Source organism: Schistocerca nitens, chromosome 8 (assembly GCF_023898315.1).
Source record: "Schistocerca nitens isolate TAMUIC-IGC-003100 chromosome 8, iqSchNite1.1, whole genome shotgun sequence".
In the NCBI taxonomy this organism is placed as follows: Eukaryota; Metazoa; Arthropoda; class Insecta; order Orthoptera; family Acrididae; genus Schistocerca; species Schistocerca nitens.
Window position 1 is genome coordinate 144,641,932 of NC_064621.1, and position 72,089 is coordinate 144,714,020.

The window sequence follows — 72,089 nt, forward strand, 5'->3', positions numbered from 1 at the left end:
TAGGAAACCATCGTAATGCTTAAAGGAAACTTGAGAACCATGATGCCGCAGTAGTATCAGAAAGAAGATAGGCAGCATGCAGCTGATCAGGTGTTACACGAACAGTAACAACGAGCCGATCGTGAATCTCCCAAAATCCGGGCGGCACGAAACGTATGAATTTGTCAAAACTAAAGCTGGCTGTACGTTTTCTAGGAAAGCACTTGAAACCTATGACAGACATTCTATGCCTCTGTCAACGAACACACACATCAATTAACGCTACGGACGACACGACGATATGACACACACACACACACACACACACACACACAAAGACACAAACAACACTAAGGAAAAGCTGTCCAGACATGTGCGACACTGCAGTGAGACGGTAAACCATCAACCTTTCCGCTCCGCGCACGGAACTGCTCGTAGACCACCACAGATGCGAATTCGATCAGTCTTGCTGTGTTCTCGAGGCACTGCTGCTCTTTCGAGCTATGGCATCTGTTTGCTAGGTGAAAATGGCATTTTTCTCAAAACTTAACTTCAATCCATCATAATTCGGATAATTTGTATGAAATATTTAAAAATTACATACAGAAACCTTCCTCATGCAACAGTGTATCTATCAGTCAAAACCAGATCAAAATCCTACAGAAGTTGTTGAAGTTAGTCTGCATATACAGACGGACTGGAGCAAGTGATTTCGATTTACTCAGTAATGCTATAGCTGTGGGGAATCTTTCTTTGAAGAGAGTGGTGTCAGATTTGTCATTTATGAACAACACAAGGGGATATATTTGTTTTCCATATTAAGCATGTGGAAAGCCGAGGGCCCCTATCTGAAAGAGCATGTACATCATATTCATTTTTGTGCTGTTTCCTATTCTTATTTTACACAATGTCAGTCAGAGCGGGAATAGCTATGTTTGTGCTTGGTGTGAAAACGGTGTGAAGTTACTCACATGTGAATAAAACCTTCAAGGAGCATATAATCAGAATATCCTACGTACCTGGCTAACATGAGGGACTTCACCGGAAAACATATACACTTTATTTTTAATTTCTGTGTTGTTCTCTGTTTCTTATGAGTTGGAATTTTTTGCCATCGGTATGCTTGATGTGAAATTAGTGTCAAGTTATTCATCCTGTAAGTAAGTATGTGTCCATGAGAGTGTTCACAATGCCCCAAAAGTTTGGGTTTTCTGATTAATGTGTTTAAGTATTTGAGAAATCTGTTGGATAAACTAGTTCGAATTTCGTGTTGTGTGGTTTTATAATGTGATGTCAGAGGGGAATTGGATGTTATGTGTGCTTCTGTGCAAAGCATGAGATACTGAATAATTATTCATGAGATGGTACTGAGGTTTGAATGTTTTGGTTTTGTTAATTTTCTCTCGTTGACCATGACATTGTGATTTTTGGTAGCTATGTTGGTATTATAGTGATTGAGTTACGTGAGTTTATTGGTTCTTCTTCATGTAGATGTTGCTGTCAGACGGCTGTCGTATAGTGCACAATGGGTATGATTGAGCAGTAGTCAAGAAGGGCTACAGGGTAGAGGGTATTGTGAGTAGTAATGATAATCCCCAGTGCATAAAATGAGGGGCATGTGTGTATGAAAGTGGAGGTGTTTGAAAAATTTACCCATCGGAATAAAGAGTACTGTGCCTATTATCCACTCCTTCCCTGACAGCCTCAGTAGGGCTAACCATTTTGCTTACCACCTCTCCCAGCTGATGATGTACTCTTTGATTACACTATCTTCCCCACTGTTCTTGACCACATTCATACCACTATGCCGCCTCTTGCTCCTAGCTCCCAGTATTTGGACCAGTTACTGCCCTCAGAGTTAAACACTGCAATTACTGGACATGACATTAAACTCATCCTTTGCTCGAAATGCAACCCTGCCCCTGGTCACAATTGCATCACCTACTGCCACTTCAAGAAATGTCCTCTCCCCTTCCTCATCACCCTTGCCACCTTTCACAACACCATCCTCGACACTGGCTTTTACCCTGAATTGTGGAAGACCTTCTGCATCCTGTTGTTCCATAAACCCAACAAACCCCTTTCCAATACCTCTGCCTGTCGTCCCATATGCCTCACCTCTATGTTCAGTAGGGTCTTCAAGTCCATCCCCTTCCGCCATATTCATCACCACCTAACTCAACACCACTTCGTCCCTCTTACACAGTGTGGTTTCTGGCCCTCCTCCTCCACCAATAACCAGCTCCTTAACCTTACCCATCTCCTCTTCCTCAGCTTAACTCCTGTCGCTCTGCTATTTTTGTTTCTCTCAGCCTCCAGAATGCCTGTGACCATGTATGGCATTCCAGGCTGCTTTTCAAGCTCCAGACCTACACCCTTCCCATCAAATTCATCGGTGTAATTGCATCCTTTCTTTTCCTGTGTCCCTCCTATATCACCATCCATAATGGCTTCTACCCTACTGCAGGTGTGCCTAGAGGATCCATCCTTTCTCCTCTCCTTTATCTCCTAGGATACACTGCTGATTTGCCCATCCCACCCATCCTTGTCCTTCAATGTGCTGATGACATCGCCTTCCTTGCCGTCTGTTCTACCCTACAACAGTCTGAGCACTCCCTTCAAACGCGCCTAGACTATTTCACCACTTGGTGCAACCAGTGGCTCCTTTCGATCCACCCAGACGATCATCATAGTGCATACCACCCCCTCTATGACTTCTACCTCTTGATCTATGAACATCCTATCCAACTTATTTGCACCTCAAAATACCTTGCCCCCCTCCTCAGACTCACCATCTCCTTACCATACAATACAAAGCCTGCAACAGACTATGCCTCCTGAAACTCCTAACTGGCTGGACATGGGGATTGATCCTTCCACGATCCTTCATACCAACAAATCCCTGATCTGTCCCATCATTTGCTACGCCAATGGCTGGATCTCTGCCGCCCCCCTCCAGAGAGGAAAATATTATAAAGTATTTTCCAACAGAATAACGTCTGCACACTCCAAAAATGATGAAATAAAATCTATAGCAGGGTAGTTACGTAATTCGAGCATGTAATTACTGGACAGGTAATACTGACACCTTCCTGAACTTCTCCCATCTATTTCGAGCAGTACTGGAAAATTATTCCAACACAGTAACACTCAAACTAAAGAAAATAAACCACCCCATGTCTTATTAGCTATATTAGGCACAAATTTACAGAAGGGGCAGGGCAGAGGAGGAGAGTGGGGAGTGTAGGGGAGGAGAGGAGAAGAGAGGGGAGGGGAGGGGAGGTGAAAGGAAGAAGGGGAGGGGATTGGATGGGTTGGGAGGGGAGTGGTGGGATGGGTTGGGGTTGGGTTGGCTGGGGTGTGGTAGGGTAGGGTAGGGTAGGGTAGGGTACAGTAGGTTATGCTGGGTAGGGTAGGGTAGGGTAGCGTGGGGAGGTGTGGGATGGGTTGAGGGGTAGGGTAGTGTAGGTGGGGTAGGTGATAGTAGTAGGGAATCATAACATCAACCCCTTATATCATCAATGCAGCATTGGCACATCTATTCCAGGGGCAGGCATCAGGCAAGGGTTCACATTCTTGAATAAGTTTGGCAACAATACAGGCCACACTCGTAGCCCCTTAACCTTACTACTTACACTGTCCCAGCTTCAGGCTCTGATCAGATCACCCAGCGGACCTGGGGCAGGTGGCTAGTAGCTGTGCAAAGCTACCTGAGAGGATGCTCACTGCCCACATAGTCAGAGAGAAAGGCATTCTGGACGCGTCCATATTGCTCCCTCTGTGTGTTGAAGTTTTGTCTTGTAATACTTGAAACATAAAAACTTACACGAAAAAACTTACAGGAAGAAACATATACACAGTATCACTTATCAGATGTCCCCAGGTTACTTTACGAAAGAAAAGTTTGGTTCCTATTTTAATTTACAATCATCATACATTAGCTCGGAAAAAAAGCTTTCACAAACTTTCTGGGAGATGCATATCATAACTAATAACATATTTAGCATTGTAAACAGTGTCATTTTCAGCTCACATTATACCACGATCTCTCTCTCTCTTTCACTACCGCCCCATAACCTGCTAACACTCTACAGTAAACAAGTAATCAGTAATATTCTGACAGAGTATCACACAATGTCCCCAACTACATACCAAGTCTTGGTATCATGCAATCACTGGCCACCATACATAGAGTCTGACACATTAGTTCCTACGAGTATCTCCCCTCCGGTGTGCACAAGCAGTACCTTCACTACACAGAAATCTATAGGCCAACCAAGAAAACATGAACAGTACATATTTACCAAAATAACATCGTAAAGGTTACAGAACCAAACATTATGTTAACTGTTATTTTACTCCTCTTCACTCATAGTAACAATTTTGTCAGTCATCAATAACTTTTATGTTTGAGGATATTCATGTGTTTCATTCTTGTCTCCTACTCATTATTATTAATTACATTTCAGTTTATCATTCCAATTTCCTTCTGTTTCATGTAAGGTGAGAAATCTCATTTGTACACAGGCTTAAGTTTCTGTAAAATCTGTATTCATTAATCAAAGAATTTGTCCAACCCATCCCTGATTAAGATGTCAACATTTCTGCCTAAGTATTTATGGTCAATGTCCAAGGATAACCCTTACTTAGGCTCACTTATTCTTGATCATTTTGCTCCAGCCATGTGGATATACCACTGTAGCTCTCAGTACATGCACAAACTGAAATGCATAGTCTGACATATTTGATGCCCTAAATTAGATTTTAATTCTGTTACTGAAACATACTAAATATATTAGTTAAGATTATCAGCCTGTCTTTCAACACATAATCACAATTCTACTATAGAGAATAACCAACAATGCTCTTTCATCAGTCAAAATTTGAAATAAAGAAAAGATTTCAACCATGGTCTACTCGCATCACCTTCCAATCCTTATGCTGTTTACTTGGACAAGAAGTTTTAAATGCAAGGATGGTAACATCATGCCCATACCTATAGTCCAGCAACCTTCATATTTCTATTTTCATATCGGCCAACGTATTATGCTGCTGATGGCAACCTTCACATATTACACGGTATCCTTCAAAAAACACATTACAACATAGTTTCAGAGTGAAAATCGTGTCATTAATCTACCTTTGTTTACAGGTGCATAAAAACAAAATCTAACATAGATCTACATGATCTACATGATTGTTCATTTTTTCGATGCAAAATTTCCTTTCTAATTCCTTCAATCAACTGTTATGCTTCCAGCACCAGCGAAATGTCCACGGGTCATGGTATCTGGGAGCGTTCTCGCTTCCATCGCACGGCGTACTGGGATTTTCTCTGCCTCGAGATGACTGGGTGTTGTGTGTCTTTCATGATCATTTCATCCTCATTCACTCGCAAGTCGCCGTAGTGGCGTTAAAGAACTTGTGGAGCGGTGGCCGAACTGCCCCGCGAGGGGTCACCCGGGCACCAATGCCATATGCTCATTACCAGCGAAATAACCTATAATGTTCATAAAATTATCAATAAAATATAATATTCCCTGCATTAGCAAATCGTATCTTTATTGTTAGAAGGTTTAGAATGTGTCTCTGTAGTTACCAAAGGTGGAGGACTGTGTCCTGGTCATGAATGCAGAGGAAGAAATGGTAGAGCCTGTGGGATTCACGGAGAAGGAGTATGGCCTGTGGAGGATGGGTAGGACGAGGAGGGTGAATTGTTGATGAATTCCCAGTACACATCCAAGGGACACAGCAGTAGTCATGAACGACCTTGGGAGGGCCACAGGGCGGGTATCTGGAGGAGAACAAGGAGCAAAGTAGTTGGGAGGAGGTCATTGCCAATGGGATCTATGACTGTACAATGATATGCCCAAGGAGGATGGGGGAAGCAAGGATGACATTGGGGTGTTGGGGGGGACAGGGTCACCTGGTAGGGTGTAAAGCAACTGATGCCACCACCAGATGGTGGCAGGGTTGCAGCTATGGATGTTGAGGTCTATGGCAAAGACATAGGTGGAGAAGGTATGGTCAGTATGGGAGAGGAAGCCATAAGGGATGGGAGCAGTAGGTTAGATGTAGATGGTGGAACAGGTGACAGTGAAGATGGGGAAAAATATGCTGTGGGTAAAGTGTTTAGTAGGGTTGTGGCCATACAGGGCTATGCTGAATGTGGCCTATAGTGATCCCATGTCACACTAAGTGGCAGGGATTATTAGTACAGTGGTGGACACAGGGAGAGGTCTGGACAATGTGATGAGGTTGGAGTAACATTTCATTGAGGATGAAGATGTTAACCTGGTGCTGCAACAGAGTATGCATGAATAGGGACTTATTAGCAGGGAAGGAGCGGATTTGTTGATAAAGAAGGTGACACTGTCATTGCATCAGAACAGAGAGGGAAGAAGGAAAAGAAGAGGGCAGAAGTGATGCTTAGACGGGGATAAACACAAAATGTGTCTGGTTGTGGGAGTATATGGCATTGATGTTCAGGTGAAAAACAGGGCAGGCAGCTATGTAGATCTGATGGTGTGGGTGTTGGAAGGAATGGATGTTCTGAAGGACTATTGTAAGGAACAGGATGATGTTAGGCAGTAGGGGGTGGATGGAGAAAGTTGTTGTAGTGGAGGGGTTGATCAATTGGAACAACAGGTTTGGTGAACATGGGTTTGGTGAGAGGCAGTTTTGCTGTACATTTATAGGAACAGGTTGGGTGGGCTTCATTACAGGTATTACATGAAGAAGGGGAGACGAGATTGGGACATTGTTACAGGAAGTCAGAAGCTTTGCAGTAGGGGTAGGTGAGAGGATTTATACAGGTGGAGATGAGGTGATCATTGTAAACCAGGCACTTTTAGGACTGGTAGGACTAGAGAGGGGATTGGGAAGTGTCAACAGGGTGGCAGTAGTTATAGATAAGGTCTCTGTGGCTGAGTAGATGGTCAGTAGAGGACGTGGATTCAATGAAGCCATGCATGAGGGATGTGAGTCTGGGGTCCTTATAAATTCAGCACGTGGGATGGATTTCGAAGAGAGGCTGGGCATCCATTTCTCGCAACACCTCTGTCTCTGTGACTACTGGGCTGAGCTTTGTGATCACAATGGTGGGGTTGGATGACAGTGAGGGGCTGGGGCTCGGAGGGGGAGAAGAGGGGTTAAGGAAGGATGCAAGGCTAACATGGGGGCCAAAAGTGACATGGGAGATCTTTTTGAGGATGTCAGTATGGAGGGAGGGATTGGGGGACTTTATGAAAATGGACCCCTTGCAGGGGATGAGTTTGAAGGTAGAGGCATTGGGGAGGTATTTATGTATTTCTGAGACTGTTACGCATCATGGAGCATGTGGTCTGAGTGGGAATGGAGAAAGGTGTCCATGGAGGGGCTGTGGAATGCAGGATTAGGGATGGTATGTATGGAGAGATCAGAAGGACATAAGGAATGGGGCAGAAAGTGGTTTTTTGGTGGAAGGTGCAGGAGCAGGTTCGACCCTGGGCAGTTTTTTTTTTTTTTTTTTTTTTTTTGTGAGGGTGGCCTTTGAAGATGGGTGGGAGACAGGCTGGAATGGAATGTCATGGGGAGGTGGAGGTGCCAAGAAGAGTTGGTTAGAGTGATTCTTCACGGGTGGATACTGTGGCTTGGCAGGCTACGATCTGGGTAGGTGAACCAGGTTTGGGGGCTGCAGGATGACTCAAGAGAGGAGAAAAACTTTAGGAAAGGTTGCATAGGTGGGAGCAGGAGTGGGAGTGGGAGTCGACTGGTAGATGTGGGGATTTAATACGGAGGAGATGATGGAAGGGGAGGAGACTGTAATGAGGGGAGGCTGGTTATAAGGAGGGGGGATGGAGGTGAAACTCCATGAAGTTATGGTGGAGACAGGGGAATGGGAAGGGTATATGATGGTGGCAGTTGGGGCATTCATGAGGAAAGGCAGATAAGCCTACTGGTGACAGGTGTCACCAAGGTAGGATGTGAAACAATGAACGAGGAGAGTAAACAACAGAGAAATACACAGAAACAGTGTGAGTAGGGTGATGGAGATAACTATCATAATAAAATCGTCTATACAACCGAATTTATGAAGTGATACATTTTATTTACCTTATATTTACAACTCCTCTGCGCTGGTATTGGGCTAACTTACGATACCTTGTCGTTTAAGATGCATTTGACCACCTTCAGATAGAAAGTGAGTAGGCATCTTGTGACAGAGGTAGAACATGCCCTTATCACTCCATCATGAGCCAAAAGTGAGGTTAATATTCTAGTCCTCAGATGCAGCTGACAAGAACAGAGTTGTTTACCGGAAGAGCGAATACATAGAGGAAATATATCCTATGAAATACTGCTGTAGACGATTTTCTCACTAAAATGGCACTTTAGCGATGTTAAAACGAGTGTATTTTCCGATTCCTTCTGTTTTCTAAAATAACGCGCACAAGAGAGAGGAAACTACATTTTGTGTGGCTAATTCGAGTTTCATGGACACTAATTTCCCTATCTCGGAGTTCGTTTTGGAATTACATCTATAGTTCTGCGCCCAAGCTGCGCCTGCTTATCTTGCAGTGTGCTAAGAGATGGCGACGCCCGTCAGCAGCAGACACAGTAATGAGGGCTCGACTGACTGGAAGCAGCGACTTAGCCTGTTGTGACTGACAGGTGCAAAGGAAGGTGCCGGATGGTCGCCTTTTCAGGCACACAGTTCACTCAGTAGAGGGAATAGCCTAGACTGGAGGTGACTGACCAGTATTTTCGTCTTGAAATGCCATTTTCAACTAATACAATGAGGACTACGCTCATAAAAAATATCGTATTACGTGTTTCCCACGTATTTTCTGGCTAAGATGCGACATGTGTCTCGCAAATAGGTGTAAGCATGTTTAATTTCCTAATGCTCTTGCTACAGGACTCCTAGACATAGGGAGAATAGATTTATAGCAGCATTTGGACAGTGGGTCAATGTCCTAAAATTATTACCCATCCGTACGTCCCTGCCAGGAGCTATTCACTTGCAGATTGGCTCGAGGCTACTCCCCTGCACTTCATTGACAGTTTGGAGTCTTTTTATTATTTTTACCCATCCTTCACGCATAGTTCAAATGGCTCTGAGCACTATGCGACTTAACTTCTGATGTCATCAGTCGCCTAGAACTTAGAACTAATTAAACCTAACTTAACCTAAGGACATCACACACATGCATGCCAGAGGCAGGATTCGAACCTGCGACTGTAGCGGTCGCTCGATTCCCGCATAGTATTATTAACTAGACTGGATGGAGGAACTCTCTAGTGCTAGACTAATACCGAAAATATAATCTCTAAATCCAGTAGTTATTGGCGAGACTGGCTAGACCTACTCTCTAGTGCTCGATCAATGGCAACTACTCTTCCCCAACTCCCTTGCATCACAGTCAGAGGAAAAAACTTGAATTTTTTTACTGAGTTTTGAATTTCTCATCAAGATGGAGTCAGAAGGTGGTGAAGGCACAGGATTATCCCTAAAATAAATGAAAATAGTGACTATGTTATGTCTTTCCAGTCCAGCAGCTCAGCACAGACGGAGCACTCCTCGCCCCAATTTCTAAGTGGTATGGGGAGGGGAAATCTCTTGCCACAAACTTTCAGTTTGGTGGGCGGAGGTGAAGTTTCTTTTTCCAGCGTGGTGTTATCGTGAACTAGAATACACACAGAGGAAACTTTTATGAAGTGTTTTTCGACAGCGCACACCTGCACATCCCAATAATAATGAAATATGATAAGTAACTGCTGGACAGCGTAATACCTGCACTTTCCTGAACTTCCCACCTTTCCCTCCCCCTTCCCTCCCCCCAACCAATTTTGAATGGTATTGGAATTTATTCCAACAGGATAAGACGCAAAATAAAGAAACTAAATTATCCTTTTTCCTTCCACATGAACAGCTGAGGATACCCTGCGCGACTTTTTCTGTCAATTTGCAACAGGGCATTTTAGGGGAGTTATAGGAAGTCAATGTGAGGGAAAAACTGATGATGTCATCTGCTCAAGTCAGTGTGGTGTTGCCACTTCTACGCCAGGGCAGAGGTGGTGGGAGGGTCTGTCATCTTAAATATATTTGGCAACAATGCTGACAGCACCAGTAGTCCCATTACCCAACTACTAGTGTCTGAATGGCCATAGGTGAACCCCATCATCGCTGACTTAACGCCTTAGTTGCAGGTACCTTTGGCTTACTGTTGCTTTCAACTGTATTCCTCTAACCTTGGAGACCCACTACTCTATCGACGGACGTGTGTCACATGACAACTGTAAGAGCGTGTCCCCGAAACAGACGTTCAGAAGAAAATTATTGCCTCATGGGGATGCTTATCATGAAACTTTGGCATCAATATCAAAGTGATGGTAAATTGTGGGCCTATGAACTCTGTACAAGATTGTAGTAATACACGACAAATCATAGGAAGAGGCCATGCCTGAATTATGACATAAACATTGAAGATTAAGACTCGACCAGTTTGTTAGAAGTGGGCAAAATTAAGCTGAAGACATGGAGAAGACATTATTAACCAGAAAACATGGTGGCTTATATGTCCCATGTGCCTGTTAACATAAACTCCATCTCGACACACTGCTGTCACTTGCTCGATGGCAGACGAGGCGAGCCAGATTGTGGAGATGGCATAAACGGGAGAGACCGATGTTGGTTGATGTCTTTGCAGATCTACGGCCCATCTACACCCTACCGGTGTGACAAAATCCTCTCAATATCTTCTCCAAGTCGCCTAATTAAGCAGTTGCCCTAAACTTGCCGCAGCAGCACACCCAATTACCTAGTGTAATAGGGATTGTGAAGGATGAATATAGTACGATTTACGCTTCGCATGAAGATGGGTGCATCTCACTGGGAATTCATGACAGTCTGTGCATCTGGTTTCTTATGTTAGGGCGCGTATGCCGTATTCGTATGATTGTCGTTGAACTGTGTGACAATTGTGTCTTTCTTGTCAGTTTTATTTTGTGTCGTGTATGGCATTTTGCTACAGAAGAATGCTGAAGATAAGGTGGGTAGATCACGTAACTAATGAGGAGGTATTGAATAGGATTGGGGAGAAGAGAAGTTTGTGGCACAACTTGACTAGAAGAAGGGATCGGTTGGTAGGACATGTTTTGAGGCATCAAGGGATCACAAATTTAGCAGTGGAGGGCAGCGTGGAGGGTAAAAATCGTAGAGGGAGACCAGTAGATGAATACACTAAGCAGATTCAGAAGGATGTAGGTTGCAGTAGGTACTGGGAGATGAAGAGGCTTGCACAGGATAGAGTAGCATGGAGAGCTGCATCAAACCAGTCTCAGGACTGAAGACCTCAACAACAACAACATGGCATTTTGGTCTAGGTTGGCAACAACTGGAATAGGTTGCCGGGACTTTCTTATCCCGGTGTAGTGGAACTTCTCCGCTTCAAATGGATTTATCTGGGCGAACTAGTGGGCTTTGAGGAAAGAAGGAAGCTGGCGGCAAAATACGTAACAGTTTTGTCGACAGACATTGATGAGCGGTACGATGGTTGTCTTAAGTGGGGAGGACGTTTATCACCGCTGCTTTTCTTTTTCCTGAAGGCTACGCCGGGCAGAGTGGTTAGCGGATCGTCCGATGTGTATGGGAGACACAGTGGCCTGCAGCAGGCGGCCTGCATATTACGTGTCTCTGAAGGAAAGATACGTAAAGTGAAATGCAACTATCGTGTTTGTGTAGTATTTTCCTCAAGTACTGCCGCTCAGCTGCAGCCATTTCTTGCTACTGATCATCCTGATTAAATGGTGTTCTGTATTCTGTAGCTTTATTTTAGAGTCTTACCTCTGCTCAGAACCTATTTTTAAATACTACTGTATTAATAATACTCTGGTATTAGGCCATGGCAGTGGCTATAATAATTAAAGATGAAACAACAGCTGTGCTAGAGTGTTCAAAGAGAGTGTTTATGCGGATGTATAATACTGAGCTGTTTCAAGTGTAAGACCCGATATTGGACTGTATTTCTGTGGACTCATATAGACTAATGCTGGAATATAATGTAACTCTTAATCATCAATCAGTGGCCGAGACATGACCAGCCATTTATAAAAAAGAGAAGTTATTGTCCATCTCAGATTACGTACCACTTAGTGAACATTAACATCTAGTGCTACAGATTCTTTTGTATAGTGTGAAACTGTTAATTGGTTACCGACTCAAAATGGTATCAGTTGCTATGTTTATGTTGTCGTCGGCCGTTGTGGCTGAGCGGTTCTAGGCGCTTCAGTCTGGAACCGCGCGACCGCTACGGTCGCAGGTTCGAATCCTGCCTCGGGCATGGATGTGTGTGGTGTCCTTAGGTTAGTTAGGTTTAAATAGTTCTAAGTTCTAGGGGATTGATGACCTCAGATGTTAAGTCCCATAGTGCTCAGAGCCATTTTATGTTGTCTTGTATGTCAGTGTGAATAGGTAGTTCTTTACCATTGCATAAAATGAACACCGTCGAAATTTACTGTAGTATAAAGTTTAGGTTGTTTCATCAAATTGTGAGGTTTATTGTTTTAATTGAGAGGTTGATGATAACTTTCTAAGGCTTGTTTCAGAACTAAGGTATAGTTTTTAAAATTTTTCTTCATAAAATAACTGTTGTTCCAATGTTTCAGTGTTTATACTATTGGTCGCGGTATTGTACTGTGGGGTGAGCGAGCAGTGGCAAAACAAAGAAAGATCGAAATGCCAATGGTTCGCGTCTCGCCACATCTTTTTTCCTAACATTCGCGTTATAGGTTCTGACGCATTATTACTAGTTTAATGTAAGTAAAATAAGAAAAAAAAGTGGTCAGCGTGACAGAACGTCAATCATAGGGGCCCGGGTTCGATTCCCGGCTGGGTCGGAGATTTTTCTCCGCTCAGAGACTAGGTGTCGTGTTGTGCTCATCATTATCATTTCATCCCCATCGACGCCCAAGTCGGCGATGTGGCGTCAAATCGAAAGACTTGCACCTGGCAAACGGCCTACCCGACGGGAGGCCCTACTCACACGACACTTACACTTTACATTAGATATCACTGTCATTTTATATGTTTTTACTAGTGCTTCAGTATGAATTGCTTTTCTGATTGACTTCTTTAATAAGGAACAATGAATTGACATCATTTGTGTTTACAATAAGTACGTGATAATCAATTCCTTTACACTTTTGTTTCATACTTGGGACTAATACATATCCATTGATTAGCCAGAATATTATACCACCTACCTAATAGCCGGTATGTCTACCTTTTCCACGGATAACGCGTCATGACATGGAAACTATCAGGCCTTGGTAGGTCGCTGGTTAGAGTTGACAGCAAATAGGCACACACAAGTCGTCTAATTCCCGCAAATTCCAGGAGAGTGGCGATGCTATCTGACGCCATGTTCAGTCACATACCATATGTGTTTGATTGGGTTCAGATCTGACGAGGTGGAGGGGGAGGGGGGGGAGAGGCAGAACATCTATTGAAAATCGTCACTGGATTCCTCGAACTCCAACACATTCCTGGTTTTGTGACATAGCGAATAATCCCACTGCCGTTAGGAAATACGATAGTCATGAAGGGGTGTACGTGATCTACAACCGATATACATTACTCCTTAGCCACCTTGGTGTCTTGCACGAGCTCCTCTGGACTCATGGATGCCCACGTTAATGTTTCCCAAAGCATGCTGAAGCCGCCACCAAACTGTCTCTGGGCTGCAGTACAGGTGTCAAGGGGCTTTTCTCCTGGAAGACGATGGATTCGCGCCCTCCAGTTGTCATGATGAAGGGATCGGGATTCATCATACCATGCAACGCTCAGCCACTGCGCCAAAGTTTAGTGCCGATTTTCAAGTGCCCATTTAAGTTACAGCCGCCGATGTCGTGGCACATTCAGGGGTCATCGGCCGCAGAGGGCCATTGTCAGGAATTTTTCGTGCTATGTTTGTTCAGACATACTCGTACTCTGTCCAGTATTAAATTCGGATATTAGTTCCGCGACAGTTCACCACCTGTTTTACCACTCTGCCCAGGGTACATCTGACACGAGGGGTAGCCGCCCAACCCACAGACGTATGGACGTGGTTTCACCTTGATTTCGCCACGTGTTGAAGACAATCACCACAGCACTCGTAAACACCCAACAAGTCGTGCAGTTTCCGAAACGCTCGTGCCAATCTGTCCTCTGTCAAACAGGTAGATGGCGCATCTTCCCCATTCTACACATTCACGCTGATACAACACCACCGTGCGTATGTCTGACTAGCAGTCATTCCTCGCCAGGTGACGTTTGCTATTGACTGGATCGGCTTATGCCGATAGTAGATCTGTGGTCATAATGTTCTAGCTGATCAGTGTACATGTTTGACATTTATTGTCCTCTCACATTACGAACTGTAATTAGTTTTATTTCGATTTTCTGGTGTAGGCTTGTGACCGGCATTGTTGTATAAGTTCAGCTCTATTTTGTGCATTTCGGTCGGTACTTGACTGATTGGAATTTTTATTCCGCAATAGAGTTTTTATATTTTTCTGTGGCTTTGTATGTGATACTGGAGACATTTATGCTGTTACACTATGGTCTGTGTTTTTTAAATGCCTTTTTGATGCATTTCTAGCTATGGTTATTGCGTTTTTGAATATTTAATATACTTTGCTTTCGTCATTTAGAATTTTAAATACGGTTATTTTACTGTAGTTTCCTTGTAGTAATCTAATGACTCACGTATTGTCTCTTGACTCCATTGCACCTTTTCTGGGCTAGTTCTATAACCTTCTTGAACTTTAAGACACTGTGTGTACATTGTAAACTTATTTTGATCTGTTTTGATAACAGGAGCAATTTTACTCAAGTATTTGATCTATGATTTTTGAAAACAAACTGAAGGCTGGCCCCTAATTCACTGCTCTGATCTTACAATAATAGGTGTTATAAACTAGAGGACACTGTGAAAGAAACAAATATAATTTTCTTTAGAAAAATATGTGGAACTAATCTTTTACCACAAAGATACATTTCCTTTTTTGTAAGCTTTATCTGATGAACGTAATCCTACAGATCCCTCTGATCTATCTTTCTGCATTTTCTGACCGTTTACTTGTTCCTCCATTCGCTACCTGTTTCCTGAGGTAGTGTACTCCTATCACAAGGAAAGGTATAACTGTATTCTTTAGCTTTTAATGATCAATAAATAGTATGAGGTCGCATCCCTTACTCCTTTCCCAAGTCAGATAGTATGGAATTCACTTTCACAATGGATAACTTAGAGAAAAATTAATAAAGTTCATTCAGGAAGACACAGGGGTTGGTTCCACTATTGCACACTGAGTGAGGGATCCCCTTGCTTTGATCATACATCATTTGAGAGTAATTTCTTCCATTTATTTCAATGTAAGCATAAGCAGATATCAGAGCAGAAGTAATAGCAATCAGATTAACAGCCAGCCGTGCTATTACCATTCATACACAATTAGATGCTCCTCTTAACGTTGCAAGGAATAAGTAAATCATATTTTACTAAATTAATATTACTTATCGTCTGGTGTAATGTTCACAAGATAGGAATCTCACTCTAGTCTCGTGTCTTTTGAGACAGAGTTCCTCAGCCATTAAAGACTCCTTCCACGTAATATACGTAAGTGTCGTTGTGACAAGGAGGGTCCCTCTTCGCTAGGCTTCAAGTGAAACAGGGGGTCGACACTAAATTTTGGGCCGGAATGCGTTGGAGAATCCAGTCTTCTGACTGACAATGGAAGCGCCTGCAGACGAGAAGGTGCCAGCGGCGGCAGTTGCCTGTGTACCGTGCAAAAGCGAGCCATTCTTTTATCGTCTGTCATCCTGCTAGGATAATACAAATACACTCAGAATGGAAGGGGAAGGCACAAGCGTTTCTTCTTGTATCATAGTTTAACGATGAGCCTAAAGATCCGATTGGCTGCTAAAGTCAATGTGTGGATTTTCTCAGGGACACAACAGAACACAAGGGGATCGAGTGGAATATTCCCTCAACTCTGTTAGGCCAAGAAATAATCACACACTGTCACTGGCTGCTTCTGATTTTGGCACAGTCTTTTCTTTCATAAGTGTCCAGAAACTTGGGAAGGAGAAGTTGTTTGTCACTCAGAGGCCGACTTTGGCGATGAGCAGCGGGATAGACACACAATTCTTAGAGCAATTCTTGGTATGATTTTGGTGCTGTGAAGAACGGCAAGTGTTCGTGCATAAATGTTTGAATTTAACTGAGACTGGTACCGCGTTAATTTTAGGAATGTCATGATAATGTTAGGCGTTTCTTAAAGCCATGTTCATAATTCTTAGTTTCTGTTTTCAATTTTTCGCGTTGTGGAAGTAGATTCTTATTAAAACTTCGTGCTACCATATCTTTTCCTTTTCTTTCCATGTGCACGTATTAGTTCTTGTGCATGTTTGATTAGTACCTCTTCTTCTATCAAATAATTATTTCTGCCATGTAGCGATCACTGTAGCTGATTGTGTCACGATCACTGAAGATAACATGTTTTTATACTAAATTTCGCAGTAACTTTCGGGACAATCACGTGTGTATTACGTGTAACTGAGACAGTTGATGCTTCATCCATATTTTGCTATTGTTTAATGTAGATGTTCGCTACGTTTAGTTTTTCCCCTTGTATGCGGATTCTTGAGAAATAAATGTGCGTGCTGATATATAAGGGATATTTTATTTTGCCAGTTTCGTTGTGCATACCTTTCTCCTAGTGACAGCGTTCTACCAAGGTACCGTAACTGTAGTCGCCCCGTTGGCAGAACTATTTTAGCCTTACTAAATTAAATCTAAAGAATCTTCCTGAGGTTATCCACGTGGAAAAATATCACCTTAAATCTTCAAATGTACGCTCTCTAATAAGCGTATTGGAGGTTTCAGGTGTATTAGAAAGGATTGTTCCCAAAGATTTAACTGAAGCTAAAATTTGCGTGTCAGGAAATTTTCCATTATGAACCCATACTAACACTTTTACATTAACATGTCGAAATGTTCAGTCTATAGTTAGGAAAAGTTCCAGTGTACCAATACTCATTTTAGAGATGTGTGTGGAGGGAGTGTTATTCTTCTACGCATATACATTTATACTCGGCAAGCCACCCAATGTTGTGTGGCAGAGGACACTTTACGTGCCACTGTCATTACCTCCCTTTCCTGTTCCAGTCGCGTATGGTTCGCGGGAAGAACGATTGCCGGAAAGCCTCCGTGCACGCTCGAATCTCTCTAATTTTACATTCGTCGTCATCTCGGGAGATATAAGTAGGGGGAAGCAATATTTTCGATACCTCATCCAGTAACGCACGCTCTCGAAACCTGGACAGCAAGCTACACCGCGATGCAGAGCGCCTCTCTTGCAGAGTCTACCACTTGAGTTTGCTAAACATCTCCGTAACGCTATCTCACTTACCATATAACCCTGTCACGAAACGCGCCGCACTTCTTTGGATCTTCTCTATCTCTTCTGTCAACTCGACCTGTTACGGATCCCACACTGATGAGCAATACTCAAGTATAGGTCGAACGATTGTTTTGTAAGCCACCTCCTTTGTTGATGGACTACATTTTCTAAGGACTCTCCCAATGAATCTCAACCTGGCACCAGCCTGCCAACAATTAATTTTCTGTGATCGTTCCACTTCAAATCGTTCCGTACGCATACTCCCAGATATTTTACAGAAGTAACTGCTACCAGTGTTTGTTGCGCTGTCATATAATCATACAATAAAGGATCCTTCTTCTTATGTATTCGCAATACATTAAATTTGCCTATGTTAAGGGTCAGTTGCCACTCCCTGCACCAAGTGCCTAGCCGCTGCAGATCTTCCTGCATTTCTCTGCAATTTTCTAATGCTAATGCACATCTGAGGGACTAAGAAATCAATTGTTATACAAAATTATAATTTGATACTTTAGTCTTTCTGTTACATTCCTTCTCTAGAAGCATAGTATTATCACCCCTTTTTCCAACTCCTCGATTGTAGCTGTGCTGGTCCATATTTCTGACATGGCCATTTTTCAATTGGTAAAAAATTCAGCTCTCGTGTTGTTACTACAACGGATTATACTTTCTTTCGTAAGAGTCCACACCAGACGAGTGGCGTACCACTGGATACGGAGGTGAGGTAGTGATATTAACCCATCGTCTACTTCCCACTTTACTACATCGAGCCCATTCTACACAGAGTGAATACAGTGTTAGCAGATAAACTTCAGAACGTGATTCCTAACAGGAAAAAGTACAAAATAGTGCACATCAACATCCGGAAATGGACGATGTAGTAGTATAAACAACACTGGTAAATTATTGTACACATTAAGTGGTATAGTCTTTTTACTTAATTACAGCATGTTTGGCAACAGGTGTAGAGGTTATCGCTGTGGGTATACCTCCACGAGAGAAGGTTGGTAGCTGGTCGTTGCAACAGACCATCGTGCGGAAATTACTTCATCAGCACTTTTCACTGATGAAGCGAGTTGCCAACATAAGCTACCACAGTCGACATTGGTGAGCCACAGAAGATCCTCGGAAATGATTCAGTCGTATTAACAACAGTTTAACATCTGTGTATAAGCAGGGATAAGTAGTGGCCACCTACTTGGACCTGTTTGTTTTGCTACGACGTATGTGGCGTTTCTACGAAAGACTTTTTCCTGTTTTCTGTGCATTTACCAATACGGCAAGTAATGTGGGTTTTGCAAAATCGAGCACCAACCCACTTCCGTATCATTTTTCCATCAGCACCTCAATATCGTCTTTCCCAGGAGTTGGATGTGATGACAAGGCCACTGTGCCTGGCCACCTCGATGATTCGGCTTAAACTGCCAACGTCTTTTACGTGTGTGATCTCTGGAACATATTGCGTATGCTGAACCAGTGGCCGATGTGCAGACTCTTGAACAGCCTGTGATGCCGTTACACTGACACCTGAAACACTGAAAAGTATAAGACGTGGAAAGTGTGAGACGCTTGTACGCTTGCACTGAATCCAATGGCGGCGACTTCGAACATCTTTTGTAGCACGTAAGAAATTAATACGATGTAATGTGTAATGTACTGTATTGGTACTAATTGCTTGGCTTCAGATTCACCGTCAGTTTCTGGACGTACATCGATATGAACATTTTTGTTCTTCTTCCTATCAGTAGTGAAGTTAGTCTTACTTAACAATAATCCTGTATCGTTTTCTCCGAACAGATCTAGTTATTTAATTCTCATAATAATGAAAACAAGCCGAAAACAAAATTTTCCTGTCGTATATATATATATATATATATATATATATATATATATATATATATATATATATAAAATATTTGTTATGTTACCTGACACACGTAAATTTGTATGTACGTAAGTGCTGCTCCTATATGTGAACCCCAAAAGTCAAAAGGTCTAAGCGACATTTAAACAAATTAGCTATATACCAGAATGGGATGTGATAATATTTATCTTTTAGGTGGTAAAGAGGCCCAAGTGATTTTATTGGCAGCCTCTGTTACCTAGCATGATACCTCTTAATTATTTAGTTGGTTGTAATTCTACTTTGGAGCACAATATCACTAAGCCACCCATTACCACAAAACAGTGCAAATGGTTCCGTTACTGGATCTAGACATGAGTGCTGCTTAAAAAGCTTTTCACCATACTGTCATCGTTATGAGACTAGAAGACAAGAAATCCGTTAATGCTGGCTTTAGTCATATTTTAGTGTTTCATAAATGTCAGTTGTTATAAGTAAAAACGTCATTAGTGTAAAATGAACGTGAGTGAGAAAGAAGTTCAACGTAACATCCAAATTACTGGTAAATTTATAAGTGCAATACTTGTTTTTTATACTTGATTTCTTATATATATTTGATTTCGATTACGCGATAAGTCACACAAATCTGAAGGCTGTAAATTCAGCTAAATACTTAGGGATTACAATTACAAATAACTTAAATTGGAACGATCACATAGATAATGTGGTGGGTAGAGCAAACCAAAGACTGCGATTCATTGGTAGAACATTTAGAAGGTGTAACAGGTCTACTAAAGGGACTGGACTGCTTACACCACTGTTGCCCGCCCTATTCTTGAGTATTGCTGTGCGGTGTGTGATCCTCATCAGGGGGGACTGACGGATGACATCGAAAAAGTACAAAGAAGTGCAGCTCGTGCTGTGTAATCGAGAAATGGGGGAGATAGTGCCACAGACATGATACGTGAATTGGATTGGCAATCATTAAAACAAAAGCGTTTTCCGTTGCGACGGGATCTTCTCATGAAATTTCAATCATCAGTTTTCTCCTCCGATTGCAGAAACATTTTGTTGGTGCTCACCTACATAGGAAGAAATGATCATCAACGTAAAATAAGAGAAATCAGGGCTCACAAACAAAAATTCAAGTGCTCGATTTTCGCGCGTGCCGTTCGAGAGTGGAACGGTAGAGAGATACCTTGAAGGTGGTTCATTGAACCCCCTGCCCGGTACTTTACTGTGAATTACAGAATAATCACATAGATGTACATTACCAATTTATTTAGTAATAGTACTAGTATGTATCTGATATAGAGCTACCAGTAGTGCAGCAAGAAACAATCAAATTTTGTGCAAATATTTCTTTTTTAAAGTAATTGTTTCGAGATCCTATGGCTGAGGAAGTTAATAGAGACAATCCTGAAGATACCGATAATGACAGTGGCAATTTTATTAGTAGTTGCAGTGATGCCCCACTATTTGAAGTTGGGCATGATTCTAATCAAGGAGAGATTACAATAATTCTGATGACAGTGATCAAATCCAGGAGCGTTCTTCAAGCAAATTCTATTTAAAATCTTTTATAAATTAGGAGATGGGTGACGTAGGTATCTTTACGCTTACATTTTTAACACTTAGCATTAAAAAAAATTATGTTCAGTTTACAAAAAACTTGATTTAGTAGATAACACAAAAGAAGAAGGATCTGGTCAAATTAAAGACTTCTCAGCCAACGCTGTTCCCCCTAACCTCAACCCCTGGGAAAAGGGCAGGAAACTGAAGGACACAGGGCACGTTTATAGTGATCGTAATATGAAGTTGCATGAAGTTAAAAGGTTACGTGAATACAGTCACCAGCGTGGGGACAAATGTAATGAAAATATTCCCCACAAGCGGAATTAATATTTAAAGTGTATTAGGAACTAGGTAACTGGGAACATCAGACGTCGTTCTTAAATGGTGCCTTCGACGTACAGCCTGTGTTGAGGAAGAAAACCACAGCTAACACTCCCAAAGACGTATCAGGGATTTGTAAACTGAATGGTTTCAGAGCGTACAAAACTTACGAGAAAAAACTTTCGACGTATTCAACAAAAGGATAAGAAACGTTATCATTTAAAAAATAAAATCCATGTAGCATTTCACCAAGTAACATACGAAGAAAGAAGAAGCCTGTAAATAAAATCCCAGAAAACAACCGAAGGTACTTAAACTCAAACTTAAGTGTGCCAACAATGTATTAAGTGTGTAAAATACTTTATCAAGAAGAAAAAAAGTGAAACCTGAAAGAGAAATTTTTCATAGAGGTATATTCAAGACAGAGTTTAACCTAATGTCTCATAGGCCTCATACCTGTGTAACTTGTGAAAGGTTGCAAATTATAAATTAAACATTGCACGCCTGATGAAAAAAAATGCAGCTGAAGTTGGAAAAAAAAATTCTTTTCAGAAGGCAGAGGCAGCAGAAGCCAAAAGAAATGCAAGAAATTAAAGGACGAAAACCATGTTGCGATATGCTTTGGTGTTCAAAAGATGATGATGAAAACACTTGTAACGAACTCTTAAAGACTACCACTAGCAACAGCTGTACAAGCAGCGATACTGCCTATATGTTTATGTGACAGGAAGGACAAGCTAGCAGGGGTGGCCAGGAGATAGCATTTTGTCTGTTGAACTATATCCAGAGTGTTCCTCACACTGTAAGGCACATCTCGGCCTACAGTGAAAACTATGGGAGGCAGAACAAAAGCCATGTAACAATAAAATTTTGGTGATATAGTGTTCAGAACATTTAAATTAAAACTGTTGGTCTCCCTTTCCTAGTTTCTGCACACACACACACAATGAATGAGATCAGTATTTTGCGATCATTGACTTAAAAAAAAGAAGAAGAAATGTGACTTGTGTGTAACAGAAGACCTAATTAATCTAGCTGCCGCAGGGAGTCGTAAATTTTTTGTTATTAAAATGTCAGATGAAAATTTCATAGATTTTCAACCACTAAACCAGTACTACAAGAAAACTGTGCCGGGGGTACGGGGAACGCAGGTACTTCATTATGAAAAGACCTACTCAAATACTCTTTTTCAGAAAACATCAGCTAAAGGTATTTTGCCTCAACAGTAACTCCCAATGACAATACAAGAAACAGGTAAAGTGCCTGGACAACTTTCCACCCTTCAACCCATTGTTTAAAAGCAATGCCAAAATGTAAAGAACAGGGAGACCTGATGGAGTTTCTGCAATTCGTGCCACCGATACATCATCAATTCTATCGAAGCCTATCCCACGAAACGAAGACCGGTGAACTCTTATAACATGGTACACATGCAGATGATGATGTCGGTACTGACTTGTTAACAAGATCTGTCACGCATATGATGGTTTAATACATGTTGAAAATCTCTTGTTTTGTAAATCAATAAGTAGAATTCTGATGCATTACTGTACCTTTTTATAACAATGAAAGGCTGTTCTTTTCGTTAATACTATGAGCTTCATCACACTGTTTATTTTAAGTAAGAGGTAAAGGTACCTTTTATACGTATCGAACACAAAATGGATGTTCTCCCTACTTTTATCTCTGGTAGTAAAAAGCGAAGGACCTTAGTGTTCATTTGATGTTGTAGAAATGATGAAATTCTAATTTTCCCTATTACCAGCACTGTCAACTATGACTTGAGTCTTCTGGAAGCTGTGATTTTGTTATTTGATCCCTTCTGTCGTTCTCATAAATTTTCTTTTGCGTAGGTGATGCGCCCAAAGAGATTAAAAAACTGCATAAAATCCGATAAATGAACGGTTGAAGGAAGAGAGAAAGGGAGTGTCGAAGTGAGATTTTCTGGACGTGGACTGTATGAAAATGAGGATAGAGATGGCGTATAAAGGTGATTAATTACGTACAGATTCAGCAAGAGCGTAGTGGAGCTGACGTGTGAGCTACAAATGACGGAAGAACGGGGAATTTTACTGGATTACGGCTAGGAATGTGAAATTACTAAAGAACACTTTTGTGCTAGCATACCACATTTAGTTTTCTTACGTACATATGCTCTTTAATGAAGTAACGCCCAAACAACAATATATCGGACGATGTGATCGGTTACGACTAAGAATCAGCGACTGTGAGTAAATTTAAAATACCAGACCTTTTAAGTCACAAGACACTGAGCTCCGTCCCACATCTTGGAAAACCTGCCATGAGACTAGATGCACTTACCGTGACACTACTAATCTCCTAATAGTCAACAGTTATTGATTTTTGGGCTCCAGCCAGTGATCCACAATATAATAAAAATGTGGAACAGTTACATACAAGGATAACGAAGTTATTTGTAAAGCTATCAGTACTGTAAATAGTGTAAATAAGGATGCTCATTCTTTAACCACCTAATAAATATTGGAGTGTGTGCCACTTCACTCATTCATCGCACAGCAAATCCCACCTGGCTATTCCTTCCTATACTGGTCCCAATTTAATAGTGCTTTTCTGAATAGCCATTAGATTCGAGTTAGTCTCTTTCCCAAGAACGTCTATAACAATGTTAGTGTATATTCGGGTTAAATCAAGAAAGGATCCACGTGATTTTAGCAAAACTAAATGAGATGGAGATTGCAGCATCATTCGCGGTCTTCATATTCCACGAGGTAGGAGAGACTTATTTACAAATGCCTTTGCACATCAAAAAACATTAACAGGAAAATAGACATAGTTGTGTTTACGTGACAGGAACCAACGTGAAGTTTAAACAAATCGATGTCTTCCATAGGAAAAAAAAATTGAATCAAATTTGAAGGAGAAATTAGCCTCACATCTGACATATTTATCCGTTGATAATGGAGCCGAGGAGTTTAAGAAGTGATGACCATAACTTTCAAGATGTCTTGTAACTAGAGGGAACGAACCAGTAATAAACTCTTGTACAACATGCAGCATATCAATTCTACTAGCAGTAACTGTTCAAAATCATAAAAATTTTACAGATTTCTGGTCGTATGTACACAGAAAAATTTTTCTATGTACATTATGAGTGCAAATCGGTAACAAAATCAAGCAATGAAGTAAATAAAAATAATGGGAAAAAAGAGATACAGATATAGGCCTTATGAGAGTTACTCGCAAAATGGCGAAGTCCAGCAAAAAAGTCTGCACACCTTGAGAGACGCCTTGGTGACAAAGAGTTTGCTGCAGTCTTCACACTCGTATCTCCTCTGCTGCTCGGTGGCTGCTTCACAGGATAAAGTTGGATTTGCTGGCAGATCTTCAGGTTTCTGGGAAGATTCTGGCAAGTTTCGAGGCTGCTGTCGTCGACGGTGCGGAAGCTGCATCTGTTGTGGATTTGGCTGCTTGGGTTCCTGGAAGTGCGCTGGAATCTTTGATGGTGATAATGAGAGTGATGGTGCCGTCGGGAGCGGTTGTGATTGCGGGAGAGGTGGCACCGCGGGAGTGAGATGATCGCTCTGCTGTGGAGGAACACAGAGAGGTGGTGGAGATGATGGTGGTAGAGGAAGCGGTTGGTGCTCAACAGGGGCAACACGCTGGCGCTGTTGTGGCTGTTGAGGAGACGTCACGGCCTTCGCCCCACAGGGTTTGCCGCTACCGCTTCTGCTGCTGTTGTTGATGTTTTTGGTTTCTGGGCGTGTCTTCTTGTCTGCAGGTACTACGCCCATCAACCGCTTCAGGAGAAAGCTGTCCTGCTCCTGCACGCGCTGGTACGTTGGCGATGCGGAAGAGCGCTCTTGCTGCTGTACATGGGAAGTCCTACATGAGATGCAGCACAAACAGTGGGCCTACCACAGTGAGAGAACGAGACTGCAAAGGTTGTTAATCAGAGTTTGGAACATGCGAACCCTAAGTTAGAGTGAGGCTAGGTGGAACTCTGGGGAAGCTAGCGGTTAAATCTGGAAAGCGAGAGGTCACGGGATAGAATCATGATTGGAGAACAGATATTTTCGGTGTGGATTTATCTAGCTTCCACTACTCATTGTGAAAATTTGCTAGGAATGACACGTGGTGTAATTCTACATTAAACTGTAGGTCTCCATTATGCAGCAGAATTATTGGGGTAGGTTAGCGATATACAAGTCTCCAAAGTAGTGTGCAATTGAGGGAATTGGACCTGGCAATTCAGCTACACGAAGTTACTATGTTATTATATGGTCAATATACTTTAAAGTAGAACGGATGTAGACTGTCTTCGAGAATTTGAGGGATATTCCACATCCACGTGAATGCATTGCTTCATGGACTTAAACTGCATTAAAACAACGCGCAGAGGCATGACACGTTAATTGCAAGCCAATATCAATCTCCTCATGTCCCTGTTACCGATAAAGTGACCGGAGGCCTTGGAACAGTGGTTATAACAGCGTGTTGTGTGCGTTTGGCACAAAGTATTCCAGTCGTAACGGTTCAGAGAGACAAAGCAAATACATTGTTGGGTGACGTTTAATGGGTCTGATAAGTGGCATACTAGACGGTACCCAACTGGCCGAAGTTTAGCGTCACCTCCAGCTGTCATTTCAGGAAAAAGGAAATGGCCTATAGAAATTGCAAGCTGGAAAGGTATGTTTGTATCATGAGGCTTTTGAATTGTGGCCTGGCTTCCATGTAATGTACGGTAATGCCCGCTTACGTATGAATGGCTTGAGTGCCTGGCTCTACAGTAGACACTGCACAAAATGTTGGCATTTAGTGGATCATTGGAGTCTGTAATATGGCAACTGAGTTCGGAGCATAAGGGGGTCTGCTAAGTTCACTATCAGTCTAGCTTATGTCTTTGCATCTAATCAGAGATCACATCTGGGCCGCTTGTGATACTGGAGCATCAGCCCACAGGCTACTGAATTCAGTTGGGCTGCCTGCCCTTGCACCTCAGGATACTGATGACGTTGCCCGCACTGTACATCAGCGGCCTTGTTACGTTAGTCATCCATGCACACCCTGCGCAAGCACCGTGTACACGGCTGGTGTGCACCGGGGGTGGCCTGTAATGTCTCTTGCAGCGGTCTCTCCGCTAACTTACCGATTATCAAGGCAAAGTAGTTTCAAGCCCAATTATTCCTTGGAGCGTCCATTCACTCCATGGAATAGCTTCTCTGCTATCTATGTTTTCTCTTAGGAAAAAGAATAGAGGACTTCTTGCCGATTAGTCGTAAAAGAAGGATGTATATGTATGTATTGTTGAGCTAGTCGCCATCTTGATGAGATTCTGTATGAGAAGAAATTTAATACATGAACTAAACTAAAGTAAGTGTGTTCGCGTATTATTTAACGGATTATTATTATTGACAGTGTCTGCTTACTACGCTGTGTTGCACGGGATCAGTGGGGAACGTCTGATTTACACTGGACGAACCTGCCGTTTTGTACGCTCAAGATATCCAGTTACTTCAAATAAATAGGCTAACACGGTCTTACCAGCAGATCTCCGGTCTTCCCCATGTGATCACCGAAAGTTAATAATTATTACAAATGTTTCCAGGAGATCGACTGACAATTTTCGTCGCACCGAGACTTCGAAATTGCTTCACTGCCTTATGGAATTTAAGTTAAGCTTAATTTAATCAGGATAGAACAGTATTGAACTGTGTGAATGTGATAAGCCTGCTTTGTCAATGAAAATTCCCTTAATATACGCATGTTTTTACTATCCTGATCAGTGAAGCTAAATCAGGCCGGTGTGAGAGAAGTTTTTAAATTTTAGATCACATACAAAATATAGTAAAGGCCCACTGCCCCAAGGATGGGAGGTAGCAGTGTTGTTGGAGATGACCTGTCGTGGGCCACTGCGCCGTGGCGCTATGTCTGGGGAGGCGCTTACTGCATAAAGAAGTGGCCTTGCTGTGGCCTCAAATCAGAGAGTTCCGTTGGCAGACCCATGTGATGTCCTCATCGGGAACAGTTGCGTCGTCCTGGTTGGGCTACGATATTCAGCAGGATTCAATTACAAAAGTAACTAGTACTTATAATCGGTCGTGGCATTCTTGTTGTGCATGTGCGCCACTACCAGTCACTTCTCTGGAAACACCGTTACCACCGTCAGGGTGGAAGTCTGCCTTGCCCCTTGCTGCACTAATCAGCGCAGTACTGCTGAGTTCACTTCTCAACAAGATAACCTGCCTCATAGCAGTAGGTCGGCCTCATTGAATTATTACAGTGGTAACTTCTCACACTTTTCTGCTGTCAGCGCCTCTGCAAAGCACTACTCATGATCGCGTTAACGTGCCCATATATGGTCCTTACTCTACATTATCCCTCCTGCAATCAACAAGACCCAGTCCCTCACGTATATCTTATAACCAAATGGTTCAAATGGCTCTGAGCACTATGGGACTCAACTTCTGAGGTCATTAGTCCGCTAGAACTTAGAAGTAGTTAAACCTAACTAACCTAAGGACATCACAAACATCCATGCCCGAGGCAGGATTCGAACCTGCGACCGTAGCGGTCTTGCGGTTCCAGACTGCAGCGCCTTTAACCGCACGGCCACTTCGGCCGGCTATCTTATAACCAGTTTAGTATAATACTACACATACGCACAAAACAGGAAGAAAAGTTTGTAACTAAATCAACTGGTAACTTTCCCACATAGGTTAGATACTACATCCAAATCTACTTTCTATGCTGCTTGTTGCTACTTGCTTACTAGTCTATTTATAACACCAATTATGCCCTCTTGGTGATGTAAACCTTCACAGTTTCTCCATTGCCGCCGGCCGCGGTGGTCTAGCGGTTCTAGGCGCGCAGTCCGGAACCGCGCGACTGCTACGGTCGCAGGTTCGAATCCTGCCTCGGGCATGGATGTGTGTGATGTCCTTAGGTTAGTTAGGTTTAAGTAGTTCTAAGTTCTAGGGGACTGATGACTACAGATGTTAAGTCCCATAGTGCTCAGAACCATTTTAACTATTTTTAGTTTGTCCACTGAAAATGGTTCAAATGACTCTGAGCACTATGGGACTCAACTGCTGAGGTCATTAGTCCCCTAGAACTTAGAACTAGTTCAACCTAACTAACCTAAGGACATCACAAATATCAATGCCCGAGGCAGGATTCGAACCTGCGACCGTAGTGGTCTTGCGGTTCCAGGCTGCAGCGCCTTTAACCGCACGGCCACTTCGGCCGGCGGTTTGTCCATTGCTCCCTTCTTTTTTTTTTTTTTTTTTTTTTTTTTTTTTTCAACTGTAAATTTACATCTGTTCTGTATTCGTTCTACAAGGTTACACACACTCTCTCTCTTATGTTCAAGAGATCAAATCCACTGGAATCTGGACCATTGGTAGTTTATGCTGACTATCAGCCCTCCGACTCAAATGTATTAAAGGTATACACAGCAGAGTTAGGGTCACTTTGGCACTTCGTACTGAAGGATTAAAAATCACCGTCACACGTCGTTGTCCTTTTCTGAACTGCTCTACGTCTTGCGCTAACTGCATGGCTGAAATGCTCCCTTCCCGTGTGGCACCGAATCAATCCAGAGAATGAATGGCGTCAGCTTCTAATGCCTGTTTCAGCAATATTACACTTGGTGCTGGTATCAGCTCCAAACGTACATGTAGCCAATGCAACAGAGGCTGTGAGATGTTCCCTTGCGTGAATCCAGTTATCAACGCTGCCAGATGGAAGTTTGCCGCTGTTATGTCGCATGTAGTCCCTGAAATTGAATCCACTCGGCTTCCGTCAGCTTCCCGTGTTCGTAAAATCTTACCATTGTTTTCATGTCATCACAGGTAGGATAAATCCAATGAAAATCTGCTTGCTGGAAATACAGTCAGCCGGCCGGTGTCGCTGAGCGGTTCTAGGTACTTCGGAACTGCGCTGCTGCTGAGGGCAGGTTCGAATCCTGCCTCGGGCGTGGTTGTTTATGATGTCCTTGGGTTAGTTAGGTTTAGGTAGTTGTAAGTCTAGGGGACTGATGACCTCAGATGTTAAGTCCCATGGTACTTACAGCCCTTTTGAAAAGCAGTCTGGGTTCCATGTCATCCCTTGGACGATCTGTTCCCTTCTGTTCATCTAAGAATAATTGCACTGCGCACGTGTTCTGGTTGCTTTATATCACCCCAGTGAGACACACGGTGACGTCAATGTTGTTACTCTTGCGTCATTACCGCATGCCTATCATGAACTTCAGATATAAATAATACCTCGCGAATGTTCACCCTCAGGAGTTTTCCAAGAACACTTCACTTCACTGGGTACGTGTGAATGGCATATCACTAAAACTGTGCATATTTTTCTGTTGCTATAAATTGAATTAGAATATATAATCGCACTTAGTCAGTCTTTACTTCTACTGATGCTGTGTGGTAGTAGAAGGTAGGTTTTGTCTGCTTGGTTCCGCGAATAGGCTAAACTGAGGCAGTAGCTCGCTTCATGTTTTCTGTAATCTCAGCAAGTGCTGTTCACGCGACAAAACCTAATAGAGCTACAACTCGCATTCTTTTCTATCCTTATCCTGAACATATCGCAACCCGGGGACAGGGATAAAAGTCACTCCTCCTCCCGCGTCAGATGTCTGTTGTGACTAGCAAGACCATGCACAAACAGCAAAATAACAGGAAAAAACTCGACACTAACATAAGTCATTCATAACAATCCAATACATAAGCAAACACATCAACAAAGCAATCTTCTTGATTTAAATGCAAGTGGTAGTTCATGTACAGGCTCAACCACATCTTGTCTCTTAACCCAAATACTTCCCCTGGAGTTCTCCAGTTCCATCCTTGACGCTCCTGGAATCAACACTGGACTTCCTCGAAGATGACGTAGATGCCCAACACGAGCTATTGCCACTCTTCTTGGCAACAGGAGCTTGCAATTGAATAGTGAAGTAGTCTCCACCACATAACAGGGTCGTTGATACATTGATGAACTCCTTCATCTTCCCTTTTTGGCTTGTATGGGCTGGATAACATCACCTATTGTTCTACTTCGTATTATGGTAAACTTGCTTTACGTCTCACTGCTTCCTCCTGCTTCTCTAACGCCTTCTTATTTGCCTTCTGTACTTTTTTCCATTATTTGTGTATTGTTTTTGGGAACTCGAGTAGTGACTATCAAGTTCTACTTTTCTTTACCTCAATCAAATCGAACGGTGGTGGCATTTGCCGACCGTACACGACCTCATACGGGGACAACACAGTCTTCGTTCATACTTCTGAGTTATGTGCTGTCATGACATATCTTAGATCTACATCCCAGTTACTACGATCTGTTGTTCCAAGTACCAGTTCCGTTTTACCAGTTAATTGTTGGTAAGGCGGGTACCAGGTTGAGATTCATTGGGAGAGTGCTTAGAAAATGTAGTCCAGCAACAAAGGAGGTGGCTTACAAAACACTCGTTCGACCTATACTTCAGTATTGCTCATCAGTGTGGGATCCGTACCAGATCGGGTTGACGGAGGAGATAGAGAAGATCCAAAGAAGAGCGGCGCGTTTCATCACAGGGTTATTTGGTAACCGTGATAGCGTTACGGAGATGTTTAATAAACTCAAGTGGCAGACTCTGCAAGAGAGGCGCTCTGCATCGCGGTGTAGCTTGCTCGCCAGGTTTCGAGAGGGTGCGTTTCTGGATGAGGTATCGAGTATATTGCTTCCCCCTACTTATACCTCCCGAGGAGATCACGAATGTAAAATTAGAGAGATTAGAGCGCGCACGGAGGCTTTCAGACAGTCGTTCTTCCCGCGAACCATACGCGACTGGAACAGGAAAGGGAGGTAATGACAGTGGCACGTAAAGTGCCCTCCGCCACACACCGTTGGGAGGCTTGCGGAGTATGAATGTAGATGTAGATGTAGACCTGTGGATAAATTGGATTAGGGCTTAACTACTTCACATGCAACAGCCATACATCTCCTTCAGAAAGTCCACATGAAATTTGTTCCTAGTCTTTAATTTCGTTAATTAGTATCTTTTATTAGCATACTTTATAAATAGGTAGGTGTGGTGCACAATCGGAAAATGTCTTTTATTACCATCTCAGTAATACCAATGCATGTTGTGTAATGTGTACGCACCGGGAGAGGTATTTTACAACCACAGAAATTTTAAAATAATACAGACTTCTTTAACTGTCGTTGACTTTTATTCACAGTATACTTTTTGAAGGTAAACTGATGTATATAGAGGGTCCTGAACCTCAAACTAAGAATATGAAATTTGTTGCGAAATTTAGCAGTCAGTAGAAAGATATAAAATTTTTTAGGTTAAGCTGTATTGAAGAAATTAGAATAATTACAGATCCTGGCATACAATGTATACAATTAAAAACAATAAATGTCTTTTTCAGAATTTTGAAAAGTAAAACACATGAATAATTACAATATATTCCAAATGTGAGTGTAATGTACACCTCTTCCCCCCTTGGTATTGTGAGAGTCAATACGAATTAGTTTTTAGCTGGTGTATGACTGCACGGTCGTAAAGCATCAGTGTCAAGCAATTCAGATGGTTTTAATGCTTCTGGTAGCTTTTGAAATGGCGGTCAATTACGGTTCAAGTCCGCTCACTGTGCACACTATACGCAATTCCTCACGTATTGATCCACATCCGCTTTCCTTCCTCTCCAAAAGCACCTATCGGCTACTCCCTGATTTGTTGCTCTGCACCCTCCATCATCAGATAAAACATGGTAACACGCTTCCTTTAAAATCTGCTCCTTAAACTTCTCTGGTACTACCTATGAACTACAGTCCACCAAATGTGCAAAACTTTGGTTGCGTCCTGTAATGTTTAAATCGATGTCAGTTCTCTGCACTGTCTGCTACTGCGCAAGACCAGGACCCAGAACAGACAACACTGTTACCTTTCCGCTTAATGTATCTGCTTTCCTGTGCTTCTGCTCTGGCTTGTGTACTATTTTGCAGTCGAATTCGTGGTGTCTCAGGAATCGTCTTGTCAGCCAGATAGCCAGGTGCTTCACTCCCAATAACCAATTCATGGCAGCGAGTTCGGTCACTATTCGACATTTTCCCCCCATAAACATAAACATCTAAAATACGTGACGTCATAAATGAGGCTTAGTAAATCCTACTCTGTTGTCGAACAGTTTTTCTCTGCTTCATGCAGCTGACTCGATGCGTAGGCTACAGGATGTTCATCTCCATTAACCTCCTGACTTAAAACACATCCCAAAGCATGATCAAGTGTGTGACACAAAAGGATAAAGACCTTCTGAAAGTCAATGAATACTAGAACTGATGTCAAAGCTCTCTTTATTTCTTCAATTGCATTCTGACACTCTTCTGTCGACATGAATGTCACACCTTTCCTTAACAGCGGCGTGAGTGATACTGGTATGTCAGCAATTCCTCTCAGCAATTTTCTGTAGTACAGAGTGACACACAATAATTGGAATGTTTGAAATGAGTAGTGGTAGCCATGGGCAGGCAGCAGCACTGCCGGTTCGTGACAGAGACTAAACAGTCCGCCATTTCCGTAATCATAGATCAGTGGAACGGACAACAGCGTGCGTTAGCCATAAAAATGTTTTATGAAAACAATGACAGTTTGGTAGTGGCGAGGGGGAATTTCGACGTTTTTATAATTTAGGACGTCATGATGCCGTTCCGTCGATAAATGCGATAAAATGTTGGATTAATAGCTTTGAAGAGTCTAGATATGCCACCAAGAACAGTACAGGTAACAGGACCGAAAGCATCTGTCTCTTCGAAAAAATATGGCCCTACGATAAATGATGCCGTAAACTCTCACCTCACAGTCACCTTTTCAGGATGAAGTGGTACTGGGTGATTTGCGTGTGGATTTCCCGTTGCCCATGCTCGACCATTCTGTGTATTGCCATATCCTGTCAGATGGAAGTGGGCTTCGTGTGCCCACAAAGTCAACCACTGCCAATCATTGTCCACTTCCATGCGAGCAACAAATTCTAAAGCAAAAGTCTCTCCTGCTGGTAGGTCAACAGAAAGCAACTCGTGCACACGGGTAATAGTGAATGGGTAGCAACGAGGGATGTTTCGAAGGATTTTATGCACCGTGCTCACGGGTATGTCCAATGTTCGGGCAATTCTCCGTGCACTACACGTTTGCACACCACCACTCGTCTCCTCCCGAACTGCTGTGGCCACTGCTTCCACTGATGACGAATCAGTTCGTTTCCTCTCTCTACCAGGTTACACACCAAAAGAAATCGTCTTTTTGAATTTGCGAACAATATCCTCCAAACCCACGGCAGTCATCGGACCAACGCCTCTTTTCAAACCCTTCAGTGTCCGGAACTTCTGCAGCGTGACGTGTGCGCAGACATCATTCCTGTAATACATCTTTACAAGCAGGGCACGATCCTGCAATGAGACAGTCACGGCGAACGTCGCAGAAGCGAAAGGAGGAAAAGCCGTGTACCCGACGTGTTTATACCAACTTCAGTGGGTCGTGGGAATAACAGGTGTTTTCATATACGTATTCTGGCACATACGGCGCCATCTATTGATCAACTTTCACACAATTTTCGTTTCTTCTGCCATACATTTTCCCCCTTCTTCGATAATATTCCGTTACAATTTGACGTCATTCTGACCAGTGATGTTATTTTTACAGCGTTTTGAAAGTGTAACTTTAATTATAATCAACCTGTATATAGCCGTAAATAGAGATGAGTACATTAATATACACATCAACAGAGATAAAGTGACGTGCATGCTGGGAGCTCAGTCTGATGGGATGGGTGTGCATAAGCAAAACATTCGCTTGTACATGGACGCGAAAATTCAAACTCTCGAACTTAAAGTTGGAGGCATACGCAAGGAACCAGAGATATATTGTCATGCCCTTCTGAGGCTGAACGATAAACTAAATGGTCGGGAAAGAAAGTAAGCGACTTAACTGAAAGGGAAATAGCTGTTATTAAGAAGGGGACACTGAAAAGGAAACGAGCGACTTCACTGAAGGGAAAACAGCTATTACCGAGAAGGGGGAGCAGCAAAACAAGAATAAGAGCGGATATATAAAACCTCACACTGCTCAGAAGTACAATTACTGTATAACTAGGTGTCGACTTAGCATAAAGTGTTACAGGTACGAAAACTACCTAGTTTCAAATACTTCTCAAGATCACCCGAGTACACACTTTCCCCATCTGAAATATGTGCAGGTGGATCATTGTATATAGGAAATGTCTTACGATTTTCAACAGAGTAGCGAAGAAAACAAGCAAACATTTTAGTAAAACATATTTATTATCTTTTGCACATACATTTACATACAGCATACAAATCACTCCCTAATTTTGTTAGGTATAGTTATAATAATGTCCAATTTAATTTTTGACTTAAATCCACATCTGAATCACCTGTTTCTTTCTCCAGCCAGTAATTTGACAAATACAGAGAAGGTATGTTCTCGCAGTATACATCTCATATTTTCCTGTAAGCTACCTCTTTTACGGCTTTAACAAGTAGTTCTCCTAGACGATAGCACTTAGGGGTTCTAACTTTTTCTCTTATATCCTGCATGACACTATTGATGTAACGTTCCACGTCTTCCTGGGTGTAAGCACACGATCAGAATTTCTGCAGAGTGGCTAAAAAAACACTCTTCTGACTTGACACACTGATGCTGGAAACCAGAATCCAGACACGTGAACATTAATAAGCGTATCTGGGATGCCTAGCAACGTGAAGACATCTCCATTCCCTCGTACTCTCACGGATTTATCGGCAGCCATGCTGGATTCTGGTGCCCGTTCTCTCCAGCACTACTTCACACATTAGTTGATTCCAAGCCACATCGTGTTGCGACACTTCTGCGTGCTTGCGGGGGCCCTACACGATGTTAGGTGTACGTTTTTCTTTGGCTCTTCAGGTAATGAATATCCGAAAATTGTCAGTTGTGCAACTAAGTTTTCCAGATACTCCAGACCGAGAAAAGCTTATCAGCTACGATCTGTCTATGTACAGTTTAAATTGTCTAGCGATAAAGTAGGCGGAGATTCTTACCTCCAACTCCAATACCTATGATATAAGTATTATACAGAAGTGTTATCTTACAGCAGGAAAAACTTATTTTTCTCGGTCTAGAATATTGTTCTGCACAATACTGTCTGATATACATATTACAGAACTGGGACTGGTTGACACGAGCAACGTCATTCCTTACGTCCTAAGGTAAGAGTAAATGTATCGTACAGGCTTAAACAATTCCCCATTAAAGAAATTAGACTTTTAAGTACAATTAATGTGTTATGTCCACGGGAAAGGAAACTGGAAACGGAGGACATCGAAGTGAAGAAAATAAAACTAGAGTATACGTAGAAGACACTGCCATAAATGAAGAATATAAGCTGCAAATGGAAAAGGGATACGCGAACGCGGACGTGCAGGCCAGGTTTACGTATGACTTTTAACACAGTGTATGGAGAAATCTGGCAACTACTGGGGAATACAAGATAATAACATCTACTGTAAAGAGCATTGCTAAGTGGCTATACATTGGAATCCTGGCCGAAAACACCGGATTGGAGTATGTTTACTATGTTAAAGAAGACTTGAAAAATCTGTTTATCAAACTCCATTCCTGCTTGGATCCACTTGAAAAGTATGGATACATTATATCGAAACGGGATGGGTTTGATGGCGCACACTTACCAACAGAGCAACAGTTTGTAGCGCTTAAATCCACGAAGTAACAACATTTAATAGCACTTCGTTTGAAAAAGTTGTAAACTTCACGTTCTATGCCGAGATTCCACAAGAATGTTCTACAGAAGAACTGGCAGGCCACACCCAGGAAGATGTTGAATGTTATAACAACAGTGTCATGCAGGAAATTAGAGAAAAAGTTAAAGCACCTTAATGCTGTTGTCTAGGAGAATTTCCAGAACGAACAGAACTAATTGTTAAAGCCATAAAAGAGGCAGTTTACCGGAAAAAATGAGATATAAATTGGAATTCGAGATCGTACCTTCTGTGTATTGTCAAATTACTGGCTGGAGTAAGAAACAGATGATTCAGGTGTGGATTTAAGTTATAAGTTAAAAAATAAGTTGGACATTATTAAAACTGTACCTAACAATATAGTTAATAATACGGTTAATAAATTATATATTCGCCACTCTATCAAATATTCGAAGACATTGCTGTATACATTCATCAGCATGCATGTAATTCAAATGGGGAAAGTATGTAGTCGGGTGACCTTGAAAAGTAGTTGAAAGTGGGTAGTTGAAAGTATATGGGAAGCAGTTACAACGACAGCAATGGTCTGCCTGACTTGCAGATTGCATCTTCATGCCATGCTGCTGTATAGCCCTTACCTGCTGGACGGTAGTCCTCTTCTTCTTCAGGCATTCTTCCAATACAACTCCTTTCCATTAAGCATGTAGGAGGCTATAGGCACAATCCTAGGCTGCATGCTTACAGGCAGCAAAGCTGTCAACTCCTTCTGGCCAGTTATCAATAGCTCTTAGGTAGAACATATTCCGCACAGCAGTGAGGATGACGACTGGGTGATGATGGGACGAGAGGAAGTGTTGGTGGAGGGGGAAGCGGATAGGGATAAGCAGCTGAAACTCTTCAATGGCGTATACCACATACACGAATATGCTTCCACTTAATCGAATTAGCATCAACTGCCCCCTCTTCCGTTTTGGAAAAGTGATTGCTTCATGTCGAATATCTCGGCAGTTGGCAGATGTTCATGCACTTGAATTGCTTGCGACGTGCATATTGGTTCCATCCTTCTGTATTGTCACGATCTGCTGAACTGAATTCTTCTGCTTCTTTCACTTAAACTCTTCCATTATCGTAGTCTTTCATCCTCTGTGTTAGCAAACTTTGACTATATGTATTACAGCTAATGAAAGCCACTCTGTTCTTTACATTTATCTCGGTGATCGAACACATTATGATGCTTCCACAGCGACAGCTGAGCATAAACTGGACCTCTCCCACCAATTCTGGTGACATGAGCGAAGAAAAAAACCCACACAATCTCTGTGGCAGAAGGTGGGGGTGGAACATCACCACAGCTCTAGAACAAAGAAATTACCACCATTTTTTAAATTCGCGACAAAATTCGAAATACACGCCAACACGGAAGGGGGGAGGATTTTGGGACACGGTGATCCATGTACGGGCTGAGCAAACCACATGATGGCATCGGTCAGTGGAGATGGTGGTGGAAGTAGTTAATTAATTAGTTCAATTAATTTACAAATCAATTTGATGTCAAAATTTCGCACGGAACCCCCTTATCCAGCTAATAATGTAACCTAATTCCAAATTTGCCGCAGAGCAGTCTACAGCCACGTCCAAAGTTACAGCGATTGTTAAAAGTTTTATCGTATCGCAGTCCGTGTCTGAATGCATAAACAAATATCACGAACACTGGAGGTAGGAATTAAAAAACGCATACGGTCACAACTTTTCTTCTTTTATTAAGGACACGATGCATTTCGGCCGCTGTGGGTCCATCATCAGGCGTAATTCGTCTTAATACACGTTTTATTTTTTTCTTTTGAATGAGGTGAAGTGTACATTCGTGTGACGAAAAGGTTTGATGTTAGGTTGTGAATTTCTACTAGTGTGTCCAGCATGTTCTCCAGACATGAACCCTATCGAACCAGTCTGGGATAGATTGGAAAGGGCTGTTTATGGACGACGTGACCCACCAACCACTCCGAGGGATCTACACCGAATCGCCGTTGAGGAGTGGAACAATCTGGACTAACAGTGTCTTGATGAACTTGTGGATAGTATGCCACGACGAACACAGGCACGCATCAGTGCAAGAGGACGTGCTACTGGGTATCAGAGGTACCGCTGTGTACAACAATCTGGACCGCCACCTCTAAGGATCTCGCTGTGTGGTGGTACAACATGCAATGTGTGGTTTTCAAGACCAATAAAAAGGACAGAAAAGATGTTTATGTTGATCTCTTTTCCAGTTTTCTGTACAGGTTCCGGAACTCTCGGAACCGAGGTGATGCAAAACCTTTTTTCATGTGAGTATGTTTATATTATTCATCACTTCTGCCTCCATCTTTTCTGATAGTTGCAAACCGACAAGCCACTTCCTATAAACTTGTTTAACTCTCAAGAATGGTTGGTACATGCCTGGTTCTTACACATTCATTCAGTTTTGACTGAGGTGGGGTTTGGATATTCATGAGACCTGCTTGTTTAATAGCTGCCAAACCTCCCACACATCAATTTCTTACTAATATATTTTAAAAACAGCATTCATAAACCTTTAGGTTCCAATGCTACTGCACAAATTCTCACAAGAATGAATGTGCTTGTGTGATTTTCGAATTACACCAAAGGACACTCGAAATAGTATGGCGTTGTGGTGGTTTGATGTAAGAGTTGGCTGTTGCGTTTTTCAATGTGGACAAGGCATACGGTATCTTCTTGCATTTTCAAATCTCTGCACCATTTTAGCTGCCGAAAAAACACGTCAGCGGTGGAAGTCATTAGTATTCTGCTGGATATAGAATTTCTCGCAATTTTGTAATTTAAGGCGGATGAACTCTTCGACTCTAAACTTGAGACTCTGTTCCGATGATCTGTGGTGCTGTGGGGTGCTCTGCAGGAGCAGCTGACCTGTTGACATGCAGTTCTCTTGAGCACACTAGTGGCATTAGTCATGGCTAATGGTGGCCACTACCGACCTGGTGCTCAGCAGCAGAAGACTAGGCACGGTGGACAGGTCCGTTCTATGACAGTTCACTATCAGCTGACGAATCTCTGGTATCCAGATGTAATGTTGATATTGCAATCTTCATCACCATCAAAGAGGCTCTGTTGCATTTTCGAAACGAAGACACCACTGTTTCCCCCGTATCCCACCATAAATGTTTTAACAGAACACAGTTATAAACTTAGGGAAAGGCAGCTCTTGTGATTATAAGTTGTAAGTTTCAACTGTTGAAACAGAAAAAATTGGACATCAACTTGGGTGGGTGAAACTGCTTGAACATGGAAGCTGTTTGACACCACAAATTTTAAAATTACAAGAATTGTTGTTGTTTTTTTTTTTTAAATTTCCCGTCACTTTAACACAGGCCCTTAATTTCTACTAAGGACACTTGAAATCTGACAACAATAAAGGCTGCACAAATTTCTCCAGGTACACCGTCCCTGACTGTATACTGAGTACGACTGATCTGGCAACCATGCAGACTCGTCCACTTTCCCCAGAATGGCAATCTTTGAATTTGACATCATAGGTCTGGGAAAAAGCCAACAGAACATTTGGCCATCTTTCTCAGTCATAAGGGATTCTATAGTTATCACAAGTGACCTGGCAACCACACATTCTACATTATTATCAACAGGTCAGCACGTTAGATTTTGATGTCATAGGGCCTGGGAATACCCTCTAGGACAAGTGACCATCTCGGATCACCATCTTGGAATCTAATCTTAGCACAAATGACCGGAAAACCACGCCAGCTGCACTGTTGTCCCAGAGTCTGCAATCTTGGATCTCCACCTTGAATTCTGATATCATACTGCTAGGGAAAACCCAATAGGATTAATTAACTGTGTTCGCCATTTTAGATTTGCCATCTTGAATTTTCGAATTTGTCCCCATTTTTTATATGAAGCAGTTGGCCTATTATGTCATGGGGTGGCGTGAGGAGTGGCGTAAGAAATTTCGCAATGTTGCATGATGTCACCAATGGTGTCATCACGCATATCTAATTTTTCTCTGCTCTAGTAATGACTCCACACCATCACCCACCTCAGCCTCGCTCCCCAGTCACTGGAGTAATCTGGGTATGTTTTGGCAGATACTGTTTGTTCGAACATTCGCCAAAATGCGTAGTTGAGTGTGCATTGTTCCCTCAGTGGTTGCCAGAATAGCATTTTCAACATGTTGGATGAGACCTGCGGGCATCCACTCTAAGTACATCTGATGTTCCTTGCTATCCACTGTCGGAATTCTCCAAGGCGTATCATTATTCGCTCCACAATTGTACTGTTGACAATTAATAGGCGCTGACTGTTCTGCATTTTCCTCCCATTGGCACAGGACGCAGCAGAATTTCCGACAGTTGAAGTAAATCTCATTGGCTCAGTTTCGATATCATTGGTGGACTGCACCTTAAATTTTTGGTTTGGGGGATGAGAGCAATACTCGGAGTTCTGTCTGTCCTGCATAGTATGCCTAGCCCTGTCATTAATACGTCACATACAGTTAAGTAGACGATCAGTAACAGAACCCATACTTCGTGTAGGAGAGACACGGTCCATAATATATGCTGATACTTGAATTACCTTTGGAATCTCTGGTACAGGACTCTGGGGAGCCCTCCAAAACGACCATTTGCAGCAGCTTCGAATTATTTGACAGTTTCTATGGGTCATCAGTCTTCCGAATGGTTTGATGTGACGAGCCATAACTTCCCTTGCTGTGTCGGACTCTTCATCTCAAAATATTATTTTCTGTACACATTATTACACTTGCCCTATAATCCTATCATTTATTCTTCTTTTCAGTATTTTCCACACATTTCTTTCATTGCCGGTTGTGCACACTTTCTTATGTCAGACTAATTCTCAGCATCTCTCTGTAGCACCACATATCAAACGCTTTGAGTCGCTTCTTTTCGGTGTTTCTACATTCCGTAATTTATTTCCATACAATGCTGTGGTCCAGATCAATATTCTCAGATATATCTTCCGCACATGAAGATAAATGTTTGATAATAGCAGATTTATATTAGACACGAATACCCCTTTTTCTATGATAGTATGTTTTCTATGTCCTCTTTGCTTCGTCTGTCAAAGGTTTTATTTCGTCTAAGGAAGTAGAGTTCTTTCACTTTACTACACAGTAATCAGGGGATTTTGAATGCATGCTGAGAAGGGTGATCTCAGGTTAGCTTGACTCACGGGACAGCGTCAAAGAGATACTGAAGAAAGTGCAGTGGCAGATTGGTCAAGATTGATGCAAACTATTCTGACAAAGCCTACTTACAGAGTCTCAAGATACAGCCTTAAATTATGGCCGGCCGGTGTGGCCGAGCGGTTCTAGGCGCTACAGTCTGGAACCGCGCGACTGCCTTGGTCGCAGGTTCAAATTATGCCTCGGGCATGGATGTGTGTGGTGTCCTTTGGTTAGGTAGGTTTAAGTAGGTTTAAGTTCTAGGGGACTGATGACCTCAGAAGTTAAGTCCCATAGTGCTCAGAGCCATTTGAACCATTTTTGAACCTTAAACGATGAAGGTGGAAATATACTAGCCACACATGTATTGCTACCATAGGCATCGTGAAGACAAGAGTAGACTATACCATGTGCACAAAGTTTTTAAATAATCATAGTTCTCACACTCAATACTTGAATAGGTTCGGAAGAAGCCATAATAACTGGTATAGCTTTGCAGATATTACCAGGTGTACCGGTATGAAATGAGCGTTAAGATACAAATGTGTCGATAGGGAACATTTGTTGTGAACGAGCCTTAATGTTTTTTTGTTTGGTTGGTATGACCTCTGTCAAAGATATTTAGTGTACAAGTCATGGAACAAACAACATCATATGTTTTCATCATGTTAATATCGAATTTTGTACCAGAAAGTGACGATTTGCGCAAAGCATTAATTTTTTGTTTCCATTTTTAAAAAAGTGCTCCAGAGTCTCATCGAATGCTTGTCGAGTCATATGGTGATCATGCTGTATCAGAAACAACATGCAAAAGATGGTTTCAACGGTTCAGAAATAATTATTTTGATGTAAGAAATGAAGAACGTGGAAGACCACCAAAAAAGGTCGAAGACGCCGAATTGCAAGCAATATTGTATGAAGATGATACTTTGAGTCAGAAGCAACTGGCAGCTATGCTAAACGTTGCACAACAAACAATTTCTGACCATTTGAAAGCTATGGGAAAGGTCCAAAAGTGTGGAAAAAGGGTGCCACATGAATTGAATGAAAGACAGATGGAAAACCGGAAAACCATTTGTCAAATTTTGCTTCAAAGACATGAATGAAAATCAGTTTTGCATCGAATTGTTACTGGCTATGAAAAGTGGATTTATTTTAAGAATCCTAAATGGGAAAAATCATGGGTTAATCCGGGACAACCATCAACATCGACTGCAAAACCGATTCGGCAAGAAGACAATGCTCTGTGTTTGGTGGGATTAGAAAGGTGTGGTGTATCATGAGCTTCTAAAACCCTGTGAAACTGTGAATACTAATCGCTACAGACAACAAATGATTAATTTGAACTATGCGTTGATCAGAATGGGCCAGAAGACATGGAAAAGTAATTTTTTTACACGACAGTGCACACGAAGCAAAACTGGTTCAGGGTACAATCAAAACACTTGGCTGGGAGCTGCTACCCCACCCGCTTTATTCACTAGAGTTGGCCCCTTCCGACTACCATTTGTTTTCATCAATGGGACACGCATTGGCTGAGGACCAGTTGGATTCCTACGAAGAAGTCGAAAATTGGGTGTTTGATTGGTTTGCTTCATATGATGAACATTTCTATTGGCATGGCGTCCATGAATTACCAGAAAGGTGGTCAAAATGTATAGAAAGCAATGGTCAGTACATTGAATAAATTGTTTTTACTATTCAATTCAAAATTAGTGTTTCATTTTCACAAAAAAACGCTCATTTCATACCGGTATACCTGGTAGATATGCATGTAGATAAAGATGGACACCCCAATGAGAGCAGGATCACAACATGATGTCATGAAAAGTATGGGTCATCTTGATAGGGAAATATGGAAGCTAATTGTAGACAGCATTCTGGAAACTGGAGGTCTTAAAATGGCATTATGATAAAAGCATAAACGAGTATTGTGCATTAGCGAGCTGTTTTCAGTAGTTGCAATGATCCCAACACTTTTTTGTACCCATGAGATTACCATTGATAGTCTAAGTGTGGAGTTCGGATGAAGGAGCACACCTGTTTTGGTTGGACATGTCGGCTCATGCTCGCGGTCCCCGGCGACTTGCTGACGAAGGTATCATTGGGCGGTGGATTGCAGACATGGCGCTCTCGCAGCAGCTGCTCCTGTGACGCGAGCTCGCCAGCAGCCTGGCTGGGGCTTTGGGCCATTGCGGGCGGCGCGGACGGCGGCATCAGAGGGCTCCGACACGGAAGCGGCAGCATCGGCGGACCGGTATGTGGTGCCTGCTGCCAGTGCAGCGCGGGGTCAGTGCCACGAAGTTGTGGGGCCATTAGTGGCCACTGGCTGTGTGCCAGGGAGGGCTCCTTTGGAGACGGCACTACACAGTCTGGCGTCGTTTTCGGTAGTGATGGCGGAACGGCGGGTGTGGTGGCGGGAGTGGGTTCTCTGTCGGGTTCTGCAGCTGAGGTGGCGACTTCACAAATCTGTAGGGCAGCCGATCGTAGAAGACTGACATCGAGCGCCTTAGCGGTACACAGAAAGCGCGACAGGTCGTCGGCCGGAACTTCGGTGCTTCCGGTGTACATGAGGTCCAGCAGGCGGCGCATATCCTCATGGCTGACGTCGTGCAGGATCACCGTCACCGACTCGCCCGCGCCACATGGGTTCTCTAGCAGTATGCGCTGTAACACAACACACACTGGCTGCGTCAGCACCCAAGAAAAGCAACAAGTGACACATTAGTCAACATCCAAGCACCCAGAAAAATGCGCAGACGAATTTTTCGCAATGAAAGGTAAAAATCATATATTCCTCTTTCATTACTTTTTATATCGATGCGTCTGCGTGTTCCACTTGTCAGTAACTGTAATTCATCTCAAAGCCGCAAGGTGTCGTATTCAGGCAGTTAATGCAGGAACAGATGTATTCCACATGAGAAAGTCTAACATGTGATCATGGGTTAGAAACTATAAATCAATGGGCACAGCCACATCTCACTTACTTCCGCACTGTTTGTTTGACCATGGACACTTCTGCAATAAATGCAGTCATTTTTAAATAAAAAATAGGAATGCAAATAAATACGTTTATCTTCCATAGTGGAAGTTTAGCAGCTGGTATATGTATATCTTCTTTTGCTATGGTATCAAGGAGACAAAGAATAATGAGAAGATAATTTACGAAGTGTTACTTGGAGATAAGTTTGGCTTTAGAGAAGCTAAAGATGCCTGAAAGGTAGTCCAACGTTGGGCTTCATAATGTAATCAACACTCCACAAAAAAATGAAGATGGCGCTTTCATAGAATTTAGCATTTATCAAAAGCAGAGTATACGTAATTTGATGTAAGCTGTCTGAAATCCTCACAAACAATGGTAAATGCCATAGCGAAAGATAAATAATATTCAATATGTAAGAGACCAAACAATGAGCAATAAGAATAGGAAGAATGGAGATAAGTGGTCGGATTAAAACAGATTTAAGGCAACATGCAGTCATTCCGCTCGACAGTTTAACCTGTGAAACGGAAAAACAATGGAGAAAAAGTTCAGATCTCGGATTATGATTAAGGATATTATAATTATATTACACATTATTAATAGTAATTATAACTAATATCACAAGTCATACATACAGCACACACTTATTCACACGCAATGCATTTACTGATTAAGATTTAAAATTTACAACTAGATCACAACCGTGGTGCATATCTTTGAGACCTCTTAAAGGATCATCGAGTGAGCACTTCTAAAGTCCAACGCCGGTTTTAGATTAGTGTTGGTTCTCGAATACTGACAACATTAGTTTTCTGTCGTACTGGTTTCTTATTGGACTACAGAGCACCGTCTGGTAGCTTAACTCCGAACACACATTCGGCTACGTTCATTCGCTTGTTTGTGTCATCAAAAATTGTAAGTGAATACGTAATAACTTTACATCAAAAACAAAGAGAATTAACAAAACAAAAATTACTGTCGAATTAACACATAGAAAGACGAAAAACGTCGTCACAGAACGGAACTCTTAACTGGCACGGGTTATGTCTATAATTAGAGCTGTGAGAATTTTTGGGGGTGTGAGTACCTTTTCATAATAGGGTTGTGTTTCACAGTAGTGAAGATGAAAGCAAGAGCACATAATAACTCTGCAAGAGGCGGCTAAGTACTTGGAAGAGAAGTTGAACTGATTGAAAAGGCTTTATAAGCTGAAGTTCAATAAAAATAAAACAAACATAATGGGATGAAGGTCAAGTAAGTCTCGCGGTGCTGACGCACTTACAATAGAAAATAAGAAATAGAAAGAAGTTGATCAGTTTTGTTATTTGGGCAGCAAAATAAATGATGATGGCAGAACGTGATCAAGAATTGTCACTGGGTAAGATCTGACTAGCACACAAGACAAACTGCGTACTATGAGACAGGACGGATTTCATGTCCTAATGTATTAACATAAACTTGGTTGTGATTGTGTTCTGAGTATATATCTACATGTCTGTGTGCTTTCTGGATGCACAATAAGCTGAAAATTCTACAGAATTGGTAAGTGACACGTATGTCGTTACGACTTTATTAGTTTTCTTCCTTACTTGATGTCACCCTCCACGGATTCCTCATCTGTGTCAACATCATCTGCGAGTAGCACTTGCAACCAATAGAGACACATAATATGTCTCTGACAATGGGTAATGCGCACGAATACCGGTTTCGCAAATAAATAATTCAAGTGCAGATCACGGCCATCAGAGGATGTCAATTAATAAAAAAGCCTTTGAAATGTGGTGATACAGAAGAATGCTGAAGAGTAAATGGGTAGGTTGAATAACAAATGATGAGGTGCTGAATCGATCTGGGGAATAATGTGATTTATAGCACAACTTTACTAAAAGAACTAATCGGTTGACAGGACACATCTGGAGACGTCAAAGAATCGTCAGTTTCGTAATGGAGGGAAGGTGTGTGGTAAAAATTGTGTAGAGAGACCAATGATTGAATACAGGAAGCAGATTCAAGTGTATAGGTAACGACAGTTAAGCAGAGATGAAGAGCATTCCACAGGATAAATTGGCATCGACAGAAGAGAAGGAGATGTTTTTAGGTGATGTCAGCAAAGAGGAATCAGAGAAGAAAAATAACGGAAAGGAAGAAGAGAAGAAAGAAAACGAAGAGAAGGAGAAGCAATAGGGAGAAGGAGAAACAATAGAAACAGAGTGGAGCCAGAGAGGCAAAAGTGAAGGGACTAGCAAGAGCAGAAAACTTAATTTCAAATATACACATCTGAAAATGTAAGACAGCACATAATTTCACTGGTCTGAGTTAGTGGGTGCCTGCGAGCCGAAATTGTTTATTATGAGGACAGAAGCATTACTACCAAGCACAAAAAATAATTCTTTTGTTAATCAAGATGGATGAGGGAGAAAGTGGAAGCATTGCTGAAAGTAGCTACTGTCAAGCTAAAGTGCCAGCATATGAACTGAAAAGACGAATTAAGAATCCACTGGATAAATAGGTGAACCCAGTAGGCGGAGAAAGACAATTAAGCAGAGTCCGTTAGCAGCTAAAGTATAATTTATTGCCGGAAGATAATAAGAAGAAGGGAAATTACAGCAGTATTTTATTGAAACTTCCTGGCAGATTAAAACTGTGTGCCCGACCGAGACTCGAACTCGGGACCTTTGCCTCTCGCGGGCAAGTGCTCTACCAACTGAGCTCCCGAAGCACGACTCACGGCCGGTACTCACAGCTTTACTTCTGCCAGTACCTCGTCTCCTACCTTCCAAACTTTACAGAAGCTCTCCTGCGAACCTTGCAGAACTAGCACTCCTGAAAGAAAGGATATTGCGGAGACATGGCTTAGCCACAGCCTGGGGGATGTTTCCAGAATGAGAGGTACTGGCAGAAGTAAAGCTGTGAGTACCGCGCGTGAGTCGTGCTTCGGTAGCTCAGTTGGTAGAGCACTTGCCCGCGAAAGGCAAAGGTCCCGAGTTCGAGTCTCGGTCGGGCACACAGTTTTAATCTGCCAGGAAGTTTCATATCAGCGCACTCTTCGCTGCAGAGTGAAAATCTCGTTCTGGAAACATCCCCCAGGCTGTGGCTAAGCCATGTCTCCGCAATATCCTTTTTTTCAGGAGTGCTGGTTCTGCAAGGTTCGCAGGAGAGCTTCTGTAAAGTTTGGAAGGTAGGAGACGAGGTACTGGCAGAAGTAAAGCTGTGAGTACCGGGCGTGAGTCGTGCTTCGGTAGCTCAGTTGGTAGAGCACTTGCCCGCGAAAGCAAAGGTCCCGAGTTCGAGTATCGGTCGGGCACACAGTTTTAATCTGCCAGGAAGTTTCATATCAGCGCACACTCCGCTGCAGAGTGAAAATCTCATTCAGTATTTTATTGGTTCACGATATTCCACCTGTGGACCAAAGTGCAACAAAAAATTAGCTACAAAATTTGAAATAAAGTTTCGGAAAAGAGCTCAGGAATGTGGAGGCCTAAGAAAGAAGCGAAGACGTATAAATTGTAGAAACGAATGAAAAGTGCCTTGCACTGCTTTCACTACTGTATTTTACATTACAAGTAATTTTTGTTTACAAAGGGCCAAGAGCATCCTCTTCCTAGCATATCGAATCTTTACGATTCTCAAAAGAGTGCAGCCGATTCAGAAAGTAAATCCCCTGAAGCTGTGGGCACTCATTCCCGCCTTTCCCAACACCAATCCGTTTCCCGATTGCGCCGAGCGCTGTTGACCCCGCGCGGGTCTCGACGGCGCCTCGCGGCTTATGCACCCTTTACCCGACACAGCTGATCTCGACTACCCGTGCTGCGGGCATCAGGACGCAGCAGTACGCCGCAGGCGGGCTCCGTCTACTACATGTGGCGGGATGCTTGGCTCCGGTGCTTCAGCCGGTAACGGAGATACCACAAGATTACACTCTGAAATGTATTGTGCAGCCGGCCGAAGTGGCCGAGCGGTTCTAGGCGCTACAGTCTGGAACTGCGCGACCGCTACGGTCGCAGGTTCGAATCCTGCCTCGGGCATGGATGTGTGTGATACCCTTAGTTAGGTTTAAGTAGTTCTAAGTTCTAGGGGACTGATGACCTCAGATGTTGAGTCCCATAGTGCGCAGAGCCATTTGAACCATTTGTATTGTGCTAAATGGAAGTATCTGGATACGAGTAAAGAACAACGAATGTTGTTCATTACCCAGAACAATGACCGATTGAGGTATTAAACAGTGATTTGTCAACCGCTGACGTCACTGTAAGAAGGACAGGGAACGTGAACTTTCGGAGTAAACGTAACGGTTATGGAGCACAAATGATGTTACAGTGCGATCATGTGATCCGTACTAATACCAGCAGGAAGGATTAGCACTTTCTTTAAACGTAGACAATGTTTGATGTATAAGAGAAGACGAGAGGCAGAAAGTGTTGAGATGCCCCTGATACTGTCAGTCAGACATGTAGACCGACATTTGGACGATTTAAAAGATGAAGGACACATGATTTAAGATCGCAGAACGAAATAGAATATCAGCAAAAAACTACTTTTCGAGTATGGTCAATGGCGAACCAATCCGTGTACTTGAGATCGGTAACGTTTTGTGTACTAGTTTTAATCTTTTGTTCATGTATATAATGTAAATGTCGTAGATGATATAAGTGGAGGAAGAGGTGACTACATCTGTGTAATCAATACTTTCACGAGTAGAACTGGAAGCAAAACAAAAAACAGCTGCGCAGGAGGCAGGAAGTGTTTGAACAAGATAACAGCGAGGAAGTACCTCTCGGCGTCATGTGACGGAATTATACACATGGCTACGTGACCCTCAATAAATAGGACTACATTAGCACAGAAGGCAGAGTAAGAAACAGCAGTCTCTGTATCAATGACGCCAGATCTCACACTTAGGTTGTTTTGCTAGCCACGGCATCTGCCAGCATTACGAAGGAGGATTTAGTGCAGTTGGTGGCCTAGGGATAGGAAATAGCTTGAGCGATAGTGGTGACTACATCTTACCGATGATGAGACTTACAATTTCTATGCTGCTTCATTAATTGTCCGCATAGAGTTCCATACTCTGGACCACTCGTAACTGAGGGTGTTCTACAAGCGGACCACGCGTTCTTTAATACATCGAGTGAGTCGCCGAGGTAAGAGCATTGTCTGTTAGCAACGGATCCTTCAAACTCCGCCTCACGGCACGACATATGTGGACCACAAGGATATCTCCATTTCTGTTTGACATTACACGTATACGTGGTCTAGAGAATGAAGTTGCGGATAGCTTAAGCAATATATTCTCAGAACAGGAGGACATAGAAGACGGGGAGATCGAGGCTGGTGATCGCAGCTGTAATGAAGACAACGAGTAAGACAAGTATGAGCCACGTGTTAGTACAATATTCTTAGGGTTATATGTATTTTTGGTGATTTAAGTTCCTACCAAAATCAGGATCCTCACTTCCACGACACAGTCAGAAATTAGAGGGCAGGTGGAAGCTTGAAGCCGTACTGCGTCAAGGAAGGCATGGTTTGTTATAGTAACTGGAAGGAAGAAAAGGATTAAATAGTGCCAATTGCCTTTGCATATAATTTAGTTATTCTCTCATAGGAAAGGGAGGGAGGGTGGCATTTAGGAACTGTTAAAACTAGGATGAAGATCAAAGATACTACTTGGAAAGACATGTATTGGGACATTACATGTTATCACCAACTGTGAGATTTGAAAAATAAGCAAACCAAACGCAAATATAGGCCTATTGACATCCAGTAGAGAAACTAAAAGTATGTATTGAATTTTTATTAATTATTTGGGCCTTTACCTGGGTCTAGTGATGAAGATAAATACATTCTAAGAAGAAAAAGGCGTACAAAGAAGGAGTTATCAGAATGGGATGGAAGCCGGTAGATGTAATGTTCATGTACAGACAAACAAATTATTAAAATTTCAGAAAAAAATTGAGTGACTGATACAACAGGAAGAGCTTCACAAATTGAGCAAGTCAATAACTCCGACGCTTAGGCATCTAGTTATTCAGCTAAGCATTCATTGATAGAGTTGTTGGCTGTTCGTGCCAAATTCAGTCCAATTGGCACATTACATCGTTAAAATCTCAAGATGGTTGGAGCGCCTTGCCCACGATGCTCCAAACGTTCTCGACTGGGGAGAGATATGACTACTTTGCTGGCCAAGGTAGAGTTAGGCAAACACGAAGACAAGCAACAGAGCAGATGAATTCCGGAAAATACAACAATTAAACGTCTGAAAAGCATCTTTCCTAGTTTTGTGACAGCGCTTATGTCTTCGGGGCGAGGATTTTTTTTTTTTCAATTATTTGACAATTCTATTCAGCAAACCTTTACATCATACTATCACCTCTCGTCCTTTGCCGAGAGAGAAAATCCGATTCTGAAGGTCACGTTAATCGCCTACCTCCATAGGGTTTACACGAGGTAAGACCAATAAATTCTAGAGAACTATGCTAATGAAGATCCACGTCTAATATTCATGTTCACTACCATCTGAATGACAGTCATGTGTGTCTACACTATATGTACATTTCCCTAGCTCCTTACTTGATTGTTATTGTTTCAGTAAGATCAAGACAACTACAGTTCAGTTTCATTGTGAAATTCAATTCTCAAACAATCCTGTCCTGCACGCAGCTGTTACCATCAAGGGGCTCGCTCTCAAAGGATTGGCCAAAGAGAAGTTCGTTGGTAACAGTCTGTTCCTGTAGCATAACCCACATCGAATTGTTACAAGATGCCAACTCACTGAAGGCATAATACAAAATGTTGGACAGAAATACGTGAACTTTGTATGGTTGAGAATGTCTCTGAACATGGCGAAGTATCACATTGCCAGGTACTAACCTAAATGTATAGCTCTTTCTCACAAGGGAACCTCCCCATCGCACCCCCCTCAGAATTACACTCCTGGAAATGGAAAAAAGAACACATTGACACCGGTGTGTCAGACCCACCATACTTGCTCCGGACACTGCGAGAGGGCTGTACAAGTAATGATCACACGCACGGCACAGCGGACACACCAGGAACCGCGGTGTTGGCCGTCGAATGGCGCTAGCTGCGCAGCATTTGTGCACCGCCGCCGTCAGTGTCAGCCAGTTTGCCGTGGCATACGGAGCTCCATCGCAGTCTTTAACACTGGTAGCATGCCGCGACAGCGTGGACGTGAACCGTATGTGCAGTTGACGGACTTTGAGCGAGGGCGTATAGTGGGCATGCGGGAGGCCGGGTGGACGTACCGCCCAATTGCTCAACCGTGGGGCGTGAGGTCTCCACAGTACATCGATGTTGTCGCCAGTGGTCGGCGGAAGGTGCACGTGCCCGTCGACCTGGGACCGGACCGCAGCGACGCACGGATGCACGCCAAGACCGTAGGATCCTACGCAGTGCCGTAGGGGACCGCACCGCCACTTCCCAGCAAATTAGGGACACTGTTGCTCCTGGGGTATCGGTGAGGACCATTCGCAACCGTCTCGATGAAGCTGGGCTACGGTCCCGCACACCGTTAGGCCGTCTTCCGCTCACGCCCCAACATCGTGCAGCCCGCCTCCAGTGGTGTCGCGACAGGCGTGAATGGAGGGACGAATGGAGACGTGTCGTCTTCAGCGATGAGAGTCGCTTCTGCCTTGGTGCCAATGATGGTCGTATGCGTGTTTGGCGCCGTGCAGGTGAGCGCCACAATCAGGACTGCATACGACCGATCTACACAGGGCCAACACCCGGCATCATGGTGTGGGGAGCGATCTCCTACACTGGCCGTACACCACTGGTGATCGTCGAGGGGACACTAAATAGTGCACGGTACATCCAAACCGTCATCGAACCCATCGTTCTACCATTCCTAGACCGGCAAGGGAACTTGCTGTTCCAACAGGACAATGCACGTCCGCATGTATCCCGTGCCACCCAACGTGCTCTAGAAGGTGTAAGTCAACTACCCTGGCCAGCAAGATCTCCGGATCTGTCCCCCATTGAGCATGTTTGGGACTGGATGAAGCGTCGTCTCACGCGGTCTGCACGTCCAGCACGAACGCTGGTCCAACTGAGGCGCCAGGTGGAAATGGCATGGCAAGCCGTTCCACAGGACTACATCCAGCATCTCTACGATCGTCTCCATGGGAGAATAGCAGCCTGCATGGCTGCGAAAGGTGGATATACACTGTACTAGTGCCGACATTGTGCATGCTCTGTTGCTTGTGTCTATGTGCCTGTGGTTCTGTCAGTGTGATCATGTGATGTATCTGACCCCAGGAATGTGTCAATAAAGTTTCCCCTTCCTGGGACAATGAATTCACGGTGTTCTTATTTCAATTTCCAGGAGTGTATATTTCCGTATACACATGCAAGGTGTCACAGCTACGGACATCTATCGGCGTGTTTAACAGCAGACTTCCCCACTTCCCCACACTGGGGTAATCTCTGTGATACTGGGACGATGTATTCAGCACCCATTCACTAAATGGCGTTTTGCAATCCCGCAGTTGATGGCATACCGTTTTATTCTCCAAATATTTGATACAACAACAGTGCAACCCATTTCTCTGTTAAGATATTGCTTTTCTTCACACTTATTTACTGTTTGCCGCATATTTTCTGGCTAAAATTCACCTTTTCACATCGTGTGAACATGTTCTGCACTCACTATGGTTGATGAATGGTTTGTGTTGTGTAAAGACTGACGTGTTTTTGACCATCCCTTGGAAGGCTCTGGAATAGATCTGTTAGGGTTCTCGTTAGTCCTATGCTACTTCACTTTTCTCACCAACTTCACTATTGTAGGTAGACTGGGTTCCCATCAGTACCTGTTTGGTGTTTGTAGTTTATTTGTGTCTTGACTTCTTCTGTGTACGTGTGCTTCTTCATCGGAAACTCACTTTGTGAATCATTGCCACTGTCACTGCCTCCATGTTGCCGCCGCTACGGCCACCTCACCGTCTTCGCCCAACTGCAGTCGACTCACCACCTCCATCTCCGGCGCCATCACGTTGACCTGCTGTCGTCATCACATCATCCTGTGTGTCACTGCTGTCAAACCCACCATTTCGCATCTCGGCATTGCTCTGTCGACAGTAAGCACCATTTACTATCAGTTCGCTGTGTCTTTGTCCTACAATGGACACTACAACCACCTCCATCATTTATAGCACTACTTTCCTGGTCGCAATGTCATTTCCTCTGATCCACCTCCCTGTATCTACCCTCCCCTTTGCAAAGTCTCTTCCGCATCTGCAGTCACGCCCTTCACCTACCCAACTCATCCATGACCTCTCCCACACCTTCTTCGCACTCTTTGCCTATCACCCACCTCCAACTTATCCCACACCAACCACTTCCCTGCAACACCAACAAAAATAAAAACTCTTTGAGCTACTGTGGCAATGCCAGAAACCACAGTACAGTCAACAAGCAGCCCAATGCACTAAAGGCAAATGGAAAGACATGCACCATGCCATATCCCACTTCCTCCAATTCTTCAACCCCACTCCAAACCATAGTCTCCGAAACACTTTAGAAATGCCCTTATGCAGACTCCATTATCAACACTCTAACCAAAAAACTCCCCCCACGACGCCCCGTCCTACTGAACGCATGAACACAACTCTCTTTCCCGATACTTCTCCCCAGTTATTCACACCTTCACCCTAAGTAACCCTGACCTTAAATTCATTATTGCAAAATTCCTCACTATGGAAATCAGGAAGTATGTCCCCCATCGTCTATTCAGATTCAATCTTTTTCAGATTCACGAATCCATTCAGATCACCGCCTCATAATCCCCATTACCTTTGGCCCTCACGCCTCCCACATTCCCATTCACACTGCCACTACGTTGAGGCAACCCTACCTTCCTCGCCGTCCTCACCCCCCCCCCTTCTCTCGGCGCTGTGGTAATGAAGGTTGGCCCTAAAACAGGGCAGAGGAGTTGGTCTCTGAACTGAATGCCAATTCTGCCTAAGAAATCCGCGCAGCTCCAGCATATCTACCACTCAGGTCCCACCTTCATTATGTGAGACTTCACAGCATCTGTCCCCACCATCAATCAGCTCCTGATGAAGTGCACCCTGATTTACAACTGCTGTCATAAAGTCGAACCCTCCAATCCCTCCCCCAATCCTACTGTTGCCAAAAAAGCACCTATTTTTTAAAAACACCAACCACTCACCCATGAAACAAATTCCCTATGTTCTCATCATGGCGTGACGGCAATAAAGCGTCCTCTACCACAATGTTGGCGGCATAATCACCATAAATCCTCTTTTAATGCGTAACCTATGGTAGCACAGTTCATCATCCTTAATGAAATGATCCTCTGACCCTATCAGACCATCTGAAACTCTCCCTACCTCTTCCACCATACAGATAATCCTTTTCCTTTGGTCAGATGTGGAGTTGCAACTGGCCACTTCAGGATAATTCTGACTGAATTAGTGGAAAATATTCCACCAACACATTGCCAGACATGTCATCCATCACTACTCACTCTCCCACAACAGTCATCCATTATTTGACCACCTGACCACACCTGAACACTTGACATCCTATCTCTTCGGCATTCTCAAAATCTGCAACATCCTTCACTTTTATTATGTTCTCTACCATTCCCAATGCACAAATACCACTGTCCCACTTCTGGGTCTCATCTTTCTCTGCTTGGTCAACTTAAAACAGAATTCATCAAACAAATCGCAGCATGATAAAAAACGAGTAGTTTACAGAAAACGCAACACATCACCTGGTCATGAATGCATTACTTACTGACACCTCAAAGGTTATTGTCTCCTTTCTGGTTGTCCTCAACCCTTAATACCACAATTCTCTCCAATGGTTACCATCCTGAACTGCATGAAACCTCCAAAATCCTACTTTTCCTCCCAGTGTACAAACCGCCTACCAACATCTACTCTCACTGCTCCATTTGTCTGACCTCATCTTTTAGCAACATCCCCAAATCTGTGCTCTCCTGACGCATATATCGACACTTAACCAACACCTCCTCCTCTCCATTAACAAGTGTGGTTCCCTTTCCACCTTCTCTGATAACCAGATCCTGCACCTCACACATCTAATATCCCACCAGCTGAACACCTGCAAAACAGCTATTTTTAACTCCATGGACCTAGGGAAAGCCTAAAACTCCGTATGGCATTCAGGCCTGCTTTCATATTCCAAAACTTATGCACTTTCAGTTAATCATGTTCGCCTTGTTTGTACCTTCTTCTCCAATCACTCATCCATTGTCACCATTAAAACACCAATTTCTGTACCTTTCATCCCACTGCAGTCATGCCCCATGGCTCTCTCCTCTCTCCTCTCCTTTATATCCTCTACACTGATGATAATCTAAACCACGTCCGCCAGTCAACCTTCTCCAGGATTCTGACGACACAGATTTCCTCGCCCTCAGACCTACACTCGAGAAATCTAATAAATTCTTCCAAATTCACCTCAGTCTGTTCACCTTTAGGTGTAAATAATAGCTTCTCAAGATCAAACCCTTGTAAAACTCAAGCAATATTATAGATCGCACTACCTACACCTTCCGCCGGACGACTTCTAACCTAAAATTTGCGACCATCCAATCCAGTTAACGAATACCACACTAAAATATCATCGACTAACCATCCATCACCAACTAATCCATCCAACAGAAAGACCACAATATACTTGAACTACTAAAACCACTAAAAAGCCAAACTTTGGATTGCAGTCCACTGCTGTCTTCATTCTTACAAATCGTTGATCCAACCCATTCTTTGCTACACAAATGTTTCATAGATATGTGCCGCAACTAAATTCTGTAAGTCCCTCCAGATGGTGCACTTCGCCTCACTTTCTGCATACATTTACCCTCCCTCAGTAGGATCCTTTACCAGCTCATGAATCCCCATCTGGCCTCACTCACAGTGACACCTCTGTACAACCTGCACCATCTGTGAACTTGACTCCAACAAACCGATAGTTTCACCTCTACCTTCAAATCCCCATACCCAGCCATGTCTCTACCAATATAACGTACCAACCCTACACCTGCGCATCCACCACATATTCTCCCAAAGAAATTTCGACTGACTCCGCCTTCCATATTTTGTACCATTCCATCTCCCTTCCATCCACGTATTTCCCTCCCCGCTCTTTTTCCCTCCCCTTTCCTTCCCTACCCCTTTTCCGCTCCAAACTATAGCCTCATCAATACCCCACGTTACCCCAACCCTCTTGAATCCCACAGCCACTCCTGCCCCGTCGATACCAAGCACCATTCAGCTACCTTCCTAAACGACCAATTTTTTTTCCCTTCAGCAACACATATCAAGAAACAGGTCTTTCCAGTTCTAGTGACAATGAAGTGCTTCTTTTTAGCATCGGAGTTTTGCTTCATCTTTTAAATGTTTTTAATCATACTGTCATTGTGTTTCGTTTGTATCTTTTATTATTTCTGTTTTTAACTAAAGACGAAGGAAGTCTGTCATATATAAAAACATATTTTTTTTTTTAATTCACCATCAAAGTTTTTAATTCTTTATACATATCTCACTTTTATGCTAGTGTTTATTTACGTTTCAGTTTGCTTTTACTTTCCCCTTGACTGAAGAGTGGGTTTAATGTATAGCTGACACCCAGTCTCTACCCATATGAGGTATGGAAGGGTGAAATGCCGGCCGCGGTGGTCTCGCGGTTCTAGGCGCGCAGTCCGGAACCGTGCGACTGCTACGGTCGCAGGTTCGAATCCTGCCTCGGGCATGGATGTGTGTGATGTCCTTAGGTTAGTTAGGTTTAAGTAGTTCTAAGTTCTAGGGGACTGATAACCACAGCAGTTGAGTCCCATAGTGCTCAGAGCCATTTTTTGAAGGGTGAAATAACAATAAAAAGGTGTTTTTGACAAAACTGTGGATTGCCTGTGGAGAGTTTTAAGAGTACAATAATTTTTTTCAGTTCATTGCAGAGTGTCTGTGTGGGCTGCTGGTTATTTTAAATGTAGAAAATTTCTGTTTTTTTTTCTCATTTTTCCACTTTGATTAAAGCAAAAGCGTGCGTCTTACATTATTCAATTTCGCTGCCGCTGCAAATTAGGCCATGTGCTCTGTAATACCACAGGATATATTTCAACCATCCCATCATTTTAATCTGAAATTTCTCACCAGTTTATACTTAGCTAAAGTGTGCCCAAGGATTCCCAACTTGGGACTCAGTTCCACAGTCTACAACTCTGCCGCAAGGGAGAAGAAGACTGAAATGTCTCGTCAAAGATAACTGACAGGTGCAGATGTGTACACCTTAGCACGATGGCACAGAAATACATTTACCATGCTAAGAGGTGTTGCGTGTATGTACGTGACCGGTTGAGAGGCCCAGTGGTTGCCGATATCAATGGTGGTTATGGCCGCGACGGTGGCAGCTGCACTATTGGCGGGATGGATGTGGCATGACTTCCGCTAACTTCTCCGATATGCGGGGGACAGTGGGGGAACCGGTAACGTTCAGAGCCCACTGGAATTCAATATTTAGTTGAAAAGATACCCACTAAATGTCTCAGTTTTGTAGTGTGCTATCGAGAACTTGCATGGATTCAAACACGTAGCCAACAATTATTTAACTCATCTCAAACAGATACCTATTCATCGCCTGAGACGACTGCACCTGACCTGCAATCTAACGTGCTGTGACGTACGCGCCACAGTCTGTCTTTCTTGTGGGCCTCGTCTGACGCATGGTAGCGCCCACTACCGTTGCGACAGCGGAATGGGTTCTCATGCATTTACGTCTGTAAAGGCACAAACGTTCCCATCCTGTCGCAGCATTGGTGGCAAATGCACAAATTGTACACAGCAATGGATAATAGGCAAGAACATTTTGACCAGGGTTTCAGCACAAGGTTTATTTAGCTTAATCTTGTACCAAAGTAGACGTACAGTTTCTTTAAAAACATCTCTTAGCATTTAAATACAAAACAACATTTACTGCATTTGATCATAAAACAACACTTCCTATATTCAATAGTTAAACAATCTCTGTGAGATTAATAACAATGAATCGTTTGACACACAAAATTAACTACAGAACTTCTACTTCGAGACTTTTAATAGTAATGAGATGAGCCGACTGGAGCCTTGGAATAATATAAATAACAATTACTCAGGACAAATAACGCAGAATTATAACAGAGAGACGGAAAGACATTAAAAAGGAGAACTTAGGTCGTTATAACGCGATTATAAACCAGGCCACGAAACATTTAAAGGTTACAACTGAGTAATAACGAGAGATAATTATGGTTCAGAGCTGCAGAAAATATGTTCTTCTCGGGCACTCGCGAGATTATCATATTAACTTTACGAATACAATTAATGTTTATAAACGATCCCCAGTTGAGGTATCATTCAACCCAGAAGAACATAAGTTAAATGTCGTCACTCACAATAAATGATACTGATAAAGAGATAGATAAAATCTTAACCATGGCTGTAAAAGTTTCATAGCTCTTAATATATGTGCTAAACCACATCCACTTACGCTATCTTCCTTCAGAAGGCACATCTCGAAGTTAGTTAGATGCCTGGGAGTGCAGGAAGTACACTGAGAGTAGTAGGTACCACACTGTAGTTTCCCACTTGGCAACTACATGGATTCATGTGGCAATGTAGAAACTGTAGCCCATCACTGATGAAAATGTCTCAACTAGCGGCGGACGATACCCTTAAACTAGCACAACAATGGTTGCCCCATTTGAGCACGGAATGCACACATATTTTTGGAAGTTAAGCAAAGATATGGCAAGACATTATATACGGCCCACCCTTTCATATAGGTTATTACAGTTTAAAACAGAGGGAAAGTCAGCTCTTAGTTTCGATACTTGGACTAGTGAACGTTTAAGCAACAAAAGAGAACTTTTTTTAATATTCTACCATTTGACACTTAGGACAGGCAGGTGAGCTACCAAACATGCAGGCTGTTTGAGTGTCTACCAGACCCTCGATTTTGGGTTCTGTACTTAGCAGAAATTATCTACAAACATGCACACCATCTTGGATTATGGTGTCATATGGCTGGCGAAAACCAAATAAATGTGACAACCATTAAGGATAAGCCAGTATGCAGGAGCCCGCCATCTAGAATTTTGACATCATAGTGGTTGTCCACACTTTCCCAGGTCTACTTTCATGATTTCTGACATCGTGTCATTGGGAGAACCTAGTGATCATCTTAGAATGCCATATTGAATAGGAGAGTTACAGAAAATTTTGGTCTCTGCTCGTATACCTAGGTTTGCGAGTACGGGTTTCTATCTTGGGTTTATAAATCAGAGAGGATGCCTGCAGGTATGCAATCTTGGGCTTTATATCTTCAAAACAGATCTACGTCAACAATTTCAGATTTTTGAGTTTGCGTACATTTGACAGTCGAGCTAGTTGCAAGTTCAAAAAAATGGTTCAAATGGCTCTGAGCACTATGGGACTCAACTGCTGTGATCATTAGTCCCCTAGAACTTAGAACTACTTAAACCTAACTAACCTAAGGACATCACACACTCCCATGCCCGAGGCAGGATTCGAACCTGCGACCGTAGCAGCAGCGCGGCTCCGGACTGGAGCGCCTAGAACCGCACGGCCACCGCGGCCGGCAGTTGGAAGTTCCCCCCATTTTCTTTAACTTAACGCCATTTTGCAAACACGAGGACTAGCTACTCCTCATCCCCATAAAATGTCACAGAAGATGTCACCTGCAACTAATTCTTCTCCTATGTAACCATTTTCATCTCAGACTAGGACCTACAGCCGACGTCCTCAATTATTTGCTGGATGTATTGTAATCTCTGTTCTTCTCTACAGTTTCTACCTTCTGAATCTGTAGTGTACGTCTGTTTCCGGTTTGCGCCGAGGTTGTGTTCGGCGCTACTATGCCTGTCGTCGCCTCCATGGGGTAACACGCATTTTTCGGTTTTTCTTCACTCTCTACTAATGCCTAATCCTGGTAAACTTATTTCATCAATTTTTAATATTTTTCGATATAGGTTGCCTTTTAGTAGGTTTATGCGGCTTCACGGTTTCAGGACGGATGCTTTTTGGCAGACGATTTCCCATCTTTTAACGTGAGTTACATTACGTTTCCCTACATAATTTTATTCGGTCTGTTTTTGAAGCTTATTTGCTTTTATAGCAGTCCAGAATAGGATCACGCCGAATTTACTGTAATATCTTGAAGCTCTTATGTTTTCAGATAACATGATGATACTCTATCCTGGTGAAATGTGTCGTTCTTAAGTTGATAAAGAGCATTCTGTAGCATACGTCTCTTTTTTTTTTTTTTTAAATACTAGAAATTCTTATCTGCTTTCCATTTCAATTCACGAACACCCGCTATAGATCGACCTTAGCATTTTCCTTTTCAGATTTTCTAGCTTCCCTCCCACGTTCGAACTCCTGACATTCCACGGCCCGACTCGTAGTACGTTATCATTTCGTTGTTTATTCAATCTTTTTCTCATGTTCACCTCCATCTTGGCAGTTCTCTCCCGGAGATCTGTTGCCAATGGATTGTGGATAGAAATTATGTGTCTTTCATGTAGTGGCTCCAGTGGCTTCTGCTACCTCATGCCGTTTGTAATTGCTGATTCATGCGCCTTTTAGTGGCAGTTTCCCACCACAGTGGCAAAGAAGTTCCATGAACCTCTGTCTGCTCCTCTTCCCCCCCCCCCCTTCTTTCCTTCTTTTGATAAGGCCGTTGGCGAGTTAAAGGTGACTTCTTACGCCGGAAGTCGTCGGTCGCCTTTGCTGATGATTTTTATTCAAGCTTTAAGCAATGGTACGGATAGAACCCAGGACGGAGGACACATTGCACATTACACATAGCTCAATCGGTGAGCCTATTCAACAAACCAGTGCTCGAAAAACTCCTTAGTGACCACAACAAAATATGAAACGTACCACAACTACATACATTTCTTTTGAGAGTTAAATTTTTGTAACTTAAACTATGTACGTATGTACTTCGTTATTAATTGAACTGAGGAATTCCGAAGCTATCCTTTCTTAAATTTCTCAATCTCACTCAGACAGGTTCCGTAACGTAACCCCTCCCAATCCTTCCATCTACACTTGCATACTTGTTTCGTCCACCTGCTGTCGTTCATTCTCTCTGTATATTCGGACCAGCTCAACATACCTTGCCGAATACTAGACACTAAATCTTCTTTCACTCTACAACGCACCCTAATACTAACAAATTTTACTCACAGTTTTAAGTTTTAGTTAAACTGGGGGGTACATTGAATAAAACTTGAAATTATACTGATAACTGTGTAATTTATTGGTCCTATTAAATTGTGAGGTATCCATAAAATTAAATCATGACAATGGATGACAAACACCGATTTCAACAAGCGCCTTGTGTCTCCTTGGAAAGTGTGACTAGGCAAATTCTGAATGTCGTTCTTTTGAATTTTGTATACTAATGCTGATTCTCATCAGTAACATGACTTCTCTCTTTACTCTTTATAAGGTTTATGCTTGAAAATGATTTTTCTCGTGAATATGTAGACCTAAGTAAGGAAAGAACAGCTACGCTAGTTTTGTCTGTTGGTTATAGTGTATGAGTTATAAAGATTACTCCAGAACTTGAGAATGAACGTATCGCCCTTCTCATAGGCTTTCGAAGTAGACCACTTGTGACTTGTGTTTTAAAGCAAGTTCACATCTGAATTTCTCCAATATTTCTATATCTGCACAAGGATGTTCAAATTTCGAACTGCACATAGCTTAGCTAATCTCTTACAGTAGCTTTAAGTTTGCTTTTATTTTCATTTTTATATTTTTAACAAACGCTAACGTCATTTTGTTGTTTCTTAATTCCTGAAACTTGCAGAGAAAAGCTGTCCCTGTATTTAAAAGTATTCTTTTGAAATAGAGGTGTGAATATCAGAACGATTTTCTGGAGATATTTCAACAGGCTTTTAAGGGGAATCAAAGCTGACCCACCAAAACTTTGTGAAACTTCTAAAATTTGAAAAATTGTGTTTCCTTTCCCTTGTTGTTTACGATTAAGTTATTTGTTGAGGCATAACATCAACCATGAAACAAAGTTTTAGTACCCAATGATCGTTCGTTAGTTCTGGATAACTAAATGCCTTCTCAAGTAAAAAGCTTTAACTTCTGTAATACGGAACAAAACGTTTTCTCCTGATGCTTCACTTTCTTGGTATGCAGCAGAAGGTCTCCGTGCTCGCTCTAGTGTTCAACAAAATGGCTCTGAGCACTATGGGACTCAACTGCTGAGGTCATCAGTCCCCTAGAACTTAGAACTAGTTAAACCTAACTAACCTAAGGACATCACAAACATCCATGCCCGAGGCAGGATTCGAACCTGCGACCGTAGCGGTCTTGCGGTTCCAGACTGCAGCGCCTTTAACCGCACGGCCACTTCGGCCGGCCTAGTGTTCAACAAAAAAATAATTTAAATGAGTGGTGGACATATTCTCAAGCAATGTAAGTCCATGACCGTACGGGATATTTTGTGGAAGAGACAAACTGAACGGGCCTACGAGCCACATTTTGCTCGCGAGTCGCAATCTGCTGACTACTGCTTTAGACTGTCCTCTTTGGTACCCAGCTACGCGACTCACACTCTAAGATTAAAGGTTTGCTAATAATGGAATTTGCAAACTATAGTTTTTGTACTAAATGTATGTCCACTGCCTGGAACGGTCAACGTGAGGAGGGTGTCGGCTGCCTGAGATGAACCAGCTGAGACAAGAACCAAAGTGATACGTCCATAAACTGATGTGCTCATGTTACAAGGAGATAAAGGAACAAAGTGAAAAATGACACAGTATTGATGAACCCATTAGTAAACAGAGGGTGAGACTGGATCAAAAATTTAGTGAAGAGAAGTGTGAGAATTTGAGAAAGGGACTAAAAAGAGGGGGAGAGAAAAGAATTACAGGAGCAATACAAGACACTTGACGAACTGGGTATTAGACTGTGCGCAGTAGCTTCGGAAATTCACAGTATCGTAGTTTCAGTATGCCAAAAGTTAACGTACATCAAGTTAAAAGTATATAAGGTTAATGAGGTTCTGGGGAGAAAGATCTGAGAACTGGATAACGACAGCTGAGACAAAAACGAAAGGCCAAGTCAGCAAGGTCGATGACTAAATAGATGTACTTGCACATGTAGATGAACAGTTTTTGTTCATGGTGGATAAACTCTTTCGCCCTGTCGGTTAAAATACTTTTACTAAAAGTCGCTAGCAGTTTCACATCAATAGACATGCATTTAGAGGGAATCTGTACAAGAAATTAGAACATTACCGAATTACAGTGGATTGAGAATAGATTTGTACTAAAATAAAGCGCTATACTTTAGTGAGAGCTGTGTATTAACAGTGTTTTTAAACAGTCAAGGCGTGACAAAAGAGTGGTTAGAGCCAAGTCCCACCATTTATTATCAAGATGGAAACAGAGAGGAGGCTAAAGGTAGTTGTCCATGGTTAAACTGATTGGGACCGCGAAGCACGTACGAGTGATAGAAAGCCGGCTAAACCAGATTCAGTTTCATAGAAACAATAGAGCCAGAACGTCATACCACGCCGTAGACAGCATGTAAGACTGTACAGGTGAGTTGGTATTATGAGCCACGTGTGCGAGTCTCGAACCGAACTGACGCTATCACAAGAAATGTGGGGGGCGGCTTTACAGTGCTTCTTGGTACGTGTTATGTGGTCATCAGGAGCTTTTTTTTAAAGACATTCGCAGTTAAATTTCATTAAAACGTTTTAAATACAAACCCTGAAAGGCCTACCTAATAACATGAATTTATTGAATGCTATACTGCGCTATTACTAAAACCAGCAAGCACATAGGGTGTCTGTGGAGTTGAAGGGCACGTAAGCAATCCATTAAGAAGTATGTTTGTTAAAAATTGTCGATATCCTTAGACTGAAACTACAACTAACTAAAACCTATTCGTACAAAGACAAGAGCAACAACAACGAATAACAGTATTCTCTTGGGCTGCGTCAGTTAGGTGTATGGCCAGTCTAAATATTATCCACCTAATAATCAAAACTGGATAAAAACTTGTGTGGCGCAGATCTATCTGGCATTAAAACTAATTTCACGAAAAAATTTATAGTGAACTGTAAATCTGAACTAATCGCGTTCTGCAAATCATTTCAGCTAGTAATAGCCAAAACTCTGTTCAACAATCACAAGAGGAGGAGGTATATTGTGAAAAGGTCGTGAGATACGGGAAGATTACAATTAAATTACATCATGGTTAGCCAGAGATTGGATCGTAAGGCGTATCCAGGAGCAGATATAGCCTCAGATGACAATTTGGTAATGATGAAAATAAGTCTGAAGTTTAAGTGGCTAGTCAGGAAGAATCCCTTAGCAAATGAAATATTACATCCCTTGTTGTGAATTAATTTGTTTGTCGAGATTCCACTTACGGCGTTTCCTTAAAATTATATAAAATATACGTTGCAGCTGATTGGTCAAAAGCTTAAAAAAAAAACCACCTCTGCTGATGCTGATTAGTATCGTGGATAGCCTCCTTCGGTTTCCACAGCGGCTCGAAGTCTTGGGCATTGAGGCCACAACTCTAGCCACATAACTAGGAGATTCAAGTTACTCATTCCATGCATCATGAATCACATCAGAAAGCAGCAGGCGAGTCGACGGTGACTGTCACTTTTCCCATATTACTCTGACCATTTCTGCCCAAATATTCTCAGTCGTATTCACGTCAACTCCTTTAGGTGACCATTCCATTACAGTAATATTACTGTGGTCGTCGAACCACCACTTAACCACACGTGCCATATGAATAGGCGAGCGATCTTGTTGGAACATGGTCTGATCATAGCCAAATCTTGCTGTCACAGAAGGCAACATCACGTTCTCCAGAATTGATACGTAACTGCGCGCATCGAGTCTTCCTTCCACTTCCCACAGGAGCCCACAGCCTTCGGCCAATACCCATGCCCATACCGTTACCGACTCCCTGCCACTCCTTCGGCAGCTGTAATTATATTTTGGATTATACCTAGCACCTTTCGGCCGGTAAACACGTACTTTTCCGGTTGATGCCGCAGAGAAAACTTGTTCGTGCGTGAAAATCACTCGCCTCCAAAACTGGAGAGGTTTGTCGACATTTTCAGCAAAAAAAGCAAGGCGGGCTTCTCTGTGGGAAACAGTCAATGTCTCTATCACATAAGCGCTTCTTGCTCTGAGTCCACCTTCCCTTAAACGACGAGTGACGGTCTTACTGCTAACACTGAGACCCAGAGTCTGCTGAATTTCTCGTGCGTTGACAAATTGATGGTTCTCACTGAAACGGCGTATCTGCCGATCCCTAGCTGCTGTTGTTTTGCGGCGATGGCCATGAGGCCTTCCATTCAGGTTACCACTCTCTTCCTTTCGTCTAATCCACCTGGTTACCGTCGACTTCTGAAGTCCCATAGTTCTTGCTAAATAGCCATTTGAAAATCCCTCGGCATAGAGTGATACTATAGCACCCTTGTCTGCTTCAGCCAGATGGGCCATTTAGCGCTGACTGAATTATTCGTCGCGGTTAATATCTGCTGCGAAAACAGAGCTAGTAGGAAACAGACTGCCTCCTCCACGGCTGCAGCCACAACGCATTGGTCAAGTATGGGTAACACGGAAATCGATGGCATAAGCGAGAGATCGCAAGCCCGTACCTGTGTCATTACATAGTGGAGCAACATAAAATCTGTAATGTTTCTCAGAAGGGACCAGGTCCGCTCTTGTCATGTTTCATCCAGATAAATGTTAAATGAAATGAAATGTTTACGTTTTGCGTATACGGCAGGCCTAAAAAACATTTTTGAAGTATCTGAGGCAACCTGAAGAACACTCCGTGAATTTTAGCTGAAGAAGGTTGCCTTAAAAGAAGAAAAACGTACTTATCTCGCTCGCCGTGTTTCCAAGTGGCGTAGTTTACTCTGAGACATGCATAGTTCTAGCCGGGCGTAAGAAGCGACTCGACTATCAAGGGGAACTCGCCAGGTGCCATACGGTGACTTTCCGGAAATTTTGCTCAGTGAAGGAGAGGACAAAATGAGCGAACATGTGGTTCGGCTTATCTGCAGACACTCGACCGATTCCGAGAAAACGACGTTCAAAGTTATCAACGAGCTGTTGCTATAGTGTAGAAGATACCATTTGCGCGCGAGAACGCAATTGAAGCGGTGGCTCAGTGGCCACTGTCGTTCCTTCTTAACTTTGATTCCCGAGTTCGAGACCATATTGGTGTTTTTATTATTTTTTTCCTCCATCAGAATTATCTACGAATGTTTTTTTTCCAATTTATGTTGAAATAATGTAGTCGTTATTCGTCAATTACCTTTCTGTGTAATTAATGAATTAAAAAAATAATAAACGAATGAGAAAATAATGTGAAATATTTTTGAACATTCACTAATATTTCACATCATTTTCTCATTCGTTCATTTTTTTCACTTCTTTCATTACACAGTAAATTAATTGACACATAACTACAACATTGTTTCAACACAAACTGGAATAAACATTCGTAGATAATTCAGAGAGTGAGGGGGAGGAAAAAAGGAACAACCGGGTTTCGAACTCGCAGAGCAAAGTTCTGAGGTCGTGACGGTAGCCGCTGAGCCACCGCTTCAATTGAATCCTTGAACGCTAAAAGGTATCTACACTACAGCAACAGCGCATTGAAAACATTGACCGTCGTTTTCCTAGAAGCGGTCGAGTGTATGCAGATAAGTCGAGACACGTGTTCGTTTATTTTGTCCCCTCTTTCACTGAGCAAAGTTTCAGCAAGATCTGGGTATGACACTTGGCGGGAGCCCTCGTAAGTGGCATGTGTTGCGATTCAGTAGAAATAATGCGTCCACTTTCCTCGACTACTCATTGACATGTTTGGAAACTTTCGTTCTTGTAGTGGCAGTTCAAAATGGCTCTGAGCACTATGGGACTCAACTGCTGAGGTCATTAGTCCCCTAGAACTTAGAACTAGTTAAACCTAACTAACCTAAGGACATCACAAACATCCATGCCCGAGGCAGGATTCGAACCTGCGACCGTAGCGGTCTTGCGGTTCCAGACTGCAGCGCCTTTAACCGCACGGCCACTTCGGCCGGCTAGCACTATTTGTAATGTCACCAAATAGGGGAGAGAGAGTCCCAGATTTGATAAGCGAGTTGTGGTGACATTCATGAAAACGAAACCGTTTTTCGTTGCCACGAGATCTTTTCACGACATTTCAATCACTAACATCTGTTCTGAATGCCAAAACATTATTTCCTCGGAAACTTACACAGGAAGAAATGACCATAGTAATAATGTAATTCAGGGCTCGTAAGAAAATATTTAAGTGGTCCTTTTACCCGCACGCTGTTAGTGGGACGGTAGAGAAATAGTCCGAAGGTGGTTCGATGAACCCTGCCAGACACGTAAGTCTGGTTTGCAAAGAAATCATTTATATGTAGTAATGAAGATGTAACAACGAAATTATGTTGTAAATGCGACATGTGCGTTACATTTGATTTGAACATCGGAGTTATTTGCTGTTTATTTATTTTTTGTTCATTATTTTCAGCCATACACATTTATCTTTTGTTCATTATTTTCAGCCATAGACCAAGACCTAGGTGCGTAAAATTGATACAGTTGGGCCAATAAAAATTAATTCTTAACTACTTGTTACGGTACTGCAGTATCTGCCAGCGTCTTCAGAAGTGGATATCGCATACGACGTTCCTAGGGTGTTTATACGTGCATATTGCAGACGACTTCGAGCAAAATTTGAATGTGGCTTCGTAAAAGTTCCGTGATAGAACGAACTGAGTTGCTGGCGAATACAGTTAATCCTCACTAGACAGTATATATTATCATTATACATGAGGTGAAAAGGGTTACGCCGGGTGCGGTGGCCGAGCGGTTCTAGGCGCTTCAGTCATGAATCTCGCGGCTGCTTCAGTCGCCGTTTGGAATCCTACCTCGGGCATGAATGTGTGTGATTTCCTTAGGTTAGGTAGGTCTAAGCAGTGGGACTGATGACGTAAGCAGTTTGGTCGCATAGTTCTTACAGCCATTTTTGACCTTTCGCGTAAATTTTCTTTACATAAACGGCCGAATCTTTAGATTCAGTTGACGTAGAAGCTCACTTTTTTACACCACTAAGGCACCGTATACCGCTGGAAGTGCGATACATTTCCGCTTATTATGCCTACCTGTACTCGAGGTAAACATGTTTTAAAGATTGGGTAGACAGATAGACGGTCAAGAAAGTGAGACTAGTAGGGTTCCATTTTTAACGATTTAGGTGACGAAATCCTAAAATAGCCAAGACAGTTACTGAAGATAAGGGTCGCGTAAATAATTTCCCCTACTCTTTATTCGAAATGTTCTAGTTGCAGTCAATACATCAGCATACTAATCATAGCTTCGCTTTCGATCCAAATCTCGTTTACAAGAACGCAAATAAAATCGATTACCCTATACACGTGGTAATTCAGAACCCAGTATTAATGCCACCGCGTTTTAGAAGTACAAACATTCCCATTGCTAGTTAGCTTAAGAAACACCTCGGCTAATGAACATTTTCTGGCTGTGGCGAGTCTAATGGAGAATTCGAAACATTGTAGAATACGTTTGGCAGCTATGTAGCCGTTTATTTCCTGGGATTGTGCAGAATTGTCCTACTAAATTTACTCGCTAATAACAGTGTTTTGTTATTTCGATAAGCATCCCGAATGATTGTCACATAAGCGGTGACATAAAGGTAGAAACTTCATGTTTTTGAGTCCAGAAAGCTCTATGCAACAGAAACTGCAGATCAGTTTGCCATTTTCATTGCGAAATTGCCGGCTTATTCATGTTGGAATAATAATAGAGGGCTGTTTGCTTGGGTTGTCTGCAAGCGTAGTGAAATGTGTTTGCTACTGCAAAGGAAGTCTGGTTTGTTTTCGGTTCTAATCTCGATGGAGGCTGATTATCCGTAAAGCAATTTTAAGAAATTCTTGCGCCCCTGATACGTTTTATTACTACATTTATTCTGTACCGGCGCCTTGTGTATGTCAGTATGAAACTCTTGTAGAATTTCGTACTTGTTACTGCGTACTTTTTCCGCTTCTGTCAATAATTGAATGGACTTTAGTGTGGCACTGAATGATTTTTAACTGAATCTTCACGAATTAATAAATTTGCACACTTTCATGGTAGGTCAGCATCGGTAATCCAAAATGACTGGTCTGAACGTTGGCACAGACCGTTTCGCGGCAGAATGCGCATAATATTTTGCTAATTCGTAACGATCTGGGGTACTTTGTCTTACTAAAACAGTTACCTCGATAAGCAGAAATTCATTTTTATTAGTACAGTTCATACTAATTAGTGTTCCTTCTTTCATTTATATCTTATATTTTGGTGTTGTTTTTAACACACTGATCAGCGTTAATATAGTCTTACACATGATTGAAAACAGTCTGACAAGGTTCGGATAGTTTTTCAATTTCACGCCTGTGCGTAGTATGTTGGTAGCACTTCGTCGTCTTGCCTGTTACGCTGTGTAACAGACTTTATAGCTGTGCGGATCAGCATAACGAAAAGGCGAGGATTCTCGCTCGTTTTGTCCACGACTGTACATGTTGTTAGGTTCGCTACTGTTGTAATCTGCGCTGGCGACTGTGAAGACGATGATGCGCCAACTGTTGGGTGATGCAATAATCTTGGAAGCTCTGGCATTGCTGCTTCTTGGAAGATGTAATAGAATTTAACCCTAGAAACAGTTATCGACATTCCATTAATTAAAATTCCATTGTCTTGTTTCCCCTTGTGACAACATGATACGGTCTTTACTCTGGAAGTTGTGTGTGCAAACCCCTGGGCACACTGTCGTTCAACTGTTGGAACTGGCGTGCACTTTAATGACAGAACCCTTTCAAACAATATTAATGTTAGCTTTATTGATCACAGCCACGGGAGACAGCAAAGAATACAGGGCTTGTTCACTGATTTGGATCTTACAGTTGAAAATAACTTCACATGAAGGGAACAAAAACATTAGTGTTCTTTCGTTACTATGTACGAACTGAACTGCTTGTGTGGAAGATACAAAAACAAAACACACTTAAATAAAACACAGTGCCTCTGGTGGCTGGCGCACGAAATATTTGACGGCGCGATTGCAGCGCCTCTGATGGATGGCGTGTAAAATGTTTGATGGCGCGATTTCCAGACACAAACAGACGACACGCGCGATACAACACTACATAACTGCATGATAGCAGTTTTGTAAGCACCCCATTGTGTCACCATCTTCTTCCATCACTACCAACAGTTTTATTACAACTTTGCTGATTTTCAATAGAAGAACAATCCACTTTTTCCGACCACCAATACGTAGCTTTAAATGTTTAACAATTACCACCGAATATAATTTAAACAATTTGCACATTTAAACAGCTGATGCTGAGACATGTGTGGTTCGTGTTAATGCCTTGGCGGTACTGCTGTCTATTTTCTTATTCGATTTACTGGCGTCACTAAGTTGCTGGCTTGCTTGCCCGTGAGTGGCAGCAGCAGCGCTTATCGATAAGAGCACTGTCGTACAATTTTTGAAGTGACCGCTAGTATTTCTGGGTCGTCATGTGTCGGGAGTTCAGTTGGACGGAGCAACAGTGAGGTCCAGACACCCATGACTCGCCCGACCGTTCCCGACACACAAAACTTGAGTGAGTACGACCTTAGTTTGTCGTTCGGTTGGTCTCTTATTGGACGACGCGTATTTGTTCATTAACCACTTCTGGTTTCTCATTGTGTGTCGACTTGTGATTCGTCCTTGTTGTTGTACAGTCACTGGTTTCAGTATTGCTCGAGTTGTTTGTGGAAGTGTTTTTGTGCAACTGTTTGTAGCTTGTGTGGTTTTGACTGAGCAGCAATGTTAATGCTGTCTGTATGCTGCGCGGAGTTGGTCAGTTGGGACAGAGCAGCGATGAAGTCTCCACAGCGTGAGGTGAGGTCGGGACTGCTGGCGGCGTGCACGCAGAGTTGGATTGTAAGGCGCTAGCTACGAGAGCTACGAAGTTCGTTGCCCACTGAACCTGGACACTGAAATTGAGTGACCAGTTAACCTGTTATGAAACCTCAACTGCTGTAGCATCTCTTTGGTCATTGCTAGTTGTGGCTTCCAGGGCCATTCCGCCTAGCAGCAATGTATGGTTTGTTGGAGTCTTCGAAATCTTGCAGCCGTCTTCCTGTATACTTCTACACCATACCTACATTACCTTACAGTGATGTAGAACGACCGTATATTAATTATGCAACCTCGGCACACACATCAAAGTGATATGTGCTTATTAATGATCCCCAGCCAAAGCGTTGCTGACATGTGTGCTAGAATATGGATCAGAAGATCTTAGTTTAAACACGTTCATAGGATTTGTGTCTGTTACTTTCTTCAAATATATTACTGTTTCTTTGTGTCTAGAGTCAGACATTTTAGTTACAAATCAGGGTTTAATACAATACCACATTTCCCACAGATGCATGACAATACATTTGTCCTATGTGGTCATTACATACTAATCTGTAAAGCTGCTTACTCCTACGTATTTTAGAGCCACAAGTGTTTATCACCAATAGCCTAATAGAATAGTAGTAGGTCTCTACGTGCAGCACTCATATTTACTGGCAGCCAGGTTCCAGTGGCCAACATTCATTCTCTGCAATTCATTACAACATTCGGCTGCTGCAACCTTCTTCTTCCACGAAGCCACATAATGCACAATCTTCTACAATAAAATGATTCACACTGCAAAAGCTCCAACCGACGATCAACAATGTCGATGATTGTGATCCCACACAAGAATCCTTGACTGACTGGTGAAGTTTTCTGATGAATCCCTAATCCACGCTTGCACTCCCTTATGTGCTGTCACCTCCCTCTTATATTGCTGCATAATATTACTTGAGAGAACGTGCTTAC

The 72,089-nt window shown here is 42.6% G+C and overlaps 1 protein-coding gene across 1 annotated transcript; it reads right to left on the bottom strand.

Annotated features, from left to right (window-relative positions):
• Positions 1-24,360: 24,360 nt before the first annotated feature.
• LOC126199454 (uncharacterized) lies at positions 24,361-53,086 on the bottom strand. Its single transcript, XM_049936375.1, has 3 exons — positions 53,066-53,086; positions 43,099-43,766; positions 24,361-25,009 (listed from the first exon to the last, which is right to left on the bottom strand). Exons 1-3 carry the CDS (start codon positions 53,084-53,086, stop codon positions 24,361-24,363), a joined length of 1,338 nt encoding a protein of 445 aa, XP_049792332.1.
• Between the last annotated feature and the right edge of the window lie 19,003 nt (positions 53,087-72,089).

Excerpts from the sequence above, each read along its gene's own strand:
- LOC126199454 (XM_049936375.1), bottom strand. The coding sequence starts at position 53,086 with ATGGCGCCGGAGATGGAGGTG. Across the intron at positions 43,767-53,065 it reads TGGCGCCGGAGATGGAGGTG|CGCATACTGCTAGAGAACCC; the intron begins GTGAGTCGACTG and ends GTTGTGTTACAG. Across the intron at positions 25,010-43,098 it reads CCACACTTAGACTATCAATG|GACTTCCCATGTACAGCAGC; the intron begins GTAATCTCATGG and ends CATCTCATGTAG.